Source organism: Lactuca serriola, chromosome 1 (genome assembly GCF_051521515.1).
Source record: "Lactuca serriola cultivar US96UC23 chromosome 1, Lser_US96UC23_V15, whole genome shotgun sequence".
Taxonomy (NCBI): Eukaryota; Viridiplantae; Streptophyta; class Magnoliopsida; order Asterales; family Asteraceae; genus Lactuca; species Lactuca serriola.
In genome coordinates, this window is record NC_136408.1 from 40,985,632 (window position 1) to 41,057,720 (window position 72,089).

Here is a 72,089-nt window from a genome sequence, read left to right on the forward strand (position 1 = left end):
AGTGGAGAGAGAGTTGAATTTATTATGTGATATAATAAACTGGTACTCAAATGATTTTATTAATATATTATAAGATTAATATATTATTTGGAAATCATATTATTAATTGGTGATTAATTAGAAATTAATTTGATATTAATTTTGGGATTAAAAGAACTGATTAATAAAGGAGGGGTTGTTTTGCAAATCATTGATAGTTGTGAAATTGGGCCTAGGGACTCCTTGGATGGAAGTGGATGAAATTTATAGCTTGGGCTTATAAGATTTCTTCCAAGGCATCTTATGGAGGTTCATGGGTTGCTTTGGGCTTAAGATAGGAACTAGGGTTTCCTTATTCAAGTCCAACTTAAGACTAAGCAACCTAAGCATATATAAACCCTCTAAACCCTAAGAAAATCGGCCCTATGCACTCTAGATTGAAACCCTGTCCAATTTCATTATCTCTCATTCTCATCCTTTGCATTGGATGTTTGTGACTCCATTAGAGGTGCACCACTTGGGAACTAAGCTTTCAAGAGTCAAGGATCTTCAAAGGTGTTCTTGTTATTATAATATAACAAGTGAGGAATTCTTCTAACCCTATTTCATATATGAATTTCGAAAATTGTATGCTAGTTCTAGGGTTATTGCTTTGGTATTCAATTTGCATGTTCAATAGAGAAAAACTTAGATCCAAAAAGCAATTAGGGTTGCATGATGACATAGGAATGTAGATATGCTCAAGACCCATCAGTAATATCAGAGCTTAGGATGTTTTTCAATTGAATTGATGTAATAGTGAATTGTCCAAAGAACAAGAAAGTAGAAATTTGATGTCTGGAGCTTAAACTCGATGAGTTCAATATGAACTCGACGAGCTCACTTGTGAACCCGACGAGTTAACTCGTCAGTTTCCAAAATTTTCAATTTTCTGATCAGTTTTTGAATAGGATAATTAACATAATTTGTTTTTATTTCCTAAAACTGTATTTTTTGAATGGTAACTTGATATCCTTATCAAAACTAAAAGATTTGGTTAAATAAGGATAATAATAAGATTATTTTAATTTGAAATTTAACCTAGTGTTTTTAAATGTTTAAAATACATCCTTATACTATATAAAATTAAAAGTTTAATATATTATATATGTATAAGAAAAGTCAATACCATTAGTAGGCCTCATTAATGAAGCTGGTCTATAAGGTTTGTTTAAGGAAGCGGCCTATAAAATGACCGCCATTGGGTATCCACTCTTACCCATCGTACTCTTGACTAATGGAGGGTCGCTAGCCTAATGGGTAGGATAGGAATCTAAATCCTCATCAAAATTATAATGAATTATAAAGTAGCTAAACGTTTTTATAAATTCTCAATCTTAGTTACTTTAGGAAAAATGTGAATTTGATGCTAACCCATGGAATTGCACATTGCACCTTATTGGTCGTTAGTGGAGCGTGTGTGGTTAACCGTGATGCGATGGGAAGTTCCAAGGACCTCATCTGAGATTCAGAATTTCCTAGGTCTCTCAAGGAATTATCATAGATTTATCCATGATTTCTCCAAGATTGCAGTGTCTTTGACCCGTTTGACGAAGAAGAATGTGACTTTACGATGGGGGATCAACAGTTGGCTTTTGAGACTCTGAGGCAGAGATTATGCGATGCCCCGATTATCGTGCTTTCTAAGGGTGTGGATGATTTTGTGGTTTATCATGACACCTCTATTACATGTTTGGGAGCTATCCTTATATATATGTGTTATGTGTTTGCTTACGCTTCGAGGTAGTTGAAGCCTTGGGGGCCGTGGTTTTTGCCCTCAAGATTTGGAGGCACAATCTTTATGGTGTTCAATGTACTATTTACACTGACCACAAGCGTTTGAGGTACTGGATGGATCATTAGAATTTGAATATGCAGCATCGGAGGTGGTTGGATATGGTTAAGGATTATGATTACAAGATTTTGTACCACCCTGGGAAGGCCATGTGGTGGCTGATGCTCTGAGCCGTAAGGCAGTGGGTGCTCCTATCATGGATATTTGTTTGAGGATGGTTGTTACTCCGCTCTATTGGATTTAATAAAAAGTCTCAGGTGGAGGGATTAAAAAGGAGAATTGGAAGGCCGAGCGAATCAGAGGACATATCCCTTTATTTTTTAGAGATAGTCAGGGTTTGTTGACTTAGTGTGGTAGATTTTGGGTTCCGACTACTAGTGGGGTAAGACAAACAGTTCTGGAGGAGGCACATAAGTCAAAGTTTTTAATCATCCGAGGCCACAAAGATGTATCATGATCTGAAGTTGAGTTATTGGTGGCCTTATATGAAAAGGGAAATAACTTGGTTTGTCGAGCGGTGCCTGACTTGTAGCAAAGTCAAGGCCGAACATCATAGAACCCACGACGAGATGCAGCCATTTACCCATTTCCATGTGGAAGTGGGAAGAGATTACCATGGATTTCATCACAAAGCTACCAAGGACGACACGTGGAGTTGATTCTATCTGGGTCATTGTTGATAGATTGACCAAGAGTTCTCATTTCATACCAATTTCCTGATGGGTTTGAGCCATAAGAACATTCCTATGTACACATACAAACCCTAATGCTTGGATCTAGGTTTCTCTAATTGAACATGCAATGTATCCAAGACTTTGATTGATAGATCTAGTGTAAATATTCAAATCATAACATATGAAAACAGATCTAAAGTATTACCTTGAATTGCTTGCTTGAATCTTCTTGTCCTTGGAGCTTAGAGTCACAATTGTCACTCCTCTAATGGCTTACAAACAACAACTAGCAAGAGGATGATAAGAGAGAGAGAGAGAGGATGGTGAGAAATCGGCCAGGGTTACTTCAGATGCAAGAGTGCCGATTTCCTTCACCCAAAGGGTCTATATATACTAGTGAGCTTCCTAGGGTTTCACCCTTAAAACCCTAATTGGATAACTTAGGCCCTAAGCAATCCAATCTCCTTATTGATAAGCCCTTGGAAGATTTCTAGGCTCTTTCAAACCGTAAAATCGTCCATCCCTTATCCATAAGGAATCACAGCCCAAAATACAGCTATCATACAATGGACAATTTATGTCCCTTTATTCAATTAATCTCTTTAAGTCACCAAATTAATCCCTAATTAATTTATGACTTATATTAATCAAATAACAATATTATTACTCCTTATATTATTCTCATAATATATTAATAATATTTCTTCTCTCATTATAAATCATCCTGTCAAGTTGCTATGGTGAAGACAACCCAAAAGGACCATGCACAACCGGGTCAAATACTTGCCAAATATAGTTGCAGCCTTAGACACTATTCCAACAGTCTCCCACTTGGATAAGTCTAGTAACTATATATACAAGCACAATCCAATTCGCAATCGTAGCTCTCAAAGACGCTGTCAAACTCTGATCTTATCAGTCCTCTCCTTTAGATAAGGGATCGTATAGTCCTCTGTTTAGATATCATGCAGACATAATCATAGTCCAGCGTTTAGTTTCTCGATCTCAGATTTATTCGACATAGAACTTAATCAAACACATCAATTCAGTTCTGACCGGGCCCGACACATAAGTCAAATCAAATCATCGAGCGGCCGAGATATCGCTTTTACCCTCACAGGATAAAAGTAACAGATAAACTTCGACTTATATGCATTTAATTATTCACTAACCAATCATACACAACAATGCGTTTTATAACATCAATTTACTGATGCGGTTTCGCATCATCAATGTACATCCATTTAACAAATAACAAACCATATATCTAGGTTTTAAGACCATATGATATTATCATCTTGCGATCAATTACTATATATATATATATATATATATATATATATATATACACTTTAAAGTGATTCGAGCAAGTGCGGGTTTGTTCTAATGCTCAAAACTAGTTCGTAAGCACTCATGAACGTTGTAGCAAACCTTTGCTATGTCTAATACCATTTAGACAATCTACATACCAATTCATGACAATCTTCATTCATACCTACTTCCAACATATGAACGATTGTGGACTGAATAATTCGATTATTCTTAATAACTCAATTATTCAGGAAGTCAAAACATGCAAAGTGAAACAATAGTTAAACAATTAACATATGACAGTAACTTTACTCATAAATAATACTCCTTTATTTAATCATCAAATGTCAATTACATTTATCTATTACAAGTTTCTAAAACTATCTAATCTAAACTAATATCATCCTTCAGCCCAATACTCCTAGCATGCTGCAAATGCTTAACCCTAGTCAATCCCTTCGTAAGCGGATCTTGTGGGTTATCTTCTGATGATATCCTCTTGATCACGAGGTGTCCTTCTTCTACTCGATGTCTAATAAATTGGTATTTTCTGTCGATATGTCGAGATCTACCATGATCCCTTGGTTCCTTGGTCAAGGCAACTGCTCCTTCATTATCACAGAAAATTTCCATAGACTCCTTTATGGCAGGCACAACTCCAAGATCACCAATGAAGTTCTTCAACCATATTTCCTCCTTCGACGCTTCGCTCGCTGCAATGTACTCTGATTCGCACGTTGAATCAGCTACGGTTTCCTGCTTGGAACTTTTCCAAGTTACTGCTCCTCCATTAAGGGTAAAGACCCAGTCTGACTGCGAATGGTAGTTGTCCCTGTCGGTCTGGAAGGTGGCGTCACTATACTCTCGCACCTTTAAGTCATCACTCCCCCCGAGGACTAAAAACCATTCCTTGGTCCTCCGAAGGTACTTAAGGATATTCTTGACCGCAATCCAATGGGCTCTTCCAGGGTTCCCTTGATATCTACTGACCATGCTCAAAGCAAAGGCTACATCAGGGCGAGTACAAGTCATAGCATACATGATTGAGCCAACTGCGGAAGCGTATGGTACTCGGCTCATTTCTGCTATCTCGGCTTCGGTACTCGGACTTTGAGTCTTACTCAACTTGGCATTACTTTGTATCAGTAATTCTCCCTTCTTCGAATTTTCCATACTAAAACGTTTTAGTACTTTATCTAAGTAAGTGTTCTGACTAAGTCCTATTAGTCTCTTACTTCGTTCTCTCACTATCCTTATTCCCAAAATATAGGAAGCCTCTCCGAGGTCCTTCATAGCGAAGCACTTCCCGAGCCAGGACTTAACCTCCTGCAGTGTCGGGACGTCGTTTCCTATGAGTAGTATGTCATCGACATACAAAATGAGGAAGCTAACTATACTCCCATTGGCTTTGACTTATACACATGATTCATCTTCGCTTCGTACAAATACAAACTCTTTGACTTTCTCATCGAAGCAAAGATTCCATCTGCGAGACGCTTGCTTAAGCCCATAAATGGACTTCTCAAGCTTGCACACTCTATTGGGATGCTTCGTATCGACAAAACCCTCTGGCTGAGCCATGTAAACATCCTCAACCAAATTTCCATTAAGGAAAGCGGTCTTGACATCCATCAGCCATATCTCATAATCATAAAATGCAGCAATGGCTAGCATCACCCTAATAGACTTTATTTTTGCAACTGGTGAGAAGGTCTCATCATAGTCAACTCCGGGAGTTTGAGTAAAGCCCTTCACAACCAATCGCACCTTATATGTGTGTACATTTCCATCCACGTCGGTCTTCTTCTTGAAGATCCATTTGCACCCAACGGTCTTACGTCCGGGCACATTATCAACCAAATTCCAAACTTGGTTGTCATACATGGATTGAATCTCGCTGTCCATTGGCTCTTTCCATTTTGCAGACTCCGGGCCTGCCATGGCTTCCTTATAGCTATTAGGTTCATCTAAATTTATTAGTGTACCATCACTAATATACGTGTCCCCTTCGGTAGTAATATGAAAACCATAAAACTGGGGTTGAACTCTAACTCTTTCGGAACGTCTAAGAGGTAAGGACTCGTCAATTGGTTCAACCGGAGTTTCCTCCTTGGGTTGAACGCCAGCGGTGGAGGCTCCTTCATCACTTGATTCTTGAATCTCTTCAAACTCGATCTGCCTCCCACTGTCTCCTTGGCTTATGAGTTCTCGTTCTCGGAAAACCCCTCTCCTTGCAACGAAGACAACGTTGTCATTCGGTCTATAGAAGAGATATCCAAACGATTTCTGCGGGTAGCCGACGAAAATACATTGCTCACTACGAGGTTCGAGCTTGTCGTGAGTATCTCGTCTTACGAAAGCCTCGCAACCCCAAACCTTGATATGTGCCAACGAGGGAGCTTTCCCTGTCCACATCTCGTGAGGTGTTTTGGCAACCTTCTTTGTAGGGACTCGATTAAGGATATGGGCGGCAGTCTCTAAGGCGTACCCCCAAAATGAGATAGGTAGTGAAGCACAACTCATCATAGAACGAACCATGTCGAGCAAGGTTCGATTACGCCTTTCTGCCACACCATTCAATTGTGGTGTCCTAGGTGGCGTCAATTGCGAAACTATTCCGCATTCTTTGAGATAGTCGTGGAATTCAAGACTTAGGTACTCTCCTCCTCGATCGGATCGAAGCATCTTGATTTTCCTGCCCAATTGATTCTCCACTTCATGTTTGAATTCTTTGAACTTTTCAAATGTTTCAGACTTGTGGTTGATTAAGTAAATATACCCATATCTACTATAATCATCGGTGAAAGTCACATAGAAGCGGTTTGCATCCTTTGTGGCGGATCTAAAGGGTCCACATACATCGGTATGTATGAGATCCAACAAACCCTCACCCCTTTCACACGTACCAGTGAAGGGTGACTTGGTCATCTTTCCAAGTAAACAAGACTCACGCATGTCATCTTCCCTAAGTTCGAATGACTCCAACACTCCATCCTTTTGGAGTTGGTCTATGCGCTTCTTGTTGACATGTCCAAGACGACAATGCCACAAACATGCTTTATCCATACTATTGGAAGAATCCATGCATAAAACATCATTTCCTAGGTTATCTACAATCATAACAGTTTCATAAATTCCATTACATGGTATTGCTTCAAAATATAAGACACCATTTAGATAAGCATAAATTGAACTATTCTCATTATTAAACGAAAATCTAAATCCTTGTCTAAACAAACCATGAAATGAAATGATGTTTCTTGCCATATCTGGCGAGTAGCAACAATTATTCAAATCTAAACTTAATCCATTCCTAAGCACTAAAGAATACACTCCAATCTTGGTCATAGGCGACGATCTTCTGTTCCCCATGATTAAATTTATTCTTCCACGCTCCACATCCTTATTTCTTCTTAGTCCCTGCAATTCAGAACAAATGTGGTAACCATACCCGGTATCGAGGACCCAAGAAATAGCATGAGATGAATCATTAGATTTAATTGTGTAAATACCTGCGAAAGACGGCTTGATCTTTCCTTCCCTGATGGCTTGCAGGTATTCTGGGCAGCTTCTCTTCCAATGCCCTATTTTGTGGCATTGGTGGCACTCTGCCTCCTTCGGGTTAGGGTTGGGTTTAGTAGGATCAACCTTGGTCCCACTAGAAGAGGAACCATCTCGGGACTTTCCCTTGCAGTGACTCTTAGACAGAGCCTTCCTCTTCTTGCCCCTTCCCTGCCCAATAGCCAAAATAGGAGCAACGGGTGGATTGGGAGTTGGTGCAACAGACTTGTCCAGCAACCCTTAGGAGACCTTGGAGTTTACTTAGGGTGACCTCTTCCTTGTTCATGTGGTAGGTCATCCTAAATTGGTTGTAACACGGAGGCAAGGAATGAAGTACCATGTCGATAGCCAAATCTTCCCCAAAGTCGACATTCAACTTGCGAAGACGATCGACATACCTTTGCATCTTTTGCAAGTGTACAGTTAGAGAATCTCCATGTCCCATTTTAGTAGTGATCATGTTAGTGAAGATCTCGTAAGGTTCCTGCCTCGCGTTTTGATGGTATCTCTCCAATAAGTCTTGGTGCATCTCGTAAGGATACATGTCCTCATAGGATTTTTGGAATTCGGCGTTCATTGTGGCTATCATGATGCAATGAACCTTCGTTGCATCACGTTCGTGAGTTTCAAAAGCATTCATTTCAGCCGGAGTAGCGACTTCTGGATTGATCTTCTCGAGCTTCTCGTCAAGGACATACTCCTTTTCCTCGTAGCGAGCAATCATGCGAATGTATCTTATCCATTCGCTAAAGTTCATTCCATCGAAAGTCACTTTTTGGCAAAGGCTCATTAGCGTGAATGAGCTAGCAGCAGCGTTGTTCGCGTTCGACATCTACAAAAAGAAAGGACAAAGTTTGATTAGAATTTGAATCCCTAATTATCACCCAATATGAAAAATTAGGGCTAGGATCCAACAACATTATTTACACATTAGAAAATGGATGCCGTAATCCAACATGCAAAGAATTTGAAGGTAAGTGAATGACAATTCACTAATTCTCCACCATGAAAACATAACCTTAAGTTCTAAATGAATTGAGAATTCCTAGGTTTCGATGAGATTCATTGAACTTTTCAATGGCATGTTTAAATCTCGATATGCCCCTCTCGTTTGTGACTGGGATGCTGAGGATCACAAAGTGGGTGTGAATAACCATGCAAATCTACACGGTGCCTTCATTGTTACAATCACCTATTCGATGTGTAGGTAAACCATACACGCTCCATCGAACTATGATAAACAATGAATCACCCTTTTGCCACCTTTACTTAGAACCAATTAGTGTGTTGGTAAACCACACACGCTCCACTAACTTCTTAGGAAGGGTGCAAAGTGTAATTTCATGGGTTTGCATCAATTCACTTTTCCTAAAGTAACTAGGATTGAGAATTTGAAAAACATGTAGTTACTTAGTATTTTAATATTATACTTTTAATGAGGAGATAGAGTTGCCCTATCCTACCCGTTCGGCTAACGACCCTCTACCGATCAAGCAAGCAGTGGGTGTGAGTGTACACCCATTAAGCGCCATTTTATAGGCTGCAACCTTATACCCACCTTATAGACCGGCTTCGTGAATGAGGCCTACTAACGGTAAGACTAGCATTTTAATTATACATACATATATATATATATATATATATATATATATATATATATATTAGTCTTCTAATATTTTAATTATACATACATACATACATATATATATATATATATATATATATATATATATATATATATATATATATATTTGTCTAAATTAAACTTTTAATCACAAAACATAAATTTCAAAACTTGAGGACAAGTTTTAAACTTTTCAAAACATAAGGGATCAAATAACAAATAATTTAAATTAACCATTTAATTTCACAATTATCCATATTTGATTTATTTAAATGTTTCTTGCAAAACAATTCACCAATTCAATTAAAATAATCAATCAATTATCACATAAGAAAATTATTATTCAATTAATTGGTAAATATCTTTTGTTAGGTCAAGTATATACTTAAATATATGTTAAAATTGGATTTATATTGACCCATAAAGATAAAGGCAAGTTTCCATAAGATAAACAACAAGAAATCCCAAAACTAGCTCCTTCTGACGCTCGAACTCGCTGAGTACCACAATGGACTTGCCGAGTTGAGGCCTACTCGCCGAGTACACTATGGTACTCGCCGAGTTCATCAGGCAGAAGGACAAAAAAACGATTTTGCAATCAACAATCAAGCAACCAATGCATTAATTCAATAGAAACCAATCAAGGATCTGATACCACTGATGGGTTTGAGCCATAAGAACATTCCTATGTGCACATACAAACCCTAATGCTTGGATCTAGGTTTCTCTAATTGAACATGCAATGTATACAAGACTTTGATTGATAGATCTAGTGTAAATATTCAAATCATAACATATGAAAACAGATCTAAAGGATTACCTTGAATTGCTTGCTTGAATCTTCTTGTCCTTGGAGCTTAGAGTCACAATTGTCACTCCTCTAATAGCTTACAAACAACAACTAGCAAGAGGATGATAAGAGAGAGAGAGAGGGGAGGGTGAGAAATCGGCCAGGGTTACTTCAGATGCAAGAGTGCCGATTTCCTTCACCCAAAGGGTCTATATATACTAGTGAGCTTCCTAGGGTTTCACCCTTAAAACCCTAATTGGATAACTTAGGCCCTAAGCAATCCAATCTCCTTATTGATAAGCCCTTGGACGATTTCTAGGCTCTTCCAAACCCTAAAATCGTCCATCCCTTATCCATAAGGAATCACAGCCCAAAATACAACTATCATACAATTGACAGTTTATGCCCCTTTATTCAATTAATCTCTTTAAGTCACCAAATTAATCCCTAATTAATTTATGACTTATATTAATAAAATAACAATATTATTATTCCTTATATTATTCTCATAATATATTAATAATATTTCTTCTCTCATTATAAATCATCCTGTCAAGTTGCTATGGTGAAGGCAACCCAAAAGGACCATGCACAACCGGGTCAAATACTTGCCAAATATAATTGCAGCCTTAAACACTATTCCAACATTTCCGAGAGTATATCTACAGAGAAGCTAGTCGACATCTATATTTGGGAGGTGGTGGTTCGACATAGAGTGCCAGTTTCAATGGTTTCGGACTGGGATGTTTGTTTTACTTCCCGATTTTGGGGGAAGTTTCATGACGAGTTAGGTACTCAGTTGCATTTTAGTACAACATACAACCCCAGACCGACGATTCTTTTACCAGAAATCCCGATTTTAGACGCTCGAGTATATGCTCCGGGTATGTGTTTTAGATTTTTGAGAAAGTTAGGATACTTATCTTCCACCATACGAGCTCTTTTATAATAAAAGTTATCATGCTAGTATTGACCGACCACCATTTGAGATGTTGTATAGGAGAAGGTGCAGGACCCCAATTTGTTGGGTTGGGGTCGAGCATCGGGTTGTGGGGAGTACTGAGGTGGTACTTAAGACTACTGAGTTGTATCAACAGGTACGCGAGAAGTTATGAGGCATGCAATGCCGACATAAGAACTATGCAGACCGATGACCTTTAGATCTCGAGTTTCAAGTGGGGGACTTCATGCTTCTGAAGGTGTGTCCTTGGAAATGTGTCATCCGATTCCGGAAGCGGTGCAAGATGGACCCTCGAATAATTAGTCCCTTCAGGATTACCGCCCGGGTGGGCAAAGTTGTATACCGGTTGAATTTTCCTTATGAGCTCAGCCAAATCCACAATACCTTCCATGTTTCTCAACTTCAGAAATGTGTGGCTGATGATTCGACAATTCTTCCTTTGGATGGTATTTAGGTTTATGATCACCTGAATTATGTTGAGAGAGCAGTGGCGATCTTGGATAAGAATACAAATGCCCTACAAAACAAGGTGGTATCTTTGGTCAAGGTCCAGTGGCGACATTAGAAAGGTTCCGAATGGAATTAGGAGCATGATACAGAAATGCAAGAGCACTACCCTGAGTTATTTGTTGATGAGGACTTCGAGGACGAAGTCTAATTCAAGTGGGGGAGATTTGTAACATCTAACCTAGGTACGAATCAACTCTCTTGTATTTATTTTAAAAGGGGTGGCCACAATGTGGTGGTGCGCTACCACGACGTGGAAAATTATATGGGATCGCGGGGGTTTAATTACCAACCACTATGTGGTCTTGAGGCTCCATGACGTGGCAGGTGTTTTTAGAGAAAACCTTAATTTCAGGTTTTGGACCCTATATAAGGAGCATTAAGGATAGGGTTTCAACCTCCATCTTCCTCCCAACCTCAGAAACCCTAACCCTAGCCTCCATTGAAGTTGTGAGCTCATTCTTGGTGCTTTTTGGTGATTTTAGAAAGAGGAGGAAGCTCTTGGTGAGGTGGGTACTTGGAAAGTATCATTTATTTAGCTAAGCTTATCTCTTGGACCTTGGTGTGTGCCTAAGACTCAACCTTTTCTTTCTATATTGCTAGATCTCTTGTTTTTTTTTTCACATTTTCCATGATTTTGATGGACTTAAGTAATGGGATCTCATAAATTTTGCAACTTTATGAATTAGGTCAAATTGAACATTTAGGGTCTTAGATCTGAATTATAATCAAGTTTTGATATCATGCATGAGATTTTAGTCATTAAACCTTATTTTTTACCTAAAATGGAAAAGGCATGTATTGGAAATGCAAGTCCATAAATCCATGATTTTTAAGGTCACTTTGGAGTGTGAAACCTTTCTGGAAATCTTGGAGGTGCAACTCTAAGGATTTGGTGCTTAATGGGGTTCTTGATGCATTAAATTACCATTAGTGGTTGGGGTTGGGGCTTTGGCTTATGGAAGGGTTTGAGGGATAAAGTTGGAAACTTTACCCATCAAGACCATGGGAAGGAACATATCCAAGCCTTGGAGTTTTTGTAGTTGAAGGAAACGACTTAATGTTTTAAGCTATCCAGACTAATCACCACGACTTGGTTGAGATCGCCACGACGTGGTGACTTGGTCAAGACCCGCTTGTTTTGTCGGTTTGCGGCCACAAAGTGTCGACTAGTTGGGTTGACTTTTGACTTTGACTTGGATTTCGACTAAAGTTGACCTAAGGGTATTTTAGGTATTTTGATCTATATTATGAGTTTTGGTCACTCTATTCTTAAAAGTAACTGGTAGAGTTGATTTTTGAGCAATGTGTTGTTTTAGTTTCTTATCTATCTGTGAGGTGAACCTTCCCACTGTATACATGGGTCGAAGGGACTAGTGCTGGTCCATTATTGTGTTATTTAGGATGATAGTTGTTATATGACTTATGTGAGTTTGTATGATGGGTTGAAATAAACCTAGGGTGGGGCCCACTATCATATGCTCGAGTTGAAATAGACCCCAGGGTGGGGCCCATATGTGTTGATCGGGTTGAAATACACCCCAAGGCGAGGCCCTAGGGTGGGGCCCATATGTGTTAATCAGGTTGAAATACACCCCGAGGAGAGATCTCAAGGTGGGGCCCATATGTGTATATCAGGTTGGTTTATATCCCAGGGTTAAGCCCAGTTGTATGTTTTGGTATGTGGTACTTTGGGGAACTCACTAAGTTTTGTGTTTACCGTTTATGTTTATAGTTTCAGGTAATTCTGATTCGAAAGGGAAGGGCTTGACGTAATGACATAACATTCCCCCTCGTGATTTCCGCATTTTGAATCATTGTACTCTTATATTTTGGATATTATATTTGGTGATGGTTTTGAAACAATTAATGAATGAAATTGATGGCCTGTCAATGAAAAAAATAATCACTGTTTTGGGCTGTTACAACTAAGTTACGATAAGTGTCATTTAAACAGAGTTAGTATTAAAGGTTGATTACATGGATTGTAGTCTCGTTTAAGTTTAAAATTAAAATGTATAAAGAATATTTAGATCCCATTAAGTTGGATAAATGAATCATCACATGTTGTATTGCGATAGTATGGTATAAACAGGAAAATGGTTTGTAAAATCCATTATAAACACTATAGTCTTGCCTAGTAACGAAATAAGATTTATAAAGGATGTTTAGTTCGAGTTAAATCAAAAGGAGGGTTTAGTTACACCATGTATTGTAAAAATATTACAAACTGGGTTTATACACTAAGGCTTAAAGCGAATGCTTAGTTAAATTAAATTTAGATATTGGGTAGTATCATAGTAAGGGTGTGTGCGATAGGAACAGAAAGTAGAACTCTGTTATGTGACACTATAAGATGTTGATGTACGGTTTACGTACCTAAGTACGAAATAGTATTCCTTTGGATGTCCATATATGGTGGGTCTAGTCATGCAACTGAAAAGTATGTCTAGTGTGACAACCCAAAATTTCTTCCGTTCAAATCGTTAAAAATAAATCAATTTGGAATTTATTCATTTGGATGGCCAAATCCGCCCACTTCCTGCCAATCAAGGAAACTTTCAAAATGGAGAGACTCACACGAATCTACATCCAAGAGATAGTCCGACTGCATGGCGTGCCGGTGTCCATTATCTCCGATCGAGATAGCAGGTTTACCTCGACATTTTGGCAGTCACTGCAGAAAGCTCTTGGAACTAAGTTGGATATGAGCACAACTTACCATCCTCAGACCGATGGACAGAGTGAGAGAACCATCCAGACCTTGGAAGACATGTTGAGAGCATGTGTCATTGACTTCGGTAAGTCATGGGACACCCATTTTCCCCTGGTCGAGTTCTCATACAACAACAGTTATCATACCATCATTAAAGTTGCACCGTTTGAAGCCCTCTATGGCCGTATATGCAGTTCCCCTCTGTGATGGGCTGAGGTGGGCGACACGCAACTAGTCAAAGGACAAGTCCCCGACAGCACTCTCACAGGCCTAGAGATCATTCGTGAAACTATAGAAAAGATCGTACAAATCCGGGAACGACTGAAAACCTCACGAGACAGACAAAAGAGCTATGCCGAAAAGAGATGAAAACCCTTGGAATTCTAGGTGGGAGACCGTGTTCTATTAAAGGTCTCACCTTGGAAATGCATGATACGCTTTGGAAAGCGTAGAAAGCTGAATCCGAGATACATAGGACGATTCGAGATCCTTGCTAGGATTGGTCCTGTGGCATACAAAGTTCATTTACCTCAAGAGCTTAGAAACATCCATCCCGTCTTCCACGTCTCAAATCTTAAAAAAAAATGCTTATCCGATGAGACCCTTATGATCCCTCTCGATGAGATTGAAATCAACGAGAACCTCAACTTCGTAGAAGAACCGGTCGAAATCATGGACAGAGAGATCAAATGAACGAAACAAAGTCGCATCCCGATAGTGAAGGTTCGCTGGAATGCCAAGTGGGGACCTGAATTCAATTGGGAGCACGAAGATCAGATGAAACAGAAATATCCACGTCTCTTTCCAAATCCATGATTTGTATTCTATGTTCGAACTTTTGGGACGAAATTCCCTCTAACGGGGGGATGATGTGACAAGCCGAAATTTCTTCCGTTCAAACCATTAAAAATAAATCAATTCAGAATTTATTTCTACTCTTGTTAGTATTATTTTGGGTCTAACTAAATATTCTAAACTCAGTACAATCGAGGTTCGGTCCAAGAACTAGTTTTTCTAAGTCAAAGCATAACATCCTAACCAAACACCCCTCTGAGAGGAGTGTACGGCCACAAACTCGAGTTTACGGCCATACACCCCCACCCCACCCCCTTGACCGAAAACTCCCCATATAAAAGGGATGTTTAGCCTTCATTTCGCACTTTACTCACTTCAAAGGCTTTCTCTCTATACTCTTTCTCTACCTCCATCGATTTTGGCTCAAGAATCCTCAAGAATGTAAGTGATTCTCCATCTTGTTTGTGTTTCATTCCTTATTCTAGTGATGAATCCATGTTCATCTCATTTAATCTGATATTTTTCTAGATTTTCTCTCTTTCACCAAGAACACACACTAGATCTTGGTGGCTAAAATCCCCATTTCAAGCTTCCTTATAGTAAGTAACTGCTTCCTATGCTTGTTATCTACTAGAAATGCTTGTGTTTCACTGAAAAATTGACCCAAAAGACTTGATCATGGAGAGTTTACGGCTGTAAACCCATGTGTACGGCCGTACACCCTTCATTGGCCGTAAACTCAGGTTTTTGGTTGATTATTGGCCTTAAACTCTTCCTTAAGCTATGCACGAGGCTTAGAACACTTCCAAGAGGCTAGAAAGGACCCCGAAACACCGAAAACCGAACCTTTCATCAAGTGTTTACGGCCGTAAACTCATGGGCCGTAAACCCATAGGCCGCAAACCCATGGGCCGTAAATCCATGGACCGCAAACACCTGGGCCGCAAACTCTTGGGCCAAAAACCCCATTAGGCCTCAAACCCATGACCATACACCCCTGTATACGGCCGCAAACTCCTCACTCTCAATCACATGTGATTCTAACACTTAGTTTCAAGTGTTTCCTAGTCCCTAAGGTGGTTTCCTTCCATAACAGGCAATGTTATGCCCTCATCTAATACATATATGTGCTTCTATATGTTAAATAGGATCCATTTGTGTCCGAGGCTTTGTTTGACACTCAACAAATCCTATTGATTTACAATCGAATCCCACGTCAAACAATGAGTTCATACCCCTACACTTTTTAATGTTTTTAAACGTTTTCAGAGGGGAATACAAGCCAAACACAAGAATTTTGTGAACTAAAAACAGAAATGTTTTCAACAAGTAAAACTTATGCAATTGACACAAGCTAATGGATTTTCATAAATCATTTAGATACTTTATCCCTCTTGTAACATGCGGAGCATGAGGGTCACTTTCTAATCAAAATTGCATAATTTTCGGAGCATACCACAAACATAACTTTCAGTCAAACTATAATAGGTATAGTTTGGTAGCTTCTTTACCGGTTTTACAAACACAAACAACTTACATGGTTCAACAAATAAACTATGACAAATTTAGTTTATGACACATCACAAGAGTACAATAGTTAATAATTATTTAAGTATAATTATTTTTACTCTACAAGGAAAACCTCGAATTCAAGTACCAAAGAACATTACGTTTTTCATATTATTACTCGTAAAGTCATTGACATATATGGGAGACACGTCCTAGGGCGCTTACAACGTTAACTAAGTGGAGGACTACCCTTATGAATCTGAGTTTCCTGGAGGGAAAGTGTGGCTTTTGTGTATAGATCTATACTAGACTGACTATCCCGCACCTGGCTGCTAGCTACAGTCGGACCGACAAGTTTACGGGTGACAAATGTCATAAAGGATAACGGTGTCCGATTCACATCGTATCAAGTTTAAGTATGGTAATAAAACTCGCCAATAGTTACGACACTTTTACGTAATAATACATTGTTTATGGACAATTTCTTTAATAGCATAAGTGTGACAGTTATGCCTTACAGTTTCAGAACTATTAAAGCAACAAACACACGTATACTAGGGAAAATAAGGGATTTTCCCAGCTTAAACCTCATACTTTACATATTGGTGGTAGCCAGGGTTTTCAAACGAAACATACTTACATACTGGTGATAACCAAGGTTTTGATACGAATCGTATTTTACATATAATGAAAATCAATCATTTATACAAATTCAGTGACTAGTTTTCATTACAAAAACATGCTTATGAACTCACCAGCTTTATGCTGATACGTTTTCAAAACCGCTTGTATTCTCAGGACAACAATAGACATGTACTATTGCCAGCTTTTGGAGAAGACAAAGCATTTTGGAGTCACGTCTTTTACTTTTGTCATATACTGATGTATACAAACTATGTTTTTCAAATAGATGTAAATATCCATATGCAATGTAATGGTTGTGTTTACTTTGATTACTGTGATGCAATTATTGTGATACTACGCATGACGTCATCCACCTCCGGACGTTTCCGCCATTTGTTTTTACGGTTCAGGGGTGTGACATCTAGTCATCTAACAGAGTAGGATACAAACACTTGACATTCTAGATAGTCTTGTGAATTACGTTGCAAGTACGGATTTATAACCCACAGATGTAGATGAAATGGAGATGCCATAATAAAAAAAATACTCTAACGACTTAGGCGCCTTTATGAATTATACCAGCCAAGGAAGTCCCTAGCTGTGTAGTCAAACCATTGCTCTAAATGATCCATCAGGCAAGTTGGTTCTTCCTGATAATCGTGAAGTAGGATGTGTGAGAATCGGTTAGGATAGGTATGTATGGGTGTAATGTTTATAGATATCTAAGTGATGGGATAAATATCTATATTTTTTGGTGATAGTTGGTTTTGCAGGTTTGATAATTATAAATTAGTATCATAATATTATTGTGGGATTGAAAACCCTATGTATCTCACTAGGTTTTCCAACCTGACCCACTCAAATTATATGCATCACAAGTAACAGGGTTAAAGCTGCAGGAACACTGTTCAGGACCATTATAGTTTTTTTTATTTTTAAACATATTTAATCAACTATATTTTAATAAAACAAAACAGTTTTCGCAAAATGTATTATTATACTGGGATTTTCCGCAAACAGAAATATTATGATTTTAAAGCATATTTTTTTTTGTTATGAAAAATAGGGGATATCACAGTTGGTATCAAAGTCAGGTTTAAGTGAACTAGGAATAATGATTATTTATAAACTTAAATTTAGAGATTAAGCGATGATGGTGATAGTTGTGTCTAGAATATTTTAGGTTGTATACCTAAATTAATAATAATGACACAAACATTGTATAAACCTTAATTAATATTATGTGCTAATAAAGTTCATTTATAGCATGCCTTAGGCTGTATTAAGGATGAGCATTAGAACCGTCGGAACTGTAACTGGAATTAGTAATAAGTTCTGGTTACCGCTTCTCCATTTTTTATGAAACCTAGTCCCGGTTCAAAAAACCGGAACTGGTTTTACATTTTTCCCGTTTTTTAAAATGTACATAACTCACTCATATGAAGTCGAAATTACTTGATTTTTTTCCAACATATAATTTGAAATTTGTAATTCATTTTTTACTATACAAACATATACTTTGGTTAGATATTGAATCAGGTACATGCCTCGAAAGAAAGAATATCGATGTTGTGTTTTTTCTATTTCAACACTTTTTTTTTGTTTTTTTAAATCTGTCCTGTTTTTTTTAAATGTGCATAATTCATTCATATGACGTCGAAATTACTTAATTTTTTTCCAGCATGTAATTTGGTGTTTGTAGTTCATTTTAGACTATACAAACACATATTTTGGTTAGATATTGAATCATATATAGACCCCGAAAGACAACATATCAATGTTGCGTATTTTCTGTTTCAACATTTTGTTTTTATTTTTTTGGAATTTGTCCCGCTTTTAAAATGCGCATAACCCACGCATATGAAGTCGAAATTACTTAATTTGTTTTTTCATCATGTAATTTAGTGTTTGTACTTCAATTTAGAATGTAAAAATTCATAATTTGGTTAAATATTGAATTATTTACAAGCTCCGAAAGAAAACATATCATCTACAACATTTCAACCGCTTTTAGTTTGAAAAATAACCGGAAAACTGGGACCGGAATCGGAACCGGTGCTAGACTCGGCAGTCCGGTTCCCGGTTCTTATAATATAGGAAAAATGGTTCCGGTTCCGAACCGGTCCAGTTCTAAAGCTCATCCCTAGGTTGTATACCTTATTTGCTATTAGGTGCACTAGCATACTTTAAGAGTAATGCCTTGTGTGCTAATATATGCTAAATGATATGTGTTATAGCATGTTTGGGGTTACCTACCAAGATTTACTATTACTTAAAGGAATTTGAGGTCTATTGTTGACCTTGAATTGGAAAAAGAGAAGTTTATGTGTACAAGGTTCTAAACGTTTACTTTATTAGAACTGGCATGTAACCTTTCGAGGAGATAAGAAGACTTACGATAGTCAACATTGCTAACTTCGTAAATGGTATATAAATACCAATCGAGTAGTATCATACCTTTAGAGTGCGTTTGGAGAAGTAATAGTACCTTCAGAAAGGTATCGTACGTTTGGAGTAAATTTTCGATTAACGAGGTGATAGAACTTTAGCGTGATCCATGAAGTTGACCTATTGTCTGGCGATTCTACCGCCAACCAGTTTGAAGTAGTGATAGCTTATGGACTTAAAATCATTGAGGATGGTGATAAATACTTCAATGACATCGAAATTGGAGTTTTATGAAATGATATAAAGAATTCAGAGAATTCGAGAAAGACGAAAGGAAAGACCGACATAGTTTTTAGACTCATTAGGACGAGTCTTAGCTAAATGCGCCACATGAAACAAAACTTGGTCTACCATGATGATAGGTAGTCTTGATTGTACGTTTCCCGGTATGTATTCTTGATTTTACGTATTGGGCGACGTTAATTTACCTGAGGTAATATAGGCGCACCGTCTTTGATACTGGAAGCTGTTGCATCTAATGATTTGTGGATTTGACATGTGTTATTTGGAGTCGTATGGTCGACTAATGACATAAATATTCTTAGTAATTCCCTATTTTTCAATAATATTCTGACTGAAACAAGCACCTGATATGTATTTCATGCTGAATGGAAGAGAATACAAACATGGTTTTTTACCTTTGTGATGGATATACCTTGATTACACTACTATTATGAACGTGTACTTGTTATCACGAGATGATAAAAAAAAGAAATCCATAAAAATGCAAGAATATGATAGGAAGGACATAGAGAGAACATTTGGAGTATTTAAGCATAAATGACATGTAGTGAAACACGTTGCACAACTATAAGATGACAACAAGATAAGTAGAATAATGCACACTTGTATCATATTACATAATATGGTAATTGATTCAGTAAGAAGTTTGATTTGCATGTATGATGATGCCAATGAATTTCATTTGCCGCTACAATTCAATCCCGATACAGATGAATAAATGAAAAGAGTTCTCGAAATTCAATCTACTGGAACGTAATTTCTTCGACAAGATTTGAATTATGTCTTTTTTGTACTATTTATTTTTATTTATATAACTTTCAGATGATTTTGAATTTTAGTTTTATTTTTATGTATTAAATTATTAAAATTAAATATTATTTAATTAATTTAAAATTTGAAAAGTAAACTATTTTGATGATGTGGTATGTTAGGTATACCAAGTACCATGTGGTGTTGGTATGGTGATGAGGTGATAGTGATGTGTTAGGAATTTTCATGTGGTCATTTAGTGACTATACCCCATAGCTTCAGGGTCGTGTGACATATGGGGTAGTGTGAGCGGACTTTTGCCCTTCTCCCTCGTTTTTCAATCTTGAGTGTTAGACGCCAATTGACCAATTCTCATTCCTTCTTCAATGCCAACTTCAAGTAATATTTACCTCCAACATATTATCATATCGTTTCATCTCCTTCAGCTTTTGGCTTCTAGCTAATCTTTACCATCCGTTATATATATATATATATATATATATATATATATATATATATATATATATATATATATATATATATATATATATATATATGGTTAGGATTAAATGTGAATGATAAATATAGTGTGAATGTATGACTGAATGGGAACCGTTGGATTAGAAAATCAAGTGGTTAAAAATGGAGCCTGATTTTAATAATCTACTATTTTTTTTAATAAAGCGGCTTATAATAATGCAATTAGGGTTAATATAGTCATTATGGGTATATTTTATAAATGGAAGTCGACATGTTACATGCCTACAGCCCAATCTTTTTTTTCGTAGGTTAGTATCATTCCATGTATGTAGGGGGAAAATTTACCCAAAACAAATCAATTATCCAATATAAAAGATTTCATATCCCAAATTCTTAAAATATTGTAGACCTATAAGAAGAAGCGACATAAGGTTTACAATCAAAGCAAAGAAGCGGTTACGATCTCAAGAATTGAAGAATGAGAAGGGGATCAAGTGCACAATTACAAGAGAATTTCATAATGAAGTTCTCAAACACCGCATCTGCGCCACTGACGCTTGAAGATAACGATGGTGATTTTGTTAATCCACAACAAGAAAGGTTTTTTTTATCTTTTGCAATTTATTCTTCTATAATAAGGTTTAGCATCCGGTATTTTGTAAGAATGCACACGTATTCTATGAGAATCATGTATGAATTTAAGTTTATAACAATTTAGGGTTTTGAGTGAAGTTATGTTTCTTGCATTTTTTTTATTTATTTTATTTTTTTTGCGATTTATTCTTCGAGAATAAGGTTTAGCATTATACATTCTGTAAGAATGCACACGTCTTCTCTAATAATCTTGTATTAGTTTTAGTTTATAACAAGTTTGATTTTGTTACAATGTTAAGGGGATTTTAAGTTTGCTGGTGTTGCTAGTAACAGTAGTAGTTCTTCGAAGAAAAATTATGCTTGTACATTTAATTTACTATGAATAAATGGTTTTTTTTACAATGCTTTTGTTTGTTTAGATGAACCAGTTTATTACAATTGGATTGTAGATTGCTTTTGGTTATACAGGGTTAACGTTAGAGTAAAGTTAGGTTAGAAAATGGTATTGCTTGACCAGTATGTACATGAAAATGGTTATTACAATGGTTTTGATTGTTAGATTAATTGTGTAAAAGAAAGTAAACAAATTTTTGAGAATGATGTGGGGTAGTAAATGGAACTAAACAATTCTTTGAGAATAACGTGAAAAAGTACACAAGAAGACATAAATTGTTTGAGAATACAGTAGGTTACTAGAATGATTTAGTTTATACTATTCTAAAAGAATGTAAACAAATGTAAGAGAATACATTGGGGCAGTAAATGGAAGTAAACAATTATTTGAGAATAATGTATAAAAAAAAATACACAAGAAGACACAAAATTTCTTGAGAATACAGTAGGCTACCAGAATGGTTTAGTTTATACTATTCTAAAAGAATTGTAATGGTTCAATTGACTTAATACTCATTTTGTAACTTGTTTTCCTTGACAGAAGGTGTTGTAATAGAACAACCTCTCCAAGCAGAACCAGAAGTTGATGAAGAATTACCAATGGTATAAATAATTATAATAGAACAATACATATTTTGATTATTTCATTCTTAAAGTATAGAATTTTTTTAGAAGTAAAATTCTCAAGTAATACATCTCATCAGTCTTAAAGAACATGTCTTTGTTTTTTTTATGGTGTTCCTATTCCTCTATTTTTAATACATGTAACATTCTTGAACAATAAATCATCTTCTTTATAGCCTTTCATTCTTGAAGAATATGTTGGTTTGAGTTTTTCATTATTAAAAAATATCATTATCGTGCCTTAGTTTAACTATTCATTCATAAAGAATATGAAAACCTCTATTTAATTTATCACTGACCAATGGGCAACGACTACTCTCCTAAATTATAACCAAATGAGAAATCAAACCAAATCATATAGCAAATTATAAAACATGCGATGAAAGTTATACATTGTTCCAAGCATGATGTATGTTAACCTGGAACAAAAGAAACTCAATTTTAAGACATAAAGATAGAAAAGAAAAATCAATCTTGATTGATCTACTTGTAACATTGTCATATTGATCAGACCTAGCTTTTCTTTATAGAAAAATAGAAAAAAAACTAAAGATTGTGAAACTAATCAACGTAAAATGCTTCAACCAATGATCTACTTTTTCAAAATAAAGACAATTGACTTGAAAATATAGTTAACCAGTAATATGGAGTAAAAAATCACAAATTATACATCAAATATTGATATATAAATATCTAAGGACTATTAAAGCAATTGATGTCATGATGTTCAATGGTGTGGGTATATTTTGGTGGCAGAGATGGAGAAGGTTTTAGGTGATAATATCAACGAAGAATTATTAGGGATTAAAAATGTGAGTTATTTAGAGTTTGAATTTTATTCCATAATTACAAAGCTCTAATTCTAATGATAATTAATTCAATTAACAAAATTACTATGTTACCCCTATAAAATGATTGGACCACATTTAGTCATACGTTCACACAATAATTGAAGGTTATATATGAACCTAACTCTCTCTCTCTCTCTCTCTCTCTCTCTATATATATATATATATATATATATATATATATATATATATATATATATATATATTCCTTTTGTTAATACCTTACTCAAATGTTAGTGTTCGTGTCTTCTTGAATGTGTTTTATTATGTTCGTAAATTTTCTTGTTCATCTACTTTCGCTTAAGGTAAAATTTACCATCATTATTACTATTAAGGGTTAATTGTTAGGCCGGTGGGTGTGCAACGAGAAAAGGATGATGGAGATGTTCCCCCACCTTAGAACACCATACCATAGGTGAGGGAAAATGGCGAGGAAAAAGAGTAAGGAGATACTATCTATCAATCTCTATCCTCGTGAGATTGGTCAATATTTTTTTAAATTTTTTTCAGCTTTTTATAATATTCATTAAATTATATAGGGTTATCTGTAGAAAAATGCAAAACTTTTTTCAAAAGTTTCAATAAAGTCCTAAAAGTTTTTTTTGAACAGAAAAGTCCAAATATTTTGATGTTTTGCCTAAATTAACGAAAAAGTTATTTTTTATATTTGAACAGTAAATGATAGATTACATGATTTTTTCAAAATATTGGGACTTTTCTGTTTAAAAAAAACTTTAAAACTTTATTGAAACTTTTGAAAAAAGTTTGGGACTTTTTGTAGATAACCCAATTATATACCTACTAAAAAAATATAAAAAAATATCAAAATTCATGATTTTTAATTCCCTACAAAATGAATATAAAATTTTAATAAATATTTAAAAAAAAAGTGAAAGATTCTTTCCATACACCTTGGGTTTTGGTGAGGGAAATAAATGTAAGAGAAATGATGACGCGACAACAAAAAGTGATGGATCCTTCCTACACACCCTCGGGACTTAGGGTCTTAGGAAATGTGTTAAATGTTAGTGTGCTAATATTAAATGTTAATAACTTAATGTTAACGGTTAGGAAATTGATGATATGTTTTTTTATGTTTTATTGATTCTTGAATGTGTTAATGTTAACCGTTAAGAGTTAGACTGTATATTGTTTGTGTTTTATTGTTTCATTGTCAATTATTCAATAATATCATATTATCATTATGAATGCATTTTTAGGGAACCAGACTATGTATTGTTTATGTTTTATTGTTTCATTGTCAATTATTCAATGTGTTAATATCAAGGTTGTAAAAATCGCTCGACGTTAGCTCGTCGGTGGACTAGGGTCAAGGGATTAATCGGTTAGGCGGAGATTAATCGGGGGATTAATCAGGGACCATTAATTGCTAATTTGTTAGATTTTAAAAAATTAAATATGACTAATATCATATAAAAGTTCATAAATACCACTAATATCATAATAAAATAGGTTAATATGATAAATACAACAATAGTCATACCTCAAATAGTTTCTATTGAGATATAAATTCTTCAAGTTGTTAAAATTTCATCGGGTTCAACTTTTTTCAGTCATTTTGTATGCATAAATTAGTGGCTAGGCGCTCTCTAATCGGTCAAGTAGCGCCTAGGGATTAATCGGAGATTAATCGGAACCTAATCGGGATTTTTACAACACTGGTTAATATCATATTATCATTATAAATGCATTTTTAGGGAATTATGGATGAAAGAAGCGATAAAAACCAAATACTAGTTTAAGGGATGAACTGTATTTGTTAATCGATGTCACTAATGAAAACAATAAAACCAGTAGATGATGTTTAAAATGTAAATAAACTGACGAAAATAAGAGTGATCGTTCCAAAAGATCATTTATGTGTGATCGTTTTACTAACGCTGAGGGTGATAATAGTAAAGTAAAACATTTTCACCGTATAATGGTTGATGGTATAAAAGACATTATAAGAGTGCTTTATCAACCAAGAAAAGGTTAGAAAATTCCTAGCTAGCAATAATGTGTATTGTAGAAAATAGGCCATTTAATATGGTTGATGAGGGGTTTAGGGAATTTGTATGAGAAATTTATACCATGTTCATAATTCCATTTAGGTGGATCGTCGTCGCAAACAATTTTTTTTTATCAACACACATAGAAGAGCAAAGAACAAACATCAATCCAACATTTTAACTACATGTCTCTTCCTGCTTATTGGGTTGATAATAATTGGATGTTGAACTTCAAATACCCAACCATAAGGGTGTGACAATATGAAATTATGTTTATCGTTTCTTATAAGAATGAAAACATAGATCATGTATTTACTATAACCGTTGATAATGCTTTAACTAATGATTGATAAATTAAATATTTAAAATCTATCTTAAACGGATATCAGTCTATATTAGATTGCAAATATTTACATTTAAGATGTTGTGTCCATATCATCAACATTGTGGTGATAGATGGCCTAGATGAGAAATTTTGTACAGATACGAAGATTAGAAATACGGTTAAGTATGTGAGATCATCTCATTTATGGTATGATAGCTTCAAAGAGTGTTTTTGATCATGAACAAATTGATTGCAAAAGTAAACCATGTCGATATAAAGACCCGATGGAATTACACATTTTTAATGTTGGAAATTCCAGAGAAGTACCAAAAGGCATTTTATATTATTGTTTTAGTACAAATTCTTAATAATAAGTGTTAATGTTTGTCACTTTGTTTTTTTTATAGATTTCAAGAGATTGATATAAATTATAGTTCTTACGTCTATGGTGAAAACGATGATGATGGTGAGATGAGTAGTAGAAAGAGAAAAAAGAACGATCGAGTTTTGGGGGGCTCCTGAAGAAAAGTATTGGGAGAAAGCTATATATATATATATATATATATATATATATATATATATATATATATATATATAGAGAGAGAGAGAGAGAGAGAGAGAGAGATAGCTATGTTAATTTGTTTAAACTAAATATTGTGTTATTGTATGCATAAATGTGGGCCAATCAAAATTAAATAAATAAATAAGGGTAATTTAGTCATTTGTTTAATAACTTCCAAACATAATCCCTAGAATCATGGTATCTCTCCGGTTTAAATCTCTTTCCCCTCTTTATCTAAAAACTGATTCTGAAAACCCTAAATTGAACAAATCGACACCGTCGACCCTTTGTGGGTTTGCCCTTCATCATGTTCTTCATAGAGCGGGACATTTCGATCATAAACACACCTCTTCTCTTCGACTCCACTTCTGGCTTCCACCTCTTTCTCTTCCAGCTCCGATCTCGTCTGCCTCCGTCCGATATGCAATGCCACCGGGACCGCCAACTTTGCCTTTGTTTGCTTCGACCGTGCCACCTTCGCCTCCGACATCTTCTACAGGTAAAGGTTTTCTTTTTCTCTTGCTCTGTGATTCGAGTTTAATGCTTGAAAATCGAGTATCATTGTTGTTTCTCTTAAAATTCAAGTATCAAATTTTTTTTTTTTTTTTGAAATCAGGGAATTGTTTGAAAATCTGATGTTGTCTTCATGTTGAAATCAAATGCTGAAATCATATGTTAATGTTGTCTTCTCCATGGATGACATTCACCAATTGGGTTTTTTTGTTTGTTTTTGTTAAAAATTAGGATACCCAACCCTGTTGTTGAAATCAATTTTCCTCTTAAATTGCTTTTGGGATTTTAGGTTTTTATCAGTGTATATGTGAAAACGAAATTCAAGGAGTGATAAATGATGTTTATGATTTTAGGTGTTTCCTTTGAAATTCTTTTTCGGATATTTACATTTTTTTGAAATTCAGGGAGTGGTAAATGATGTTTTTGAAATCTCCTCTTTTTCATAAGAAACATTGAAAAAACTATTTAGGTTGATGTCTGTTCTGTTTGTTGGTTGAAGTAGGTTGGGATTATAATCTTGGAGAAATTGATACATGGTTGGTTAAGTTGTAATCAACTTTTGTGAGGATAACTAATGACCAAGTTAAGTTTGCATACAGAGTCCAATGGTCATGGAAGAATACAAGAATCTGAAGGGAATAGTAGCCGAAGTACCTCATGTACAGGTCAAGGTGGCACTTGCATCTTGGATCATGAGAAATCACATGATGATAATGGTATTGTAGAAGTTGGCTTTCATATGTTGGAATGGTATATGGATTTTTTTTCTCAGAACGGAATCATGAATTCCAATTCTGTTGGAACGGAAACAATTGATGCTTGAACAATGGACCATGGAATTGAAAGTGATTCTTAGCAACATTATTCTTTTAGAATGTATCAATGTCTTTGTTAGATTTTGATGTTTTTTTCCCGATTTGAAAGTTTTTTTAGTTTTATTCTTTAAAAATAAATGTAATTCTTGGCAAATGTTACATGTATTCTATAAGAATTAATGTAATTTTTGTTTTAATTCTTCAATTGATGGTTCGAGAACTTTGTTAGTCTACAAGAAATTTTGTTATTTTTGAACATACTCAAACATATTCTATCAGAATGTCCGAATTAAAAACCTAATAATTCGTAAAATCAGATTTTTAAAATTAATAGAATCTATAATCTCTTAAAATATGCATACTTCCTTTATTAAATCTATGTTAATTGACTAAAATACCCTTCTAATTAAACTAGATGATATTTTTCGATTATTTTTAATTCAATAATATGTATTAATCACTTTCTTAAAATAAGTAAAATGATTGGCCCATATTTATACATACAATAACACAATAATTAGTTTGAATACAATAACCTAAGCCTCTATATATATATATATATATATATATATATATATATATATATATATATATATATATATATATATATATATATATATATCATTTAAGTATGCTAATATGTCAATACATAATAATAGCCTAATTATGATATATTTTTTAAATAGACATTTTATAGAGTTTTTAAAAGATTTTTACGATGTTACAAAAAAAATCATGCAATAAGTATGTGACATAAAATTTGTTTGTTGGGATCCCGTCACAATGCATGTGGCATATCAAATGTGTTAGAAAATGAGAAAAAGAGAAATAGAGTATTGTTAATGAAAGACAAATATGATAAATATTGGGACAATTTGGATAACATAAACTTATTGTTACATGTTTGCATAAATTTTAGAACCCAAAATGTTTTTTCTTGATTACCGGGTTAATTTATGCTACCAATGATGTAAAGAGAAGTGAAGTAAATTATCGAGTTCTAGAAAATTTAAAGGAGTTATTTACTTGATACAAGAAGATAGCAGTCAAAGAAAATAAGAAAAAGACAAATGGTTCTTTAACTTCTACAACTACATCCTTTAGTAGTTTTGTAATTTGGACGACAATTATGCTAAATTAGGGGTGCAAACGAGCCAAGCTACTCATGAGCTACTCGGGATCGGATCGATAAAAGCTCGACTCGAAACCGATTTTAAACGAGCCCGAGCTGAGCTCGAGCTTAATATTAAGCTCGTTTATTAAACGAGCTCGAGCTCGAGCCTATGTCACTAAGCTCGATTAGGCTCGCGAGCCTAAACGAGCCTTTATATAAAATAATTTATTATTATTTTTTTTATATTAAAATAAAAACATATTTCGGGATTAGGGATTTAGAGTATTAGTAAACGAGCTTCTTAACGAGCTCGAGCCGAGCTTAAGCTTATTTAGGCACGCCAGACAAAAAAAGAGCCGAGCCCAAGCCTAAATCGAGCTTGTATAATTATTTACGAGCTCGAGCCGAGCTCAGTACAAGAAGCTCGAATCGAGCCGAGCTCGAGCTCGAGCCTCGCATAACTTAAACGAGCCCGAGCCGAGCCTGACCAGGCTCGGGCTCGGCTCGGCTCGTTTGCACCCCTATGCTAAATATTTGAAAAACTATAAAAATATTAATAATAGATAATTAAATATATATTTGGCTGAGATAATCATATTGAAAAAAATGAAGGGATACTTTTGATGTACTAAGTTGGAGGCCAAATGTTTTTTTCTTAATATTATATATATATATATATATATATATATATATATATATATATATATATATATATATATATATATATATATATATATATACTAGGTTATAACCCGTGGAAAACACATTTGGTTTGTTTAAAATTATTATATAGATAAAAATATTGAATGTTACAAAAAAATCCAACATATTGCCGATTTCAAGTCATCCTGAATTAATGTAATAAATAAAATAAACATAATACTTTAATTTATATCCTTAGGAAGTATTCATCTTATATTTTCTTTATGATGTTGAATTTTGTCAAGTGTGTTTTTCACATAAGTACAATACCCGTAAAGAACATGTTTAAGGACGATTACACTTACCCACATGTTTTCAACAAATTATTTATAAACAATAAGAAGTATAACAAATTAATCTTTTTTTTAAAGATCAAACATACGTTTCATCATAATGTAGTTGATTAATCAATGAGAAACCACACAAACAAATCAAAACAAATGAACATACAATTAGTGTAACCCTAAAATTCCATCAAATTCAAGTGTGAGTGTGAGCTTATTTTCTTTAGCTTGACATCATGTCATGATTTAATCCACCAAACACGGCTGAATGGTATTCTCCAAAACCTATAAAACAAACATATCAAAATTAGAAAAATGGTCCCTATCACTTTTTGTTGCAATCTAACAATTCAAAGTATTAGTTTTTTTTTAATGACTATTTTCCCTTGAAGTATATGACCAAATCTGGGTAAAAAGAAACTTACACAGTGGTCAACAATGAGAATTAGGAATTGCAAACACCTAAGCTACATTGACTTTGATATTAGGCATTCTAAAAAAACACAATAAATGAAAAATAACTAAGAATGACAAAAAAAAGTATATTTAAAGAAATGAATTGACCTACCTGTCTTTAGAGGTCGTATAAACAATACGGAGCAAATTAGAAGAAGTGATTTTTGAGCCCATAATAAGGGCAAATTTGGAAATTGCATGAATAATAGTCACATGGTACAAATAATGTGGGTTGTTAACCATATCCAACACGTGTCAAAACATTTTTAGTAGCAACATCATAAATAGAGTAAAATTGTTTTAAAAAAATAAAAAGAAAAAATGGTAAGGGAAATAATATATTCCATCAATTCATGATTCATGAATATAAACAAATGCTTTTCAGATATCTCTATTCTTAATAAAATATATAAAATAGTTACTGTTCCTAAACATGGGCTATATGAGGTAAGTGAGGATCTAACATTTTGAGAAAAATCCAATGATAATTCCTACATGATATCAAGGAAATGAACTAAGAGTCAATGATTGAATGTTAAAAAAGGAAATAATGAAATTAGTATTCATGTCTAACAACTTACACCTTAGGAACTATCTTTAGTGAAAACTTCGGTTGCACAAATTAAAATAAAGCTGGAACAAAAAAGGAAAATAAAGCAAACATTGATTAATTATAAAACCAAATTACTATTAAAAGTTCACCTGAGAAAAATTGAAATTGATAATGACAGGAAGATTGTATGCAACACAGTCATGTTGCTCTAGCAACTTCCCAAGAGCAGCACAACCCTCAATAGCAAGCAAACATACAAAATCTTAAGATGCAAAACTTACCTGGTCCCCTTATTCAAAATTCAACTCAAATAACATCATTAGTAACTGGACCTATCAACCAATATCAATATCAACAGTTGAAAGCTAACAACTAAACTATTAAAATCAGCCTATTCGTAAATAGCTTTGTAAAATAGAATCTTCCTTCCCAACATAATAGAATATTGAGTTTGAAAGATTCTGAAAAATAAGTCTGTAAAATTTTTATTATTAGTTTAGACATGGGTAGTTGAAGAACTTGAAAGATTTGCCACTATTTTTAAGAGTTTCTTGTTATTTAATATGGAGTATAGATGCGGCTTTAGGCCTTTGTTTTGAAAAATATACCAGTGTTTTGGGATGAAAATTAGGAACCTCATACAACCTAGGTCCAAGAACATACTTATTAAGTAAATATAATGAAACATCACTCAAAAACAACGTTAAAAGGAAAAAAAATCAGCTACAAGTGAGAAAGGAGAAGAACAGATACAAAAACTTCACACAAACAGTTTGTATGCATTTGAAATAGTTTACCTTTTTACGCCAAAGAACATCCAAATGTATAATCCACACAAAAATTCGTTGATCATAAAGCCACAACGACTCATCAACATCCAATACTTCAAATTTTAAGATGAATTAGTAGATATTCACTTAAGAACCATTAGGAAGATTTGATCATTCAATACGATCAAACTTATAATGAAGAAACCAATTCTAGTAAACAAAAAGAAATCGAAAAAAGGAAGTGAATCACAAGACCAATCCAAAAACGATGCGTCTAGCAACCATTCGCTTGTTTTAAGAAAAATTCAAATGATGAGATAGGAACATAAACATTACTTTCTTGACTATAAATTATTCATACAGAAAGACAGGGAAATATAGATATGTAAATTAATGATAACTAAATAAACGATATAAATGAGTTGCAATTGAAATGAAGTACAAACCTTTTATTATTATCATCGATTGTTTTTAGTTTTTCCTATTCCATGGAAGTCATCAGAGCTCAGAGAGAATGTCGTCAAAGATTGTTTGAAATACAATACTCTGTGGAAGTAAAACCGATTATAGGAACTGATATATGCATATGCATTTATTTTGAACATGATTTTCAAGGATTTAAGGTATATTTGAATTGGAAGATTAGAAGATAATTGACTAGCATCAACTTCGGCTCCTCATTTTAAGGGATACAAGATCTTTAATCTTCAACATCTTCAATATTCAATTTCTTCAATATGGAATATGGAATTTTCAATTTTAAAATTGTTTTATATGGATTGACGAATTGAAGGAATGTGTATATGGGCGGGAAAGTTTTTTGTTTATTGCTTCTTGTACTGCCACGTGGCAGATTTGTAGTCTAAAAGTTGGACAAGTGGATTTTAGGAGAGGTTTTTATTAGGATTATATATATATATATATATATATATATATATATATATATATATATATATATATACATACTAGGTTACAACCCGTAGAAACCACGGGTAAGAAAGAAAAAAAATATTGATGATTAAAAATGATAATAAAAAATTAAAGAAATATAAAATTTTATTAAAGTAGTTTATTAAAAACATAATAGTAAAAAATTATTTTGTAAATAGAATCGTATACACAGATGAATTTAAATTCAGATCCAAAAAGAGAAACCGAATTAAATTGAATATTGAATGAAGGGGTATAACAGGAAATTCATTTTGATGTAAAATGTTTGGTGGAAGTGACACGTGGACAAAAGGTTTCATTTATTATATATATATATATATATATATATATATATATATATATATATATATATATATATATATATATATATATATATATATAAAGTCAAAGTTGGACCTATTATGTTAGAAATATAGTACCATGATATTCTAAGATTTATTAAAGGGCCTCACCCCTTTTTCACCAAATACAATAATACACCATATTTGCCTAAAATTGGTTGAATGGGAAGTAAAGGAAACACAAGATACTATTGGGGTGCTACTAAAGATATGAATGAGAAACTAATGGCCGAAGCTATCTCATAATTGCTGATAGAATCAAAATCTGATTGAGTCATATCCAACTTCCAACTAGTCCTAAGATGAGACATATCAGATGTTATATGATCGAACCAGATGCTTCTAATCATGTATCAAACAATTTGAATTTGACCGAGTTAGACCCATCATCTTACTAGATCCAATAAAAAAAATATATCAAATAGTCCCTAAATGACCCTACAACTTATTTGTTTCATCTTTATACACTTCAAAATGTCGTTTTTCAAATATAACTTAGTGATTTTTTTGGAAAATGACACATTAGCCCTAGTATGTATTTCGACTTTACCTATTCGGTCCTTAAATTTTGAGCATTTTAAGGGAACAAACTTTAAATTGACCCGTCTTTTTAGTCCCTCTGACTTGTATTAGCCAATTTCATATTCTACATAAGCATTTTCCCATTGAAAAGTCAAAATATAATTTTTTCCTTTCTCAAATACAATTTAAAAGTCAAAATTGGACACTCACCCTTAAAATCGACTCCCCAAGAACAACAAATCCATTTATGGAACCCACTCCGCGACGAGGTCTTCTGAGTAACAACAAGATCAAGCATCTAATGCTGCAAAAATCCACAAAGAATATGAATATATTTTGTGATTCATTACAACACTGGTGCTTTCAACATTCTTCACGTTGTCAGAATCAGCAAAATGTCAACAAACCCATTGTATTTTGCATTTCGATTCTCTGGAAAAGAGATAGAAAGAGAGATTCGATGAGGTTGCTTGACTCGTGTAAGATTTATGTGAGAGAGAGAGGGAGAGAGAAAGATCTGAATGGCGGAGTAGATGAGTGAAGTTTAAAAGCATCCATGTGACTTTCATCCATCCACCTTCCATTCCAACGTATCAATTTTTATTTAATTTGTTTAATCCAAATCCATCTTCAAGTCGGATGTGAAGGTTGAAGTGGAAGAAGGCAGGACTTTACATATCAGTAGAAAGTGGAGCAACAAGAAAGAGGAGAAGAACAACTAGTGGTTGTGTTTGAAACCTGCTATCAAAACCCGCCACAATCACCAAAAACCAAACCTCGGTGAAGTCCGCAGCATTTATGTCGGCCACTTCGAATCAAACAGCTTGAACACAATGAACATTATGACCATACTTTTCTAGGGTTTTGATTGCTTCTCCAGTGAAGTCGACGTCAAGCTCTTCTAGGGTTCTGGTTAGGAAGAAAGGGATCGATGTATTTGGATTTTGAGTTGAGTCATTGCGGATTGATTTGTGGTCTGGAATGTTGGTGGTTGATTTGATCCCTAATATGGTGTGATGCATAAGAAGAAAAGAAAAGTCAATTTGAAAAGTCAAAATTGGTGTTCTTAAGGTAACCAAGTTACCCCTCCCTTCATTTTGTCCTTCATTTTGTCCAAAGTGACAAAATTTACCCACAAAAACAACATTAATGATCTAGAAAGCATGGAAAATACTTAAAGGATTGAGGAAACTAAACAAAACATAATAGGGGCAATGTGTCATTTTCTCTAATTAATATTATCAAGAAGTGTCTACTTGCTATTAAGTATGACTCTATATGATCACGTTTTATTAGAAAATATCATTACACAATTATTCTTGAACGTATAGATAATTTATTATAATCTTTAACCTAATTACCGCCTAACCTCCATACATTAGCCGACAACAACCATCAAACTACACACATCTATCGAGAGTGAAAAGTAAACTTTGAATGACAATTTAAAAAGATACCATTCACTTGTTTCCATATAAACTATCATTCACAAATCACTTTTCACATTTGATAGATGTGTGTTAACTGATGGTTGTTAACATGTGAGGTATGGATGTTGAGTGGTAGTTAGGTTAAACAACATAAGATGAACACTAACATTAAAGGAAAACTAATTGAGTACATCTTACCATCATATCCACAACAATGCATATGAGGAACGTAAAGAGTTTGAGTGGTCAACAAGAAATAGATGAGTACTTAGACCACAAACTTATTCCTAAAAATTAGCAACAAATGTATTTCGTTTTTTTATAATAAAAATATTTTTTATGTTTATAAATGATTTGTTAATAATAATATTAATTAATTCCATGATAATTTTCAGAAAAGTCCCAATATTTTGGTTATCAAGTAATTTTTGAAAAAGTCCCAAAATTTTGAGCAGACTAACGAAAAAGGACAGAATACCGGCTAAATCTGCGAAATCGGCCGAAAATGATTTTTTCGAAGTTTTAATCGGTATTCTGTGCTTTTCTGTAAACATAATTTAATTTGAGACTTTTTCATAAATAAACATAAAATTTTAGGACTTTTTTGAAGATTTCCCATTGGTTTCGTTAACCATCTACAGTCTAGTTACTTTATCCTTTCCAAAACACGCTAATGATTTTATTAAAACAAAATATTTATTAAAAAAAATGTGAAATTTCGAAACAACTTAGATAGAACTTCATTTTGTAAAACTAGAAAATATGGTACAAATATTTGATATAGTAAATTATAAATTACGAACTACTTCAAAAAGTATATATATATATATATATATATATATATATATATATATATATATATATATATATATATATATATATATATATATATATATATATAATTCATAAAGAATTAGTACTTCAATAGATATGACTTTTTGTCGATGTTCTACTTAGAATTAGTAATGTAATTCATAAAGAACCCGTGTCTTACAATTTGATCAAATTTAAAATTTTGTGAAATACATAAATAAAAATATTAAATATAATCAATAATATATCTAATGTTATTTCCCATAGGCAAACTTCTATGATGTCTCACCAATCTATTTTTATTAGGAAACAAAAATCAAGGAAAATAAACACAAATGAGTAAGTAGATGCTTTCTAAATACTACTATATAATTAACGAGGGAACCCACTATGCGTCTCTTCGTCTTTAGTAGAGCTTAAGAGCATCCTTGCCATTTCCAAACAAAAAGGCTTTTAAAATAATCGGTTACATGGTATAGTAGGACTTTATGCGAAATACAGATATTGTATCCTATCTATGAATCAATAGTCAGTGTCGAATAGTAAAATGGATTGCATTGGTTCAGTTGGTGTGAAAATCCATAATTGTATTGATCTTGTTTTGGTATTTATATTTTAAAGTATTATTGTTTAGTAGATAATTTTGAAGTTGATATGCCTACGTTGGGAACTACAACTCAACTGCACATCATTAGATGCATTCAAGTATTGAACAACACTACCCATACCTCATGAACCGAGGTTTCCTTGTATATATATTTGCGCTAGCTTCCTACATTTATCACACCACAAATCCTACACCCATTTCTATATTTCACCATTCAAAAATGAAAAATCTGGTCACAGTTTCCAATACTGTAACAGAGTCGGATTATGGAAAGATAACGCTTTCCGATGTGATGGTCACAAGGAAGCGAAACCTCTTCTGGGGACGTAAATGGAGGACCGTTGACATTCAAATTGGTCTTTGGATTTTATCCCTTCACTTACTTGCACTTTTTGCACCATTTACGTTTACTTGGGGTGCTTTCTTTTTGGCATTTTCCATTTGGGTGTTGTGTGGGGTTTTTGGTGTAACCCTTTGTTATCATCGTCATCTAGCACACCGCAGTTTCAATCTACCTAAGTGGCTTGAGTACATGTTTGCTTATCTTGGAGTCCTATCTGGCCAGGTTCGTTTTTATAATCTTTTCACACATGTACTCTTTAGTTATTCAAATGGAGATCATAAAGTTTATTTGTATTTATAGAGGGATCCCATATTTTGGGTGAGCATTCATAGATATCACCATCAATTTGTCGAAACCGAGAAAGATCCACACTCTCCCACGTTTGGATTTTGGTTTAGTCATATGGGATGGCTCTTTGATAGTGGCTACATTTTTGAGAAGGTAAATATACTTTCTATGTTTATATTATGAAAAGAAAGCTTCTTTAGCTGATATCCATCGCGTCACACGTTTAATTTGCAGTATAAAGAACGTAATAACGTGGAGGATTTAAAGAGTCAAGTATTCTATAGGTTCATTCGAAGAACTTATGTATTGCATACAGCTATATATGGGGTCCTCATTTATGCTTTTGGTGGATTTACCTACCTTGTTTGGGGTCTGGTAAGACGTTGCTTAAATATTATGTCAAATTCATTTAGAAAATGACGACGCAAGTGTATATATATGTAGGGTGTTGCAGCGACGTGGGGTTACCATGTGACATTTCTAGTGAACTCAGCTTGTCACACATGGGGAAATCAAACTTGGGACACCGGTGATTTGTCTAAGAATAATTGGTATGCACTTAAACTTCACAATATCAATGTGTACAATTTTATTTGTTTTGAAAATATTTAATATGTATTATATAGGTGGGTGGCGATGGTTACCTTCGGAGAAGGATGGCATAACAATCATCATGCGTTTGAATTCTCAGCTCGGCATGGTTTAGAATGGTGGCAAATTGACTTTTGTTGGTATATGATAAGGTTTCTTGAAGCACTAGGATTAGCCACCAATGTTAAGTTACCAACAGAAGCTCACAAACTTAAGAAATCGTTCAAATCTGATAACAAGTTCAAGTGATTCACTCATCCCATGTCAAGCTCACAAACTTAAGAAATCGTTCAAATCTCATAACAAGTTCAAGTGATTTACTTATCCCATGTTGTTTTTGGAATCACTTCTAATGCTCCCACATGTCAATGTGTATGTTACTAGCATACTCTTACTAAATACCGATCACCACATGAATAATACTATATGTAAGGAAATATGATCTTTTGTGTTTTTAAATATACGTTCATTGTTGAAAATTTTGGAGGCCTGATTAGTGATTACTTATAATATCACTTTTATTAAAAAATATATATGCACAACCATTACAAGAATCTGAAATAGTTTAGAACCAAGAAACGCAAGCTAATGTTTAAATCTAGCAAACCTCTAATAAGAAAAGATTACACAATAAGGTCATAACTTAATTATTTTAATCAAAGAGCCTATGATGGGTTTGCCATGAGCAAACCCTAATCTCTCAAGAAGAAATAACAGAGAGAGTAATCGGAGGGGTGTGAATGATTTTGTCTGTACTCTATATGTATATGTTATTGGCTCTAACACCTGCAAGTCAACCTTTTACATATTCACGTCAGATTATGGGTCAACCCATGGGAGATAATAAATAAGGAAAGTGATATTTTCACTTATAAAATTGATCCATCCACATAAAACATAAAGTACATCACATTTACCATATTTATATTATCGTACAACTCAATAAAAACACATTTACAACTATCGTACGAGTCGATAAAAAATATATTTTATGTGGATGAATTAATTTGATAAGCGTAAATATCAATAAAGAGCCCTTTGTTCAAGTATTCCAAAAGCGAGCAGCACCCCTTCAACTTTCACTTCTTACACCTTTGATCCCTCTACAACTTTCACTTTCTTACACCTTTGATCCCTCTGTTTTGAGCTTTAGTAATAACATAACCCGACTTTCCTAAAGGTCCACAAATAGATTAGCCGAACATCAGCCCAAAACCTTTTGAAGCCCACAAACACGGATGTAACACATGAAAAAGTTACTTGACCTACTTTTAGACAATAACCTTACAGGAAAACATAAAAATTAGATGTTGATATATTAGAAACAAGATTGTACTGCATGTATATGTTTCGATACCCCCCTCGATCTTATTTTTAAATGGATCAAACAATTTTAATTTTGGACACAAATACTAACATTGAAAACTGTTTTATGAGGAAGGAGTCTTGTTAACTGTCACAATTCCTTCCATGCCTTTATCACCAACAAAATGCACATCAATTTTGCTTTTTTCTTTCATGGAAAATAGGATTCAAAGATAACTAAATAGTTGATTGTTGTAGAAAAGAATATCAACTGAATTGCAACGGAAGATTAATCGGTGCATGAAAAATGGCTCGGAACCCTTGTTATGGAAGTTCCCTTTCCATTCAAAAAAAAAAAAAGAAAGAAAGAAAAAAATATCAATTGGAACATTACATTTAACATGCAAATCCTTTAACAACTTGACAACCCACAAAACCTCACATGTCACGGAAGCAAGGGCAATGTATTCAAATTTAGTGGAATATGTGCAAACAATATTATGTTCTTTTTTTTTTTTTACCAAGAAACCAAAGAATCTCAAAATAATAATAATAATAATAATAATAATAATAATAAATAAATGATAACCCTTCATAGACATAGTGCAAACATATTTCAACCCCTCATCAACATCAACAAGAGCTTTCAATTTCTTATTGGAAGACTAAATAAGAAAGATTCCCTTTGGGCTAATGCCATAAAACCTCCCAAATTTTCAAGAAATATTTGGTTATGTCATAAGTCCATTTTTGTGTCTACAGAAGCCGCATATTTGGGCAAAAATTGTCATAATTTCCATATTTTCCTATTTTACCTTTTTATGACATTAGGGGATGTTTAGTTCTAGGATTAGAGTGTGTTTGGTTTGCTCAAAAAATTAATTACCTGGAAAAAGATAAGCTATTAGTCGAACTCGGGTCTCACCCACACAACTCAAACACTTTAACCAACTCGTCCATTGAACGAATTATGTTTAAATCGTCGAAAACATGTATATATACCTAATGTGGACCGACGACCTTCACCATCATCTTCATCACCGCACACCATCGAAGAAACCCTAGCCCCCACCATTATCGTCTTTGCGAATTCATAGGTTGCACATCCTGCCATCACCACCACCATCTACTGGAGAAAACAACGCTATTTCGACTTCACTACCACCATATACACAGGAGAAACCCAAATCAACATTCCAACATAGGTGGAAGCTGTAAAGGTGACGACAATGGTGAGAACGATAATAAACAACGTAATAGATTTGTGGAGGCCTGTTTCGATCTGTAACCACAGCGGCAACTCCAAGCGATGATTTGTGGAAGTTGCAGGTCGCCAGAGGTTGCAGGTAATCGGAAGTTCAAGATAGTCCTCTCCCTATTGGTTGGAGACGTAAACCCAAGTGTTCTTCTCATCACCATTGTTGAGTTCGTGAATTGTTGAGAGCTGGTGGTGGGTGGTGGAAGTAATATGTTATGTATAATAAATAAGCCAAAAGAACATCAAAAAATGCTAGCTTGGTGATAACGTGTTGTATTTTTTCCCGAAGGCCGCAAGTTTGAAATTTGACATTGTCATTGTTTAAGTTTACTTTTTTAAGCAAAGTAAACTGTAACACTCTGTTCCGAATCGTTTCCTAATTTGGGGTTGTGACTCGAAGATTGGTTATCATAAGGCTTAGGGCCTTTGGGAAAGAGAGATTTAGAGCCATTTGGGTGTGGGTAATGTAAGTTAGATGATCTGGGAGTCTAGTTTGTGATTTGGAGCCCAAAGGTATAACCGTAAAGTGGCAGTTCGGGCTTTTATAAATATTGGATTTTAGTTCAGGAAGTTTTAAGGAAAGTAAGATTTGATAGAAGTGTAGAGCTTCTCGTTACCTTTCTATGGATATAAGGATCGTCGAAAAAAGAACGAAGAAGTTATGGCCTTCAGAAGTTTGGAGGTGATTAAGGTTGAGCCTAGTACGCGGGGCGTACATAGGAGTACGTTGGGCATACTAGGCAGATGCATCAATGGTGCTCCTTGGAGTACATTGGGCATACCAGAGTTACACATGGCGTACTTCAGTCAGACCCAAACCCTAATTTAGGGTCTTGGACCCTATTTAAGCTCTTTAACTCAACACCAAACCCTATTATCTTCAGCCTCCATCCCATTAAACCCTAAAAACAAAACCCTAGTCCCCATTGGTGTGGTTCTTGAGCTTCTGGTGGTATTTCATGCATTTTGGTGATCATTGAAGAAGAATGAGCTTCTTGGAGAAGTGTGGGATTGCTTGAAGCTTTTGGATCCAGGCTTTATGCATCTTGATCTATCTTCTAGAGGTATGAAGTTTCTAACTTGATGACTCTAGGTGTTAGATCTAGTCTAAGGAATGTTTTGGGTTCATTTTTGGTCCTTAGAGTCATCCTTGTGCGTATGAGCTACTCCAAGATCTTAGAATGTTGGATCTTGGCATTTGTGAGGTCCTTTGTTCATAAAAATGTCATCTTGAGGGTTTTTATGGATGCAAGCATGAGTTGGTGTTCTTATATGGATGAAAACAAGGATTTGGTCCCATTAAGTCATGCAAAAGAGTAAAGTTGCCAACTTTACGTGTTAAGACATCTCCTTAGGGTTATATTTAAGTTTGGAAGGCCTTGTCTTAACCATTAAGAGCGTTTGTGGGATTTTTGGCTCTCTGTTGAGTACGCTGGGCGTACATAGGAGTACACTTAACGTAGTGTGTCATTTGCACATCAGTGTCTTGTACCTTGTGCTTTGGGGGTGTGTACATGGGGGCGTGTACATGGGGGCGTACTCCCCAATATGTCAATTTTGGGCTTTTTGAGCAAATAGGTTGGGCCTTGGCTTTAGGCCAAGTAAGAAAATGGTAAAATGGCCTTTTACCCTTTAGGAAGTTGGATTATGGAGTGGGCCTCTGATTTTAGGTTATCGGGTTAATTATTAACTAAGGTTGTATATATTGTTAGTTGGTGCGAGGTTATCCTGTTCAGCGGCTCGGGCAGTTATTTGGTTATCAGTTATTGAGGTGAGTCTCATCACTGTACTCGTGGGTCGAAGGCACCAATGTCGGTCCACTAGGATATGTTATGCTAGTTGTCTTTGTGACTCTTGCATGGTATGTTAGGCTAGGCCTATTGGTATGTCGGGCTAGGCCCATTGTATGTTGGGTTGGGGAAGGCCTAGGCCATTGTATATTATGTAGGTAAAAACTGTCTTTGTGACTTTTGAATTTGTATGATTGAGCTGAGCCCATTGGTTTGGCAGGGATAGGCCCATTATGGTGGGTTGGGCCCAATATGTGAGGTTGGCCTAATATGAGGGCTAAGCCCAATGGTGTGTATGGTATGTGGTATTTTGGGGAACTCACTAAGTTGTGTGTTTACGGTTTTTGTTTGATTATTTCTCTAATTGATTGTGTTGAATGATGAAAATAACCATATTACTCTTATGTTGTCTCTTGTGCTGGATAAAATACTTATAAAAATACAATTTTTCATATGAAATCCAAATTAAACATACATCATTTAAAATCTAAATACAAATTGTCATATAAAATCCAAATACAACACGTTCTTTTCCTTCTGCTACTAAACTAACCCCTGCATTTGAAACTCTTAGCTTTAAATCATTATTGTTGATTTCATACACATATTTCCCCAATTCAACACCTTCTTTTCCTTTTCCTTTCAAGCGACACAAACAAAGCCACATGTGTACTACTAGCATGGAGAAATTTGTTCTGGAGCTTTTTTCCAAACTAAAAACTTCATCTCAAGGTAAAAAAATAATAATTAAAGTACAAAAAAGTATACCATATTTATGTATCTTAAGAAAACAAAGCAAAAAAAACCATATTGCCTCGACTATGATCTATAAAATTCCTCATCACTACAAAAGTCAAACAAGGGATCCATACAACCATGAATAACTTTGTATGTTTGAAATACATGATACAATAGTAACTTTAACTTTTAACTAATTTATGGGCATCTCATTTTGTGATCACTAATTATGCTTGTCATTTTAACTTTATTAGGTTTCTTCTTAATTTGAACGTAAATAGATGCATATAAATATGAATGTGTGTGTTTGGAATTCGGAATTCATAGTTGTCATTTGATGCTTAAAACTAAATTAATTGAGTTCATTTATGGAGATCCATTTCTCTCATATTTATCACACTGAAGTTCGATTGAAGCACATAAGGAGTCGAAGCTTGAATATACAGACTGTAGAAGGAGTTTTATCATTGACAAGGAGGGTTTTTTTTGTTTTTTGTGTTATTATCAATCTTTGAATTCTCTGTTAGATTTTACTTTCATTATTGCAAAATATTTAAGAAAATCATAATCATGAATATTCACATCATGTTATATTTCACGAACTTTTTCCTTTGGGTACGATATATTACTTGTGGTAGCCTTGTACACTTTTGGAATTCACTAAACAACATCATAACTCAAACAGTTGAACGAACAATAAACACGCAATTATGAGTCAAACTAATTTCCCATGGTCAGATTTCATGTAGATACAATCTAATTTCATACACAATTCATTTGTCAACTGATTTCATACATCAACTCAAACTGATTTTAGAAAAAGAAAATACAAAAAAAACCAATTCTTACCTATTGTTTTGTAGATGTCGAAGTTGAAGTGATGGCAACGACTTAGAAGGCGTCGAGTCGCCGGATGGAGTTGTTTCAGGCTTTGCTGATGAAGGATGGGAGGAAGCGGCGTCTATACGTGATTTCTATTAGGGCGCAAGGGCACAAAAGGACGATGGGAATTTTTGGGTCAACATTGATTTTGAGGGGGACCGAGTTAGTCCATTGGCTAGCTATTGTTGACTGAGTCAACCACTATGGAGGTCTATAAAATGGTCTGGCTGCTGACCGAGTTAACATTCAGCTCTGACCAGACCAAGTAAGTTCAAAACAAACAGCCTCTTAGATGGAAAACATTCATTCTCATCAAGGAAATTGACAGATTACAAAAATAATTATTTTACTTATTAGAAAACCAACACCCACCACTACTGCTACTGACAACCAACCGCCATCGCCACTACCACAAGCACCACTACTGCCACCACCACCGTCGCTCGTCGCCGCCACCACTACCACTACCATCACTCACCATCAACATGATGGGTTTTGAGCAAAACATCATTCCTATGGTGTACATGCAAACCCTAATAGCTTTTGGATCTAGTTTGTCTAATGAACATGCAATTGAATATCCAAAGCTGTAAACCCTAGATCTAGCATACAATTAATCATATTAACATAAGATTGGGGTTTAGATCTTACCTTGATTGTTATGTAGCAATAACAATCTCAAATCCTCCTTTGTAATGGCTTTAGAAAGCTTAGAGTCACAAGTGTCACTCCTCTAATGGCTCACAAACACCAATAGCAAGAGGATGAAGAATGATAAGAGAGGAGGCACCCAAAAACGTGTAGAAACCCTAAGGAATTAGTTGGCCACGTTTTTGGTGCCCTAGGGGTCCTTAAATAGTGAGGCTATTAGGGTTATCTAACAAGGAAACCCTAATTTGACTGCTTAGGCCCTAAGCAACCCATGGACTCCATCCTTAGAGGCCTTGGACGATTTCTAATGGGTTTCCCCATAGAATTCGTCCACTCCATCCTCTATGGAGTCCATTAACTCAATATTCAACTATCACACAATTGACAGTTCTAGTCCCCTTTATTTAATTAATCTCTTTTAGCCACAAAATTAATTCTTATTAATTATTGACTAATATTTATTAAACAATATGATTTCTCCTTTAATATATTATTCTCATAATATATTAATAAATCATAATTACTCCTCTCTCTCTCTCTCCATAATTCATCCTATCAAGTTGCTTTGATGAAGGCAACCCAAAAGAACCATGCACCATTGGGTTAAGTACATACCAAAATAGTTATGGACTTAGACACTAATCCAACACAACAACCACCGACACCACCACCACTATCGCTGCCGTTGCCACCACCACCAACACCATTACCGTTGCCGCCAATGCCACCACTGTAACATTCCGAAAATTTCAACAATTTTTTTTAACTTTTCAAAACAACCCTTTCACTAAAGAGGTATTTAGAAAAACCATTATTTCTAAAACATTATTTAAAAATCGGAATCGTTTACAACATAGTTTTCAAAAAATTTCCATTATTAGAGTTTTCCTAGAATTCATAAGTTTCTAAACACGAGGATGTGTACGGTCACGCATTCACCTTGCCATGGTGCACTGAAGTACCTGAAACCATAAACCAAAACTATAAGCATGAAGCTTAGTGAGTTCCTCCAAAATACCAATCACAACAATAACATATACACAAACAACATACTATGGGTCCAATCATCCTCGGGATGGAATACCCTAGTCCCCTCAACCATCGGGTTGGAATTCCATCATACTATGGGTCCAATCAACAATCGGGTTAGAATACCCCAAACCTATTGGCTTACGCACAAAGCAGAGAAGCCTCAGCCACCAATCACATATGTGCACATATAACATATAATCATATAACAGTTTATAGCCAGTCAAACTATTCTAACAGATCACTAAGCATAACAACATCCCATCTACCAGGATACCGATCTAACAGATCACAACAACATAGCAACATGCATAACGGGATATCAATCCAATGGGTCAGCATTGGTGCCTTCAACCTACAAGTATAGTGAGGAAGACTCACCTCTCAAGTAGTGTAGAACTGACAAGGTCTGACTCCGAATATCAGGTCCCGACTCAAAAGCCTACAACCACCATGTGACCAATTCCATCAAAATCCCAAAATACCCAAAATGCCCTCAAAAGTCAAACTTGGTGAATCATAGTCAAAGTCAAAGCCAGCGGTCAAGGTCAACAGTGTATGTTGACCAAACTCGTCGGCTGCACCAATGAACTCGTTGAGTTTCTATAGTACTCAGAAGGTCGGGAAAACCCTAGCCAACTCGTCGAGTTGGCTGGAAAACTCGCCGAGTTTTCCCTAGCTTAACACATTCAGTTGATTCTTCGATTCCAGGGACTCTAAGGCTCAGATCTAAACTCAAATATTGTCTAAAAGGATAAAGTTCCCAACTTTATCCTTTGGGGCTACTCCAAGTGCTAAAAAACCCCTCTACAAGGCTTGAAAACTCAAGGGATTAACCAATAAGCACAAAATCCTTGAAATCCGGAACCCAACCTTTCCAAAAGTGATTCTAGCCTCAAAATCGACTCAAAAGGTTGATGTTTTATAGACATGCATGCCCAATGCATGTCTTGAACCCAAAATGGGTCAAAAAGGGGAAATATGACCTAAACTCCATGCATGGCATCAAAACTTGGTTAAAGACCAGATCCAAACCACTACAAGGTCATCTTGACCTGGAGATTCATAAAGTTGAAAACTTTATGAGATCTATCCATTGCAACATCCAAGAATAAGGAGAAAAAGGGGGAAAACTCAAGATCTAACAATATAGAGGAATAAAAATCAGATCTTGGACACTTACAAAGGTACTGAAGAGTGCCAAGCTGAAGATGAGAGCTTTACTTCCTAGATCCTTGCTTCCTTCTTCCAACTTTCTTCTTCTTTTGCTCCAAAATACCACACTAGCTCACAAATGAGAGGGAAGGATGATTAGGGTTCACAAGGTCTGATATTTGGGTTTGGAGGCTGATAGAAGATCAGCCCTAGGGACTTAAGGGGATTATATAGGGTACAAAACCCTAAAATTTGGGGTTTCTCATCCAGCCACCAACACGTCGAGTTCTCCTCGTCAACTTGACGAGTTGGTCCATAAAAATGTGCGACCCAAAATCCCTTCAACACGCCGAGTTGAGGCTATCAACTCGCCAAGTTCCAAAGGAAAACTTGATTTTAAAGAATAAATCTCATACCTGGAAATCGGGATGTTACAACTCTCCCCCACTTGACTTAGATTTCGTCCTCAAAATCATTCCTCGCTAACTCCTTTAACGAACTAACGATCCCGGCAGGATTCCATGAATCCCGAAATGAATGGGGAAGTCACCTCGCTCAGATGACCACCCACTTTTACTGATGTATAACCCAAAATAGAAGATATCACAAGCCCTAACAAGAATAAACCTCAACTTTTCCTTAGGCTACAAGTATCCAACTACTATACCTGAAATTGAAAACCCGGAACAATGTCGGAATCTCTGACTGTAACATCCCAAAAATTTCATAAAATTTAAAATTTTTAAAACAACCATTTTTCTATAGAAGTGTTTGAAAAACTGATATTCCCAAAGCATTATTTAAAAATCAAAATCTCTTTCAACATAGTTTTCAAAACGTTCACATTATCAGGGTTTCCTAGAAATCATAAGTCCAAAACGCGAGGATATGTACGGTCACGCCTTCACCTTGCCACGATCTACTGAAATACATGAAACCATAAAGCAAAACAGTAAGCACGAAGCTTAGTGAGTTCCCCCAAAGTACCAACACCCAAACAGAAAACATACAGAAATAACAGCATGCACAAAGAGACTTCAGTCTGACTAGAACGCCCCACCGGTCTACAATCAATCTGGTACGTTCACAAAACCTACATTATGACTGGTACACCACCTCGGGCCTTCAACCTATCTGGAACATTCTCCGGGCCTTCGACCTAACTGGTACACCCCACTGGCCTTCAGTCTATCCGGGACGCCCTGGGTTTGTTGGCCTTCAGCACAAAGCATGCCCGCCTCAACCCAACCGCACATAACATGTCGACATATACATTACAATTAAACATATAGCCAGTCAATAGACAAACAGGCTGGTCTTACAGATCACTAAGCATAGCATCATCCTATCTACCAGGATACATATCTAATCTAACAGATCATAACAACATAACAACATCCTATCTACCAGGATACCGATCTAACAGATCATAATAGTATAGCAACATTTTGTCTACCAGGATACTGATCTAAAAGATCATAACAACATAACAACATCCTGTCAAACCAGGATACCGATCTAGCAGATCATAACAGTATAGCAACACCCTGTCTACCAGGATATTGATCTAATAGATCATAATAGTACTCAATCATAAGATAATCCAGGATAACAATCCAAAAGGGTCGGCATTGGTGCCTTCGACCCATAAGTACAGTGAGGAAAACTCACCTCGAATGCAAAATCTCCCTGAAAGAGATCCGTAGTTGCTGCCCTGTCGGCTTCCCGAGCTATCAATACCAATCAACACACCCAATTAGCAATTAGGTTCCATGTCATAATCCATAATCCATACATGGGGTAAAATGACCACTTTACCCCTGACCGTATACACCAAAATTGAGGCCCAAAACCAAAAGATCCACAAAGGCCCACTAATGGCCTAATTTTCCAGATTGGGCCCAACCTCATATGGGTCTTGTCCTAAGCCCATATTTTCCTTAAATCCAAATCAGGTTACCACAAAGCCCCCTTGGTACAAACTTGGTTAAAGACATAAGTCAAAAGTCAAAGTCAACGGTCCAAGTTGACCCGACTCGCCGAGTTGTCCTTCAACTCGTCGAGTTTCTCCATCAATCTGCACATATCGGGAAAAACCAAGCCAACTTGCCGAGTTGACCTACCAACTCGTTGAGTTCCTCTATTAGTCCGAAAATCTCGGGGAAAATCGAGCCAACTCGTTGAGTTTATCCAACAAACTCACCGAGTTCGCCAGAAACCCACCACTTAACACATTAAGCACTTAATCCATGAGGTCATGACTCCAAAATATAGATCTGACTTACTTGAGCTGGAAAACCATGTAAAGTTTCCAACTTTACGTTCATGCAAGTCTAAATAAACCTCTTAAGCTTGGAATGAACTTAATAATTGACTTAATGCATGCATGACACCAAAATCCTCATAAAGTTTGCACCTTTAAGCTCAAGGGTATCAAAACCAACCCAAATCTAGAAGAACAACCCCTAAAATGACTTTACTCCATCATCATCCCCAAAAAGATGCCAAAACACAACAAAACCCAAAATAAGGAGAACTAATCAAACATTAAGCAAGGTTAGGACTTTATACTCGAAATATACTGGAAATGGATCAAAGAACCCATATCTGAAAGCTCCTACTTGAACCACCACTTGCACCAAGCTTTTCTTCCTTCAATGATCTTCATACACACCAAAATACACCCACCATGAGCTCACAACACTCTAGGAGGATCTGGGGTTTCAAGATTAGGTTTAGGGCGTATGGAGGCTGGAAATGAGGCCAACACCTAGGACTTAAGGTGTTTAAATAGAGTGCAAAACCCTAAAATTGGGGTTTCATTATGAGTGGCCAACTCGCCGAGTTGAGGCTCCTCAACTCATCGAGTAGAGCCATTAAATCCACGATTCTTCATCTTCAACTTGCCGAGTTGGCTCCTCCAACTTGATGACTTCAACTAGAAATTGGCATAATTCCATAATTAACCTTCTATATTCCGGATGTTACACAAACAGATAGAACCATTCAAAACTGCTCCCACAAGGATTCAACTTCACAGCCCAAAACGAATAATCTATCTAGCTTTCCACTAATCGAACCCAACCTTAACAGTATTCTCCAAACCTGAAAATGAACGAATCTTTAATCCCTTGCACAAAATCACTTCTACCTTACCGAAACCTGAATCGGGAGTCTCAAATTTTTTCTGACTCCCTAACAGACTGCCCATAATGAACCATTGCTAATACCATTCCATTTATCCTCCAAGCTGGCTACTCAACTTCGAATAACCCGAGTCCCCCCCCCCCCCCCAGAAAGAATAATCACAGATTATACGCGGCTGCCAACACTCTTTACTTGATACAAGGGATTAGATATTCCTTCGATAGAAAGCTCATTCTGATGACAAAATTTTCTAGGGACATAATGAACAACGGAAGAGAAACTGGGGGATGACCCGTCTAGTGCCAACCATACATTGCTTCCTTTCACTCCCAAACCAACACACACAACAACCAAATCACAAGTACAAACACTCATGCCTAGCCCAATTAGCCTTGGGTTGGAATACCAGGCATGGCTATGATGGGCCCAGTCATCCTTGGGATGGAATACCCTCATATCATAAGCATGTTTGGTCCAATCAACCATCAGGTTGGAATACCAAACATGTCGGGTTCAATCAATCATAGGGTCCAGTCATCATTGGGATGAGATACCCTACATTGGAATGCCAAAACACATAACTTGGGTCTAAACTCATGAATCAAGACCCAAGGACCTACCCTCACATTTCCCAAAATCTTATGATTCATGGAAATCTGCCACTAAACTTGGATACGCAGATTTTCCTAAACTGCCGCTGAGACAACCAGTCTCATGCCTAATTCAGCAGCCAGGTTCCCAAGAACTCGAAAGACTAGGATATCCTAACCCAAACATCCTACTATTATGCAAATCATATCAACATTTACATCTTTACCTGGGACTCGCGACTCACACCACGGGCCAAAAGACTCTCAACCCCCTTTCCACTCTCTTGCAGGGACCTAAGCAATGTCCCTCTCAACACTTACTGCACCTCAATGCGAACACTAAACCATGCCCAACCCCTTTCACCGAACTGGCTACTACCCATGCAGAGCCGGAAAAATCATGGTCGCATACGACCCGAGAGCAGGATAACGGTTGAACCCTTGTTCCAATTCAAAGTCTACCATCCAAATGAATCATGCACATAATCCGAACCAAGCCTCAAATCTATCTTGTCCAGCTCACAAACACTCTACGAATTACCACTATACGCATCCTTAGGGCACCCCTAACCTCATCCAAAACAAAATAGAAAAACCATAGTTCTATCGAATGATGAACCTCAATCATTAGCAAAAGACATTCTCATGATCGATCGAAACAAGATTCCCTATTCGCCTGAGACTGAACAGATTTCTCCAACATGCAAACAATTCGAGAAGACTTCTAAAGTGATCCTGAATGTCACCAAACCCAAGCCTGTTATAAACTAAAAATCCACACCATCCTTAAAGGCAAGCATACTTAGAGACCCAAGGAACATGAAACATGCTAAATTTGACGATAAGGTGAAACATCCATAGAACTTCAAGTGTCATACTGAAACCTTCAAATTCCTTTGATGCACGATAAACGATGCGACTAACAATCACAAACACATGACCTTAAGTTACCAAAACAGTTGTGGGGCTGAACGCACCGAACTGAAACTGATTCCTCGACCAATCCTTGCCCAATCTAGACTACAATTAGAAATTCTTACACCCAACTGACAATTTCCCTCCGCCAATTATACTCGACCTGAGTGATCCCAACGGTTTCTCATCTAATCAACGACAACTAAAAATCCACAAGCTGCAATGAGCTCCTTGACCAACCACTTTCTGCTGAGAAATAACCCATGAACCTCCTGACCCGTACGTCCGATTGCTACCTACTATATGTCATTGCCTTAAACAAATCCTGAACCGAGATTCCACATAATCGCACCGCACAACCATATGATTCATCCTTCCAATACCACAAACTCAAATAGACCGATGACCTTCCAAACAGAATATCTAGTTCTCCTCCACTTAGAGTTCGAACTACCACCCACTAGTGTTGAAACCAACCCATAACTCAATCGGCTCGACCAAGTACAACCATCCTTGACCCTCAAAGGAAAACACATGCATGATGATCTTCCAATAATGATCAAACAAATCCAAAGAGAATCCTAAATTTCAGTTGAAGACCTCTGAAATTTCTCAATAATGACCACTTAACATTAAGGATCCTTTACAGGAGCATAAACTAATACTGACTTATGATCCCATAATATACACTCCCTGCCTCTACTTTATCAACGACAACTTAATCTCAAGCTCACGCCGCCTAGCGGCCTCCTGTAACTCCAGTAACGTGTCACATCGTTGGGTAGCAACAAATTGTCTCATGACAGTCTTAAGCATGCTCAGATAACGAGTCATCTGAGCCTGCTCGTATGCAAACTCCGGGAAAAACATCACCCTCTTAGCAAACGTGCGGGTGATCTCCGTCACCGTCTCCGTACCCTGTCTCAGATCCAAAAACTCCTGTGATAGCCGCTCTCTCTCTCAACCCGTGGAATGTAGCGAGTGCATAACATATCTCTAAACTGATCCCAAGTAACCTTCACTCGCTGCTCATCAGAATATGACCCCGTCATCAATCTCTACCAATCCTTTGCTCCAGACCTTAGCAGGTTCAGAACACATCTGACCTTCTGGTCAGCAGGACATAAGCATGTGAAGAAACTGATGGGTTTTAGCCATAAGAACATTCCTATGTGCGCATGCAAAACCCTAATGCTTGGATCTAGGCTTTCTAATTAAACATGCTTTGAATCCAAGACTTCTAATGGCTAATTAGGTTAAATAACAACATTGAAACAGATCTAGAACCATACCTTTGAGTTCCTTGTTGATCTTGTAGTCTTGGAGCTTCTAGAGTCACAAATGTCACTCCTCTATTGGCTTACAAACACCAATAGCAAGGAAGATGATTTAGGAGAGAGGAGAAGGGAGGAAATCGGCCAGGGTTCTCTTACTTTTGGTGAGGTGCCGATTTCCCTTGCCCATGGGGTCTATTTATACTTGTAGACTCCTTAAGGGTTATAACTTAAACCCTAATTGGATAATCTTCTCTTAAGGCTATCCAAATCCTTTCCTTAGATAAGTCATTGGACGATTTTTGAAGCTATCCTAGCTTCTAGAATCCGCCCACTATATATCTATAAGGATTTATAGTCTAAAGCTTAACTATCAAACAATTGACAGTTTATACCCCTTTATTTAATTAACCTCTTTAAGTCACCAAATTAATTCCAATTAATTCTATGACTTATATTAATCAAATAACAATATATTATTCTTTATATTATTCCCATAATATATTAATAATATTCACTCTCTCTTAATAAATCATCCTATCAAGTTGCTATGGTGAAGGCAACCCAAAAGGACCATGCACAACAGGATCAAATACTTGCCTAATATAGTTGCAGCCTTAGACACTATTCCAACAGTCTCCCACTTGGATAAGTCTAGTAACTATATGCAAAAGTACAATTCGGTTTGCAATCGTAGCTCTCAAAGATGCTGTCAAACTCTGATCTAATCAATCTTGTCCTTTAGATAAGGGATCATACAGTCCTCTGTTAGATATCATGCTGACAATCCTATGGAATGGTTAGTCAAGCATTTAGGTTTCTCGATCTCTGATTTATTCGACATAGAACTTAATCGAACACATCAATTCAGTTCTGACCGGGCCCGGCACATAAGTCAAATCAAATCATCGAGCGGCCGAGATATCGCTTTTACCTTCTTAGATAAAAGTTACAGATAAACTTCGACTTATATGCATTTACTTATTCATTAACCAATTATACACAACAATGCGTTTTATAACACCGAGTTACTGATGCGTTTTCGCATTATCAATGTATAATTAATCAACAAATAACAAACCATATATCTAGGTTTTAAGACTATATGATATTATCGTCTTGCGATCACCCTTTTATATCATATTCCATAAGGTGATTCCAGCAAACGCGGGTTTGTTCCAATGCTCAAAACTAGTTCATAAGCACTCATGAACGTTGCAGCAACCCTTTGCTATGTCTAAAACCATTTAGACAATCTACACACCAATTCATGACAATCTTCATTCATATCTACTTCCAACATATGAACGATTGTGGACAATTTGAACAATTCGATTATTCCTAATAAACTCAATTATTCTGGAAGTCAAAACATGCAAAGTGAAACAATAGTTAAACAATTAACATAAGACAGTAACATTACTCATAAATAAAACTCCTTTATTTAATCATCAAATGTTAATTACATTTATCTATTACACGTTTCTAATACTATCTAATCTATGCTAATATCATCCTTCAGCCCAATACTCCTAGCATGCTGCAAGTGCTTAACCCTACTCAGTCCCTTCGTTAGCGGATCTGCTGGGTTATCTTCTGATGATATCCTCTTCACTATGAGTTGTCCTTCTTCTACACGATGTCTAATGAAGTGATATTTTCTGTTGATATGTCTTGATCTACCATGATCCCTCGGTTCCTTGGTTAAGGCAACCGCTCCTTCGTTATCACATAAAATCTCCATGGGCTCCTTTATGGCAGGTACGACTCCAAGATCACCGATGAAGTTCTTTAGCCATATTGCCTCCTTCGACGCTTCGCTCGCTGTAATGTACTCTGATTCGCACGTTGAATCAGCTACGGTTTCTTGTTTGGAACTCTTCCATGTCACTGCTCCTCCATTTAGGGTAAAGACCCAGCCCGACTGCGAACGGTAGTTGTCCCTGTCGGTCTGAAAACTGGCGTCACTATACCCTCGCACCTTCAAGTCATCACTCCCTCCGAGGACTAAGAACCATTCCTTCGTCCTCCGAAGGTACTTAAGGATATTCTTCACCGCAATCCAATGTGCTCTGCCAGGATTCCCTTGATATCTGCTAACCATGCTCAAAGCGAAGGCTACATCAGGGCGAGTACAAGTCATAGCGTACATGATTGAGCCAACTGCGGAAGCGTATGGTACTCGACTCATTTATGCTATCTCAGCTTCGGTACTCGGACTTTGAGTCTTACTCAACTTGGCATTACTTTGTATCGGTAATTCTCCCTTCTTCGAGTTTTCCATACTAAATCGTTTTAGTACTTTATCCAAGTAAGTATTCTGACTAAGTCCAATTAGTATCTTACTTCTTTCTCTTACTATCCTTATTCCCAAAATGTAAGAAGCCTCTCCGAGGTCCTTCATAGCGAAGCACTTCCCGATCCAGGACTTAACTTCCTGCAGATTCGGGATGTCGTTTCCTATGAGTAATATGTCATCGACATATAGAACGAGGAAGCTTACTACACTCCCACTGGCTTTGACATATACACAAGATTCGTCTTCACTTCGTACAAATCCAAACTCTTTGACTTTCTCATCGAAGCAAAGATTCCATCTGTGAGACGCTTGCTTAAGTCCATAAATGGACTTCTCAAGCTTACACACTCTATTTGGATGCTTCGGATCCACAAACCCTTCTGGTTGAGCCATGTAAACATCCTCAGCCAACTTTCCGTTAAGGAAAGCGGTCTTGACATCCATTTGCCAAATCTCATAATCATGAAATGCGGCAATTTCTAGCATCACTCTAATAGATTTAATCTTCGCAACTGGTGAGAAGGTCTCATCATAGTCAACTCCGGGAGTTTGAGTAAAGCCCTTCGCAACCAATCGTGCTTTATATGTGTGTACCTTTCCATCCACGTCGGTCTTCTTCTTGAAGATCCACATGCACCCAACGGTCTTACGTCCGGGCACATAATCAACCAAATTCCAAACTTGGTTATCATACATGGATTGGATCTCGCTATCCATTGCCTCTTTCCATTTCACAGACTCCGGGCCTGTCATGGCTTCCTTATAGCTATTAGGTTCATCAAGATTTATTAGTGTACCATCACTAATATACGTGTCCCCTTCGGTAGTAATATGAAAACCATAAAACTGGGGATGAACTCTAACTCTATCGGAACGTCTAAGAGGTAAGGATTCGTCAATCGGTTCAACCAGAGTTTCCTCCTCGGGTTGAGTGCCAGCGGCAGAGGTTCCTTCATCTATCAACTCTTGAATCTCTTCAAGTTCGATTTGCCTCCCACTGTCTCCTTGGCTTATGAGTTCTCGCTCTCGGAAAACTCCTCTCCTCGCAACGAAGACAACATTGTCCTTCGGTCTATAGAAGAGATATCCAAAGGATGTCTGTGGGTAGCCGATGAAAATACATTGCTCACTTCGAGGTTCGAGCTTGTCATGAGTATCTCGTCTTACGAAAGCCTTGCAACCCCAAACCTTGATATGTGCCAACGAGGGAGCTTTCCTTGTCTACATCTCGTGAGGTGTTTTGGCAACCTTCTTAGTAGGGACTCGGTTAAGGATATGGGCGGCAGTCTCTAAGGCATACCCCCAAAAAGAGATAGGTAGTGAAGCACGACTCATCATAGAGCGAACCATATCCAATAAGGTTCGATTACGCCTTTCTGCCACACCATTCAATTGCGGTGTCCTAGGAGGCGTCAATTGCGAAACTATTCCACACTCCTTGAGATATTCGTGGAATTCAAGACTTAGGTACTCTCCTCCTCGATCGGATCGAAGCATCTTGATTTTCCTGCCCAATTGATTCTCCACTTCATTCTTGAACTCTTTGAACTTTTAAAAGGTTTCTGACTTTTGCTTGATTAAATAGATATACCCATATATACTATAATCATCGGTAAAGGTCACATAGAAGAGGTTCCCATCCTTCGTGGTTGATCTAAACGGTCCACATACATCGGTATGTATTAGGTCCAATAGACCTTCACCCCTTTCACATGTACTTGTGAAGGGTGACTTAGTCATCTTTCCAAGTAAACAAGACTCGCATGTGTCATCTTCCCTAAGGTCGAATGACTCCAATACTCCATTCTTTTGGAGTTGGGCTATGCGTTTCTTGTTGACATGTCCAAGACGACAATGCCACAAGGATGCTTTATCCATACTAGTGGAAGAATCTATATTCAAAACATCATTTCCTAAGTTATCAACAATCATAACAGTTTCATATATTCCATTACATGGTATAGCTTCAAAGTAAAAGACACCATTTAGATAAGCCAAAATAGAACCATTCTCATTATTAAAAGAAAATCTAAATCCTTGTCTATATAAACCATGAAATGAAATGATGTTTCTAGCCATTTCTGGCGAATAGCAACAATTGTTCAAATCTAAACACAAATTATTCCTAAGCACTAAAGAATACACTCCAATCTTGGTCACAGGCGACGATCTTCTGTTCCCCATGATTAGATTGATTCTTCCTTGCTCCACATCCCTACTTCTTCTTAGTCCCTGCACATTAGAACAAATGTGGTAACCACAACCAGTATCAAGAACCCAAGAAATAGCATGATCAGAATCGTTAGATTTAATTGTGTATATACCTGCGAAAGATGGCTTGATCTTTCCTTCTTTGATTGCTTGCAGGTACTCTGGGCAGCTTCTCTTCCAATTTCCTATCTTATGGCAGTGGTGGCACTCTGCCTCCTTTGGGTTAGGACAGGGCTTAGCGGGATCAACTTTGGTCCCACTAGAAGAGGCACCATCTCGGGCTTTGACCTTGCGATAGTTCTTTGATGAAGCCTTCCTCTTATTTCCCTTTCCTTGACCAATAGCCAAGACAGGAGCAGCAGGTGGATTGGGAGTCGGTGCAACATACTTGTCTTTGAAGTTGCTCTCAGAAACCCTCAAGAGACCTTGGAGTTTGCTTAGGGTGACCTCTTCTTTGTTCATGTGGTAGGTCATCCTAAATTGGTTGTACATCGGAGGCAAAAAGTGAAGCACCATGTCGATCGCCAAGTCTTCTCCAAAGTCAACATTTAACTTACGAAGACGGTCGACATACCTTTGCATCTTTTGCAAGTGCACGGTAAGAGATTCTCCATGACCCATCTTAGCGGAAATCATGTTAGTGAAAATCTCATAACGCTCTTGTCTCGCGTTTTGGTGGTATCTCTCCAATAAGTCTTGGTGCATCTCGTACGGGTACATGTCCTCATAGGACTTTTGGAATTCGGAGTTCATGGTGGCAATCATGATGCAATGTACCTTCGTTGCATCTCGCTCATGAGTCTCAAAAGCGGTGATTTCGGCCAGAGTAGCGATTTCGGGGTTGATCTTCTCGAGCTTCTCGTCGAGGACATACTCCTTATCCTCATAGCGAGTAATGGTGCGAATGTACCTTATCCATTCGCTAAAGTTCGTTCCATCGAAGGTGACCTTTTGGCAAAGGCTCATCAACGTGAAAGAACTAGCAGCAACATTGTTTGCGTTCGACATCTACAAAAGAAAAGGACAAAGATAGATTAGAATAAGAATCCCTAATTATCACCCAATAAGAAAATTAGGGCTAGGATCCAACAATAACATTTACATACTAGAAAAGGGATGCCGTAATCTAACATGCAAATAAATTGAAGGTAAGTGAATGACGATTCACTAATTCTCCATCACAAAACTTAACTATTAGTCCTAAGTGTATTGAGAATTCCTAGGTTCGGATGAGATTCATTGAAACTATTCAATGGCATGTTTAAATCTCGATATGCCCCTCTTATTTGTGACTGGGATGCCGAGGATCACAAAGCGGGTGTGAATTACCATGCAAATTCACATGGTGCCTTCATTGTAACGATCACCTATTCGATGTGCCGGTAAACCACACACGCTCCATCGAACTATGATAAACAATGAATCACCCTTTGCCACCTTTGCTTAGAACCAATTAGTGTGCCGGTAAACCACACACGCTCCACTAACTTCTTGGCAAGGGTGCAAAGTGTAATTTCATGGGATTGCATCAATTCACTTTTCCTAAAGTAACTAAGATTGGGAAATTTTAAAAATTGTGTAGTTACTTTGTATTACTTATTATACTTTTAATGAGAGGATGAGGTTTCCCTATCCTACCCGTTCAGCTAACGACCCTCCACCAATCAAGTAAGCGGTGGGTGTGAGTGTACACCCATTAAGCGCCATTTTATAGGCCGCAACCTTATACCCACCTTATAGATCGGCTTCGTGAATGAGGCCTACTAACGGTAAGACTAGCATTTAGTTATATATATATATATATATATATATATATATATATATATATATATATATATATATATATATATATTATTCTAGTAATATCATATTAGTATAGGGTTGTATTTTAAACCTTTTAGAATCTAGGGTTTGAAATTTAAGTTGTCTAAATTAAAACTTTTAATCACAAATATAAATTTCAAAAACTTGAGGGCAAGTTTTAAACATTTAAAACATAGAGGATCAAATAACAAATAATTCCAATTAACAATTAATATCCTAATTATCTATATTTGATTTTATTCAAGATTTCTTTGAAAGATAATTACCAAAATAATTAAAATAATTAATTAATTATCATATAAGGAAGTTAAATATTTTATTAGTTGATAAATACCTTTAAGTAGATCAAGATAATAGTCATATATATCAAAAAATCGGACCTTCTGGTCAGCAGGACATAAGCATGTGAAGAAACTGATGGGTTTTAGCCATAAGAACATTCCTATGTGCGCATGCAAAACCCTAATGCTTGGATCTAGGCTTTCTAATTAAACATGCTTTGAATCCAAGACTTTTAATGGCTAATTAGGTTAAATAACAACATTGAAACAGATCTAGAACCATACCTTTGAGTTCCTTGTTGATCTTGTAGTCTTGGAGCTTCTAGAGTCACAAATGTCACTCCTCTAATGGCTTACAAACACCAATAGCAAGGAAGATGATTTAGGAGAGAGGAGAAGGGAGGAAATCGGCCAGGGTTCTCTTACTTTTGGTAAGGTGCCGATTTCCCTTGCCCATGGGGTCTATTTATACTTGTAGACTCCTTAAGGGTTATAACTTAAACCCTAATTGGATAATCTTTTTTTAAGGCTATCCAAATCCTTTCCTTAGATAAGTCATTGGACGATTTTTGAAGCTATCCTAGCTTCTAGAATCCGTCCACTATATATCTATAAGGATTTATAGTCTAAAGCTTAACTATCAAACACTTGACAGTTTATACCCCTTTATTTAATTAACCTCTTTAAGTCACCAAATTAATTCCAATTAATTCTATGACTTATATTAATCAAATAACAATATATTATTCCCATAATATATTAATAATATTCACTCTCTCTTAATAAATCATCCTATCAAGTTGCTTTGGTGAAGGAAACCCAAAAGGACCATGCACAACCGGATCAAATACTTGCCTAATATAGTTGCAGCCTTAGACACTATTCCAACAGAAACATCCCTCCATGTCAGACAACCACCTCATGGCTATGATGGGGTCCTGAATCCCATCGAAAGTCGGGGGCTTTATGTTATTAAAGTCCCGATATTGAAAAGCCCGACCAGTCCCTGTACCTGCAGCAGCCGCAGTCTTAGCAATGGATGCGTATCTGTCATCGAAATACTTCATCATAACGGTCTTAATAGACCCGAACATCTTCAGAATCTGACCCCGGATGATCTCCCTGACAAGATCCTCTATCAATGCTGGCCCGGCCCTTACTACCAGCTCCTGATTCTGACCAGGATCCAGTCTCAAATCGCCTTATAAGCAACGTACTGAAAATACACCAGGAAGATATCAGATAATTTGCATAAATAACGGGGAACCAACTCCCAACTTACCCTAGGGGTTGTGACTTCCTTGCTACGAATATGGGTCCTGTGCTTTCAGTAGTACGGGCCCATACTACCTTCCACACCTACCCATATTCGTCTCAAGTATCTTCACAACTCCCTAACAATGTACATGCACAAAGGCGAACACTCCATCCTCACTCCTAGAGGAAGGATAGATATCTCACAACTGGCTGACGGACCCCGCAAAACTCATCATGAAACTTCCACCAACCCTGTAACACTCTTGTATGCTAGTCATACATAACGCTGGACCCTATAGACATTCGAATATATGATCCTACTCTAGGCACTTCGTCAAACAAGAACAAGGCCAAACCAAACATTCTCAGGCAATAAGATCTTAATTATGTACAACTATGACGCATACACTAAGCAACTATAGTAATCATGTCAATTTCATATAAGGAAAACCCTAGGCTATCAGGCATCATATAATCAGGCAATTCTATCATGCAATTCCTGAAGATCCTTAGCCTATCACTAGCATGATGTTCTAACATATCACACTATCAAATATCTGTATGGTATTTTGGGGTCTACTTACTGGCTCCGGCTGACCGTACACTCTGCATCCTCCTTTAGTATTTTGAAAACCATTTGAAAACCATTTTGAAAATCCTTTCCTTGGTTTGAGAAAGGATTCACACAAGTGTTCCTCTATTATACTCAAACCAAGGCTCTGATACCAAATTGTAACATCCATAAATTTCATAAAAATTTTAAACTTTTTCAAACATCCAAAAATCATTATTTATTACAAAATGTTTTCAAAACAGTTTCATATCAGAATATCCCAGAAATCAAAATCATAAAATGTGAGGAGGTGCACGATTACGCCTTCTCCTTCCTGCGATCATCCGAAGTACCTGAAACAAAATCCAAAAATGTAAGCCCAAAGCTTAGTGAGTTCCCCCAAAATACCGATACATAACAAATAGCAGACATAATACAACATGTAATGGGTCCACACCTTCGCAGACTAGATTACCCCCGAGCCGACAATATGAGTCTGGCTTGCCTTTCAGGCTCACAACTCACATCTTGCTTACTCTCGAGTCCACAACATAAGTCTGGCTTGCTCTCGAGCCCAAAACTTATGACTGTCTTGCCCCTTTAGTCCTAAGACTGGAATCTAAATCGTCATCCCTCAGTGCGAGTCTGGCATGCTCCCGTAGCCCTCAGCTCGCATCTGGAATGCTTAGGAGTCCTCAGTATGAGTCTGGCTTGCTCTCCTTGGCCCTTAGCTCATATATGATATACTCCAGGGTTTGTTGGTTACCGCACGGAGAAGTACAACCTCAACCCTACCCACACAATCATAACACAACATGTCGACATGTAACTACTAAATGCGCATATAAATAATCAAATAGTATCACAGGTAGTCCAACAGACCTACCAGACTATTATAGCAAACTAGCATGCATAAAAAAATCATACTCAACATATCAACAACTAATAGGATATCAGATCCAATGGTTCAACCTTAATGCCTTCGACCCCTAAGTATAGTGAGGACAACTCACCTCACAAGTAGTGCTGAACTGGACTAAAAGTCTCCGACTACTGTCTCACTGAAAATCCCGAACTATCCAAAATAACAAATACTAAGTCAACAATTGGGATATCAATCTTGACCAAGGGCCCAAACATAGAGTAATAGTCCATTTTATCGTTTCCTTAAGTTGGGCCAAGGCCAAACTCGAATTTCTTAATCTAAAAGCCCAATATATATGGCCCATAGTTGGCCCAATTTTCCAAATTGGGCCCAACTCCCTAATTGGGCCTCATTTTAAGATCCACTACCAAAACTGGCCCAAAACACATCTATTCAGAAAGTCCAGCAAGGCCCATGTCAAACTGTCCCAAAAGTGGCCCAATCCCGAAGCCCAAATCGCCAAAAGCCCAACAGTAGACGTACGTTGGGCGTACTCTGAAGCTATGCGGGGGGTACGCGGCCCCCTGTTGACTGGAAAACGGGGACGTTGACTGTGTACGCAGGGCGTACTAATTTTACGCGGGGCATACACAAGCTTTACCAAAACTCTAATAAGCGCTTAAGCCCAAATTCCAGAATCAACGACCCAATGTGTCTTAGAACCATAAAGTCTCAAACTTTAAGACTTTGGACGTCTAGAAAGTTCTTAATGCAAGGTCTTAATCCATTAAGACCTCTCTACCACTTGTATGAGACACTTCTAGCCATTGGGACCTCATTTTTATCACTTAGGACCCTTCCTAGGGTCTGAAAGGACAGCTTTTCACGTCCAAAACAAAACATGCACAATATTGGGACTCTTTGGGACAAGAAAGGTGTCATAAAGCTAATAAGGCAAGATCTACATCATATAAGCATAAAGGTTGGAGCTTTTTACCTCCTGGAGCTTCTAGAGCACAAAGTAACCTCAAATCTACAAGCTTGCCTCACTTCTCCAACTCCTTGATGCAACACCTTCTTATTCAACTACTCAAAACACACACTTTTAGCTCACACACTTAAGATATGGGTTAGGGTTTGGGGAAAACGGCTCAAAGCTATGGAGGCTGAAATGATAGAGGGTTATGAGCTCGAAAGGACGTTTATATAACACGCAAACCCTAAATATTAGGGTTTCCATCTGTCGTGAGTACGCCCAGCGTACTAGGGTGTGCCTACTACGCTCAAGGTACCTTATGTATGATGGGTTTCGAACAATACATCATTCCTATGGTGTACATGCAAACCCTAATAGCTTTTGGATCTAGTTTGTCTTATGAACATGCAATTGAATATCCAAAGCTATAAACCCTAGATCTAGCATACAATTAATCATATTAACATAAAATAGGGTTTAGATCTGACCTTAGATTGTTATATAGCAATAACAATCAATCCTTAGCTTCAGAAAGCTTAGTACCTCAAGTGTTGCACCTCTAATGGAGTCACAAACACCACTAAGCAACAAGAATGAAGAGGGAAGAGAGGGGAAGCACCAAAAATGGCTGGAAATCCTAATCCAAGTGTTAGCCACATTTTTGGTGCCTAAGGGATCCTTATATACTTAGGCAATTAGGGTTAGCTAACAAGGAAACCCTAATTTGACTGCTTAAGCCCTAAGCAGCCCATGGACTCCTTCTTTAGAAGCCTTGGACGATTTCTAATGGGTTTCCCCATAGAATTCGTCCACTCCACCTTCTATGGAGTCCATAAGCCCATCTATGTAATTATCTTATAATTACACAATAAGTCCCTTAAGTTTAATTAATCTCTTTTAGCCACAAAATTAATTCTTAATTAATTGTTGACTAATATTAATTAAACATTATGATTTCTCCTTTAATATATTATTCTTCATATTGCTATGGTGAAGGCAACCCAAAATGACCATGCTCATAATCGGGTCAAGTACATACCAAAATAGTTATGGACTTAGACACTAATCCAACAGTCTCCCAATTGGATAAGTTTAATAACTATTTTCTGTATGACTTCAGAACCTGATCAGTAATCGTAGCTTTCATAAGCCGCTGTCAACTCTGATCTTATCAGATACGCATGTCCTTTAGATAAAGGATCATAAATCTCTCCATTCTCAATATATTGTATAGACACAAGACATGAATTTCGATCATTCTCTCTATACCGTTTCCCGACTTCCGATTTATGACAACTGACAACAGACTACAATTGAACACATCAACTTAGTCCCGGCTTGGCCAAGCGCTTAGGTGTCATTACTAAATCATCGAGAGGCCCACATATATTGCTTTTATCCCACTTTGGGTAAAAGGAATGGATAAACTTCGACTCAAATGCTCGCTTGTACTCACTCATCGAATCACACACAACAATAAGTTTTATAACACCAAGTTACTAGTGCGTTTACTTATCATCAATGTGCAACCAACCAGCAAATAACAACTCACACGAATCGGTTTTAAGAATATACAATATTATCGTCTCACTAATCACCCGTGATAAATCCATGAAGTGATCCAAGTGAGCGTGGGTTTCATCCAATACTCTAATCTTATTAAAGCACTCATGAACTATGCAGCAAACTTGTGCTATGTCTAAACTCTTCAGACAATCTACAGACTTTTCATGACAGTCTTGCTTCATACATACTTCCAGAGTATGATCGACTATGGAGGTTCGAATAAACCAATTATTCTGGAAGTCAAAACATGCAAACTGAAACACAACAATAATACTTAATCCTATATGGCCCCAAACTTGTGAGAATAAATAAGACACTTCTATTTAACCACCATATTGATTACTCAATATTCATTGTTTACTGTTTCAGAAAATCAACTTATTACTCAAATTACAACAATAGCTGTCCCATGCACAAAGCACACCATGTTTCCTATGGTCCTTACTTTGTGAAATAGATCAATTGAAAAACTTTTCCAATGATGCTCATTTCACAATTCCCAATCCTTATCATTAGTGTTAGAACACAAGGTTCTTGCCACTACTAGAATATGCTAGATTCTAACATTTTATGCAACGATCCTTTCGCAAAATCATAGCACAAAAGTCACCAAGACTTGGCCAATGAAATTACAAAGTACTCTATCGGAAATTGTTACAAGACAATTCCATAGACGTGAATTCTCACATTCAAAGCACATTCCTTTGAACATCCTTCTTGCATAAAATTTTTTAATCTAGACATAGACTCTCAATATCCAACTCCCAATATGGAAACATTTCCATATTTGCCATATGATAACTCATTCTTAATAGAATATTATCTATTCACTATAATGTCGATATGGTCCATCCAATACCATACTTCCAACTACTCACAAGCGACCAATCCTTAGCGAACTTTGGATCGTCCTTTGATAGTTGTTTAATTATTTTAGTTAAAACCGATTCTAGTCATTTTTCCCTCTTAATGCGCTAGACATTTGGAAAATTTTAGAATGGCCAAATATTATAGCATTTGCAATCGATCCTATACCCGAAGTGTATGGGACACGATGCATAAAGTCTTACATAAAGATATGATACTTTATCAATCTTCTGCCATAATATTTTATGTGTCACGTTCTCACAATTCGAACTATGAAGAGGGATGCCGTAATCATAATCAAAATTTAAGAACACACTATGTATCCTTTAACTAAATTTATTAAAATTTCTCAATCTAAGCTTTAGATTTTGAAACGAAGTATAATATTCTCTCCTTTAATTATAGCAAAAACAACTTTTTAACCCACGCAACTTTGCAAATTGAATATTTGTTTTTCTATAATTAATATTGCTAACTTGAAATACTTGCCATAATAATCATACAAACATAACACTTATGCTCCCACTATCATGATGATTATTATCATATAAGCATAACACTTATGCTCCCACTAGCTTTGACATGTATTCAGAAAACAATGCCTATTGAATTTCTGAAGTTCATATTTCTAATACCAGATGCTTCGATAAGCCTATATCAAAGCTTTTTAAACTTGTACACTTTTGCCTTAGATAGATCATATGTGTGTCTAAATAATTCAGAGCTTATATCAATGAGTCCCAAACGTTAGACTAATTGCCAAATCTCACAATTCGAACTATGGAAAGGGATGTTGTAACCATAATCGAATCTGAGAATACAATTTTCACAATTGCTATCTTCTTAAAATCTCTCTCAGTGAAAGCATTTCCTCACAGCCATTTTCAGGGAGGGAATCTTATGACACTTAGATTTTATGGTGTATGAGTTCCTATCCATGTGAATTTGCCAAAACCAAGTTTGCGACAAATCCAAACTCATATGGATTGAAATTTCTTGATTTCTAGCCTTATGGTAACACGAGTGTCTACCATGTCTTCCAAGTAGTTTACCAACTTATCCTTACATATCAATGTACTTTCCATTGATCAAGGCCCTTTGTCTTTATGCATTCAAATGAGAACTCATAGAACTCACATACATAATTAACTCAATTGGAATGACACAGAAACAAAATAATGTCAACACGATTGGTTGTAAACCTCAAGTCGTGTGCTAGTGATGATTGATAAGGTTTATTCTTGATTTGTTCTTGAAACCTTTTTAAAGATCATTAAAACTCCCACTGACCTCTTGACATATATGATTCTCTTTATCAAGAAACATTTCTTGACAAACAAATATTCAAGAGTTAATGCAGTTATTATCAAGACAAAACACTTCACAAATTGGTCCTAGTTAGTCTTTGTCTTATCACAACTTACCATTTTCAAATGTGTAAGAATAAGAAAACTTTTCCAAATTCCACATTTGTTGAGTGTTATAAACCTACTAAAGATTTTTCACTCAAGTCACAATCTTGACTCTAAGACTTGATATTGGAACGAAGTATGATTGACTTCTTGATTTAACCATTTCTACAATTCTTGATTCCTCTTCTTAGACATGCAGTTGCACTAAGATTCACTTAGAGGATCAATTGAGACATGGTTCTTTATCATTAAGACCTATCATAAAACACAATAAAAGTTACTCTCCCTTCTTCTTAGAACAGAGAAAATTTTATCTTTCTGTCTTCTTGATTCTTCTTATTCGTTCTGCTATTCATTGAAACCTTTTCAATTAACTCAGAGTTACACTTAATCTTATAAGTATAATCATATTTACTAAAATTTAGTAAATCATGACGAATATCTTTATCACTCTTGTGGTGGACTTGATTGATGCACAACATTGTGAACTCGATCTCCTAGTCCTTCACTTGATCTTTGTCAATGAATTAGTCTTGAATTTCCAATTATAAAGTTTCTCATTCATCACACAACCAAGTTGTATGATTCCAAGTTTCTGTCTAATTGAATCTTGGGCGATGAGAAACTCTCCCTATTTGGCAAATTCTCGACATTTCCACAAATAATATAATTAAGAATCAAATCCATTATTGCTAATAATAGAAAAATTCAAACATCAATTTTTCATACATGCCATTGCAAGGATAAATAAATAAGATAAAATCAAAATTTATTTTATTTCGGAAAAACTTGTCCTTACAATGCAATTCAACTGAAAAACTATGCTATTACATATTTCTTAGCAATCTACCCTAACTCTAAAGCAGCAGCTCAAAAATCCGATCTTTGAATCCATGTGATCGAAATCCATTTCTTCGTGATCAGATTTAGCACACTTCTTCCTTAAGCTTCCTTTCTTTCCTTCAATCCTACAAAACATCAAAATTTAATCTTATCACATCATGCATTAAGAAACAAAAATAGGAACTTATAGAGTTGGTTAATGGATTTTACCTGAAGTAGAGCCATACGTCTTGACTCTCCCATCTCTTAGATTTCTCAGGTAAACAGGGCAGATTCGTCTCCAATGCCCCTTCTCTTGGCAATAAAAGCAAATGGACTCTTTTGGCACATTACATGAGACAATCTCATGCTCAGTCCTTTCTGGACTTTCAATGTTGCCAGTGTCCAATGAAGTATGGGAGTTTGATTGACCAATCAAGTTTTCTTGACCATTGAGCCAAATCATCGCTGATTCAGTAGCAATAAGCAAATATGTCAAATCAATGAGGGTCACGTCGTGAACCATCGTATAGTACTCTCTTACGAACTCACTATACGAATCAGGAAGTGACTGAAGAACCCAATCAACAGCCAACATCTCTGAGATATCGACACCCAACATCCTTAACCTATCAATGTGTGACTTCATCTCTAAGATGTGTGCACACACAGGTTTCCCATCTTCATGTTTACTTGCCAAAAGGGCTTGAGTGAGCTTGAACTTCTCAAGCCTTTGAACTTGTGGGTCAGGGAGAACAATTGGAGGAGGTGGAGGAAGTGAAGCATGACTTTCATTTCCTCGATCATATCTTGGAACGTCATCTTCATTTGGAAAGCTTGTTCCAAATGATTTGAGAAGATCATTGTAAGATTCAGACATCTACAAAACGGGAGAAAATTCAAGTTAAGTTGATTGAGTCCTTAATAAAACACCCAAATGAGTTATTAAGGCTAGGATCCAACACAATACTCTACAACGTAGAAGAGGGATGCCGTAATCTAGTTGCAGAATATTTGAAGGTAGGTAAATGACGATTTACCAATTTCCACCATGAAAAATGAAAAGGAAATTTAAGTTTTAAATGAATTGAAACTCCCAGATCTTTTGAGATTCATTGAACTTTTCAATGGTATGTTTAATCTCGATTATGCCCTTCAAGTTTGCGACTGGGATGCCGAGGATCACAAATAAGGTGTGAATAACCATGTAAATCACGTGGTGCACTCAATGCTACTATCACCTAATCAATGTGTTGGTTAGCCACACACGCTCCATTGATCTATGACAAACATTGAGTCACCCTTCGCCACCAATGTCAACCCCAAATTAGTGTGTCGGTTAACCACACACGCTCCACTAACGTCTCGGCAAGGGTACATAGTGTCATTCAATGGATTAGAATACAATTTCACATTTTTCCTAAAGTAACTATGATTTGGGAATTTGAAAAAAAAACATGTAGTTACTTTGTACTTCATTATACTTATAATGGAAGGTTTCGTCCTATCCTACCCGTTCGGATAACGACCCTCCACTAGTCAAGAGTGCGGTGGGTAAGAGTGGATACCTATTCAATCGCCATTTTATAGGCAATTTCCTTAAACACCTCTTATAGATCAACTTCGTGAATGAGGCCTACTAACGGTAAGACTGACTGTTTACTCATACATATATATAATATTAGACTTTTGGTGTATTTTACACTTTTAAAATACTAGGTGGTCTAATTTAGCAAATTATAATTTTAATTTATTTAAATGTAAACCAAAACTTTATGGGTTTATTAAATTTCTTTTAATTATACACTTTAATTAATTAATAAAACCATAAGGGTGTAAGTTGAACTTTTCAAATTACTTGAGTTTTAGAACTTAAAATTTACAATTAAGACTTTTAATTAATTTTAAAATCCAAAACCTGAGGGCAAGTTTTGAAACTTTTCAAAACATTAGGGTTTAACTTATTTAAATTTCAAAAACAAAACTTTTAAGTTCAAATTTAAACTATAAAACCTAAAGGGAGTAATTTGAAACTTTTTCAAACTTTATCAAAAACATTCTAGATCAAAAAATCAAATAAGGCAATTAACAACTAATTGGTGGTTATTTAATTTTGACCTAGTCCAATTTCTTGCAAGATAATTCACCAAATAATTCAAATAATTAAATTTAATCATATAAGGAAGTAATTATTCAATTAATATGAAGATATCTTTTATTTTAGCAAGGATAATCACCCAAGATCATAAAAATCTGATTTTTATCAATCAAAAACGTTTTGGTAATTATCCCACAGCAAAAAAACAAGAAAATCGCGAAATATAGCTGTCAGACCCGTTGACTCGTCGAGTCAGCACTGGACTCGTGGAGTACCCAGTGGACTCGGCGAGTCCAACCCCAAAAAAGTCAAAAATTTCCATTTTTCAGTCAAATAAGCATCAAATTCACTAACAAACAGCCCTACGCTCTGATACCATTGATGGGTTTCGAACAATACATCTTTCCTATGGTATACATGCAAACCCTAATAGCTTTTGGATCTAGTTTGTCTAATGAACATGCAATTGAATATCCAAAGCTATAAACCCTAGATCTAGCATACAATTAATCATATTAACATAAAATAGGGTTTAGATCTGACCTTAGATTGTTATATAGCAATAACAATCAATCCTTAGCTTCAGAAAGCTTAGTGCCTCAAGTGTTGCACCTCTAATGGAGTCACAAACACCACTAAGCAACAAGAATGAAGAGGGAAGAGAGGGGAAGCACCAAAAATGGCTGGAAACCCTAATCCAAGTGTTAGCCACGTTTTTGGTGCCTAAGGGCTCCTTATATACTTAGGCAATTAGGGTTATCTAACAAGGAAACCCTAATTTGACTACTTAAGCTCTAAGCAACCCATGGACTCCTTCTTTAAAAGCCTTGGACGATTTCTAATGGGTTTCCCCATAGAATTCGTCCACTCCACCTTCTATGGAGTCCATAAGCCCATCTATGTAATTATCTTATAATTACACAATAAGTCCCTTAAGTTTGCTTAATCTCTTTTAGCCACAAAATTAATTATTGACTAATATTAATTAAACATTATGATTTCTCCTTTAATATATTATTCTTCATATTGCTATGGTGAAGGCAACCTAAAAGGACCATGCTCATAATCGGGTCAAGTACATACCAAAATAGTTATGGACTTAGACACTAATCCAACAATGTACACTTAGCGTACTCTTCTTGATCCCAAAGTTGCAACTTTAGCCCTTAGGCTTCTCATGGATTCACTCTTCCATCCCCAGGGACTACAAATGACAAAATAATAAAAAAGGAGAGGATTCAGAAATACCTGCAAATCTTGGGATGTTACACCTTGACCTGGAGATTCAGAAAGTTGAAAACTTTATGAGATCGATCCATTGCAACATCCAAGAATAAGGAGAAAAAGAGGCAAAACTCAAGATCTAACAACATAGAGGAATAAAAATAAGATCTTGGACACTTATAAAGGTCCAAAAGAGTGCTAAGCTGAAGATGAGAGCTTTTTTTGCTAGATCCTTGCTTTCTTCTTCTTTTGCTCCAGAATACCACACTATCTCACAAATGAGAGGGAAGGGTGATTAGGGTCCACAAGGGCCGATATGAGGGTTTGGAGGCTGATAGAAGATCAGCCTTAAGGACTTAAGGGGATTATACAGGGTACAAAACCCTAAAATTTAGGGTTTCTCATCCAGCCACCAACACGTCGAGTTCTCCTCACCAACTCGACGAGTTGGTCTATAAAAATGCGTGGCCGAAAAGCCCTTCAACTCGTTGAGTTGAGGCTATCAACTCGCTGAGTTCCAAAGGAAAACTTGTTTTTAAAGAATAAATCTCATACCTGGAAATCGAGATGTTACAACCACCATCACTTGCCACCACCACCACCACCACTGCCATCACTGCCACCACCACTGCCATTACTGTCACCGTTGCCACCACTACTACCATCACCCACCACTTCTACCTTCGTCGCTGCCACAACCACCTCCACCACTACTACCACTACCACCACCACCTCCACTGTCACTACCACCACTACCTCAATCGCCACTATTATCACCTACTATCGCTACCACTACTCCCGTCGCCGCCGCCACCACTATCATCACCCGCCACCACCACCACCACATACATCACCCCCCACCACCACCACCGCCACCACCACTATACCGCAACCAATTTCGAGATTTTACTATTTTATAATTTATATAATGTATCTTACATATAAATTTGAAGATAAAGTAAAATTAAGCAAAATAGACAAAAATGGTAATTCTATCATTTTGCGTGGATTCCAATTCCATTTATTCGAACCTAACATATTTAATTTCATTTCCTGCCAACCAAAGAGGATATATAATTGGATTCAAATTCCTACCAATTCATTTTTCAATTCCAGTTGCAATTTTTTTTTAATAAACATTCTGCAAACCAAAAAGTATCTAAATCAAATTTCTCTGCCTCACTTTCAACTTTTGATATGTAGCAATCTTTATGGAACTCTCTTGAACTCCTCTTGAGCTTCTAATAAAATATCAACGGAAAAGGGACGAATACAATATACGATGGTGATGGAGTTAGAAGTGATACCTCCTACTTTTTCTAATTTAGAGAACCTGCAGACAGAACCTACACATTATATAACTAATCACAATCACATATTGAGCGTCACTTTACTGTTTCCCAACAAACATAACCATTGACCAATTAATCAAAATTACATACCAACAATATGTTCTCTTTTCTTCCTTTATCACGTAATATTTTCTCTATTGCTCTATGTTATTGTCACTCCATAAGACCACAAACATAGTCACTGACAACTAATCTCAATTACATCAAACAAAAATTATCATAATTGATCTATGTTAGTTACATTCATAGTGATGTAACTGATTATTGATGATAAAGACTAATTAATACAGTCACAAAGAATTTGAGAAAAAGAAATCATGATGAAGAAACGAAAACAGAAATTACAATGTACATTAATATTCACAATTCAGAAATCATAAATGAGAAACTACCCAATCGGAATCACTAAAATCAGAAATTACATTGGCTTGGCTATTGAGCTGTTCGAATTCCAATAGGGCACTGGGCACCTTCAACCGCACATGAATAAA

General features: G+C 36.2%; 1 protein-coding gene and 1 long non-coding RNA gene across 2 annotated transcripts; one reads left to right on the forward strand and one right to left on the reverse strand.

Annotated features, from left to right (window-relative positions):
- Positions 1 to 29,618: 29,618 nt before the first annotated feature.
- On the reverse strand, positions 29,619 to 31,810 carry LOC145084996 (uncharacterized). Its single transcript, XR_013699420.1, has 2 exons — positions 30,630 to 31,810; positions 29,619 to 30,539 (listed from the first exon to the last, which is right to left on the reverse strand). It is a non-coding gene; the product is annotated as an uncharacterized LOC145084996 (long non-coding RNA).
- A 4,380-nt stretch (positions 31,811 to 36,190) lies between these two features.
- On the forward strand, positions 36,191 to 37,694 carry LOC145068134 (palmitoyl-monogalactosyldiacylglycerol delta-7 desaturase, chloroplastic-like). The gene is made up of 5 exons (XM_079015115.1): positions 36,191 to 36,600; positions 36,679 to 36,819; positions 36,901 to 37,041; positions 37,111 to 37,217; positions 37,293 to 37,694. Exons 1-5 carry the CDS (start codon positions 36,256 to 36,258, stop codon positions 37,504 to 37,506), a joined length of 948 nt encoding a protein of 315 aa, XP_078871241.1. The 5' UTR covers positions 36,191 to 36,255; the 3' UTR covers positions 37,507 to 37,694.
- The last annotated feature ends 34,395 nt before the right edge of the window (positions 37,695 to 72,089 follow it).

What these genes read in the sequence shown, in the direction of transcription:
- LOC145068134 (XM_079015115.1), top strand. Translation starts at nt 36,256, where the DNA reads ATGAAAAATCTGGTCACAGTTTCCAATACTGTAACAGAGTCGGATTAT. An exon ending in CCTACCTTGTTTGGGGTCTG is followed by an intron (nt 37,042 to 37,110) that starts GTAAGACGTTGC and finishes ATATATATGTAG; the next exon opens with GGTGTTGCAGCGACGTGGGG. An exon ending in GATTTGTCTAAGAATAATTG is followed by an intron (nt 37,218 to 37,292) that starts GTATGCACTTAA and finishes TGTATTATATAG; the next exon opens with GTGGGTGGCGATGGTTACCT.